This window comes from Panthera pardus, unplaced genomic scaffold (genome assembly GCF_024362965.1).
Source record: "Panthera pardus isolate Hobbes unplaced genomic scaffold, ASM2436296v1 HiC_scaffold_27, whole genome shotgun sequence".
Taxonomy (NCBI): Eukaryota; Metazoa; Chordata; class Mammalia; order Carnivora; family Felidae; genus Panthera; species Panthera pardus.
In genome coordinates, this window is record NW_026526843.1 from 32,236,263 (window position 1) to 32,308,351 (window position 72,089).

At 42.4% G+C, this 72,089-nt stretch overlaps 1 long non-coding RNA gene across 1 annotated transcript; it reads right to left on the reverse strand.

Annotated features, from left to right (window-relative positions):
* Positions 1–26,064: 26,064 nt before the first annotated feature.
* LOC109250713 (uncharacterized) lies at positions 26,065–48,963 on the reverse strand. The gene is made up of 3 exons (XR_002073137.2): positions 48,691–48,963; positions 27,102–27,275; positions 26,065–26,245 (listed from the first exon to the last, which is right to left on the reverse strand). It is a non-coding gene; the product is annotated as an uncharacterized LOC109250713 (long non-coding RNA).
* Positions 48,964–72,089: the final 23,126 nt, after the last annotated feature.

Here is a 72,089-nt window from a genome sequence, read left to right on the forward strand (position 1 = left end):
ATCTATTGCAAAATAACAACTGTTAAGTCTCTGTGTGCATTTGCTATCAAGAAACTAAATCATGCATATGTATCAGAAATATTACACCCGGGAAGATTAATTGGATCATTTGGCTCTTTTTTGTGTTTGGGGTCAGCAGCTACTAGGCTATATAGAAAGGACACAAACTGCATTTATGCGTCCCTAGTGATCTCTGCTGTAGTGGGAGATAAGCAGTTAGAAGAGTGTTCTCTGTCTCCACCCAATTTTATCAGTTTCTTTTTCTCCGCTGGTTCCTTCCACCTTCAAACATATCCAGCTTCCTCATTCTGTAATTTGTTTCCTTGACCCTCATTTCCCACCTGGGGATTGTTCTAGTTTTCCACCATAAATTGTTCTAGTTTTCTACGATAAATCTTGCAATACATGTGCCCTTGCTTCATTTCGTCATGATCTATTCCTTTTCAAAAATTGGAATGTGGGGTGCCTGGGTGGCGCCGTCGACTTCGGCTCAGGTCGTGATCTCGCGGTTCGCGAGTTCGAGCCCTGCATCGGGCTCTGTGCCGACAGCTCGGAGCCCGGCGCCGGCTTCGGATTCTGTGTCTCCCTCTCTCTCTGCCCCTCCCCAGCTTGTACTCTGTCTGTCTCTCTCTCAAAATAAATAGACACTAAAAAAATTTTTTAAATAAACATTGAGATGTAATTTATTATAACATTTGCCATTTTAAAGCGTACAATTCAATGGTTTTTTGGTATGGTCGTAACTGTCACCGCTATCCAATCCCAGGGCGTGTTCATTACCCCAGAAAGGAATCCCATACCCATTGACAGTCGCCTACCCAATCTCCCCTTTGACCCCAAGCCTCGTAACCCCTAATTGCCCATTCTGGACGTTTCGAATACATGGAATCACACAATGTGTGGCCTTCAGTGTTTGGCTTCTTTGACTTAGCATAGTGTTTTCAAGGTTCACCCCTGTTGTAACACCAATCAATACTTCATTCCTTTCACGGTTGAATAATATGCCATCTTACGCATACACGGTATTTTGTTTGTATGTTTGTCAGCTGATGACGGTAGGATTGTTTCCACATTTTGGCCGTTGTGCGTAATGCTGCTATGAATCTTTGTGGACATGTTTTTGTGTGGACATGTTTTCAACTCTCTTGGCTGTCATGTGCTGACCAGGTTTAAAATGTAAGGAACGGCCAAACTGTTTTCCTAAGTGTTTGCACATTTTTACATCCCCATCAGCTATATATATGAGAGTTCCAATGTCTCCACATCCTTGGCAGTGTTTTTTTATTTGTCATTTTGACAGACGTGCCTGGTAGGTGTGAAGTGAATCCCGTGGTGGTTCTGATTTACATTTTTCTGATGACTAATGATATTGAGCATCTTTTTGTGTGTTTATTGGATATTTGTATAATCTGCTTTGGAGAGATGTCTACTTGAATCCTATGCCCATTGTCAGATCGGGTTATTTGCCTTATCATTATTGAGTTGTAAGAGTTCTTTATATACTCTGGATTACTAGATTCTTACTGGATATATGATTTGCAAATATTTTCTACCTTCCTGGGGGTTGCCTTTTCACTTTTGTAATAGTGTCCTTTGAAGCACAAAAATTTTAATTTTGAGAAATCCCAATTTATCTATTTTTTTCTTCTGTTATTTGTGCTTTTGGTGTCGAATCTAAGAATTCATCGCCAAAGAAATACATTGCTAAGTCCAAGTTCATGATGATTTCTACTTACGTTGTTTTATTTTTTAAATGTTTAATGTTTGTTTGTTTGTTTATTTATTGAGAAAGGGAGAGAAAGAGAGCACAAGTGGGAGAGGGGCAGAGAGAGAGGGAGACACGGAATCCGAAGCAGGCTCCAGGCTCCGAGCTGTCAGCACAGAGCCCGACGTGGGGCTCGAACTCATGAACTGTGAGATCATGACCTGAGCTGAAGTTGGATGTTTAACTGACCGAGCCCTCCAGGCACCCCGACCCTTATGTTTTCTTATAGTTTTAACTCTTACATTTAGATCTTTGATGCAAATTGAGTCAATTATTGTATATTGTATGGTAATTAATTTTTTAATTTTTTTAATGTTTATTTATTTTTGAGAGTGAGGGAGCACACCCGCATGCAAGTGGAGGAGGGGCAGAGAGAGAGGAGGGCAGACAGAGGATCCGAAGAGGGCTCTGCCCTGACAGTAGAGAGCCCGATGCAGGGCTCGAACTAGCGAACTGTGAGATCATGACTTGAAGTGGAATCTGACACCCAACTGACTGAGCCGCTCAGGAGCCCCGAGAATATTGTAATTTTTAAAAAAAAAATTTTTTAACGTTTATTTATTTTTGAGACAGAGAGAGAGATAGAGCATGAACGGGGTGGGTCAGAGAGAGAGGGAGACACAGAATCTGAAACAGGCTCCAGGCTCTGAGCTGTCAGCACAGAGCCCGACGCGGGGCTCGAACTCACGGACTGTGAGATCGTGACCTGAGCTGAAGTCGGACGCTTAGCCGACTGAGCCACCCAGGCGCCCCCCGAGAATATTGTAATTTTAACAATATTAGTCTTTTAGTCCTTGATTCACAAGCTGTTTTTACATTTACATGTATCTTTAATTTATCTCAATGATGTATTACTGTGTAAGTTTTACATCTCCTTAGTTAAATTCATTTCAAGTATTTCATGCTTTTTGATTTTTAAAAATTTTTTTAATGTTTATTTTTGAGAGAGAGAGAGAGAGAGAGAGAATGAGTGGGGGAGGGGCAGAGAGAGAGGGAGACACAGAATCGGAAGCAGGCTCCAGGCTCCGAGCTGTCAGCACAGAGCCCGACGCGGGGCTTGAACTCAGGACCTATGAGATCATGACCTGAGACGAGGTCAGACACTTAACTGACTGAGCCACCTAGGCACCCCCTTTTTGATATTTTTAAATGGAATTTTCATTGTATAGGACTCACACTTTGCTGAACTTGTTTATGAGTTCTAATAGATTTTTGTGTGGATTTCTTATGTTTTTTTTTTTTTTTTTTTTTTTTTGGATACGAGTTCCTGTAATCTATGAACAGAGATAGTTTTACTTTTCTCTGTCCAATTTGGACGCTTTTTATTTTTTTTTTATTTCCTAATTCTTTCCAATGTGGATGCCTTTCATTTATTTTTATCTCCTAATGCTCTGGCTGGAGCCCCCAGGACAATGTTGAATAGAAGTGTGAAGAATGGGCACCCTTGTCTTTTCTCTGATCTTAGGGGGAACGCTTTTGGCCCTTCACCATTAATTGTGATGGTATCTCTGGGTTTTCCATAGATGCCTTGTATCAGGTTGAAGAAGTTTTCCTTTTATTCCTAGTCTGTCGAATGTTTTTATGACAAAAGAACGTTGGATTTTGTTAAATGCAGTTTCTGAGTTTGCATTACTGAATGGAATAGATCCTATGTGGCTGTGGTATATAGTCCTTTTTTTTTAATTTTGCATGTTGCATAATTCGGTTTTCTAGAATTTTTGTTTAGGATTTTTATGTCTATATTCATAGCGGATATTGGTCTAGAGTTTGCTTTTTTTCTACGGTGATGTCTTTGTGTGGTTTTGGTGCATTCATTCTCTTTTAACCTTCCACTAATAGGTATCAAGTTCACCTTTCCATTGAAATTGCTCTAGCGAAGATGATCAAGTTGAACGTGCACATCCTTTGTCACTGTCTCCGAAGCATGTGCCCTTATGAAACATTATTCGTTTTCACCTCCTCAGAACCTTCTCTTCCATCAGCATTTACCCCGTGGAGAACTTAGCGCAGGGATGCTTCTTATTTGTTCCTGTCACAAGGAAGGGAGTGGGGGGCGTTGGTATTTAGGGTTAGGAAGGCTTTTTGTGGACCTCCAACCAAATCAAAGGGTCTCTGCAACTATTCTGACCATCAGAACCAAACAGAAAACAAAACGAAAGATGCTTTTATTAGGCAATGACTTCTGCTCCTTCCACACCATGCTATGGAATCGAATTGCCTGGATTCACACCCCGCTTCCGTATGTCGGGGCCGTGTCGCAAGTTATTTGACCTCCGAGTCTTCATCTCTCATTGGTGAAATGGGAATGACGATAGTGCGTATGTTACAGTGCTGGAAATGTCTTACAAGATGATGCACGCCGAGTCCCCATCGCGCACCAAACACTTCATAAATGATGGCTACCGGTCTCGTAAACACAATCTAAGAGAGACGCGCACTTGTGTGTGGCGCAAATGATGCGATTCAAATGTTCTGCCGTTGCTTCGGTTGCTTCTCCAGCGCTGAGTCTCTTCCAGTCTTCTTGTTCAGGCTTCATGACTTAGGTGTCTCAAAAATGTAGGATCACTGCAGTTTTTGCCAGCATGGAGAGAGAGAGATGAGACTCACGCCTTCGCGTGCTCAGGGTAGCATTCATTCACTCATTCGTTCAACCGATATTTATCGAGCATCAATTACGTCCCAGACATTGTGTGAAGGGGAGGGAATACAGGAATGGGCGAGATGTATATGGTCCGTGCTGCCATGCCACTGACTTTCTGGAGGGGCAGGACAAGGGTATCATCACGTAGTGTGGAGACAAGGAAGGAAAATATTTTCAGTGTTGCCGGCTGGACGGTTTCTGTCCCAACTGCTAAAAACCAACGCGGTTGTGGCGCGAAAGCAGCCAGAAAGAACACGTAAGTGAACGGCATGGCTGTGTTCCGATAAAACTTTACGCAAACAGGTGGTGGGCTGGATTTCGCCTGGGCTGTAGTTTGCCAATCCTGGCCTAAATACATAATCGTTAAGTAAAGGGAAGGGCAGGGAAACAAAATAGAGCTTTTTTTTTCCCTTTTCTTTTCTCTATTACGAAAGCAGGCTTGTAAGCCTCATCCTTCGCTCTCTATTTCAAAACCAGAATGGGCCTGCAAAGTCTAGTTCCTTCAGGGCTCTGAATCTCGCGCGGTGGTCGCAAATATAAAACCGCATACTTTTTCAGGATTTAGGGAATGATTTGTGAGTAAGGTATGTAAAGCTGGTCACAGAAGACTTACTTTTGTGTTCTTACTACCAAACAAATCGGTCTCAAACTTTTAATAGTCTGAGTCAAAATACTGGTTGCCTTTATGTAGCAAAGTATTATAATGTCTACTCCCGGGGTGCCCGGGTGGCTCAGTGGGTTAGGCATCCGACTTCCGCTCAGGTCATGATTTCACAGTCCAAGAGTTCGAGCCCCGTGTGGGGCTCTGTGCGGACAGCTCGGAGCCTGGAGCCTGCTTCGGATTCTGGGTCTCCCTTCCTCTCTGCCCCTCCCCAACTTGCTCTCTCTCGAAAAAAATAAATAAATAAATAAATAAATAAAAACATAAAAAATTTATAATGTCTACTCCCCACCCTAAAACTGGCCTCTGCCCTTTTGTTCCTGTGTGAGCCAGCAGAGACAAACCTCATGTTACATCCAGGGTTAGCTTCGAGAGTAGATAAAGTTTAGATTTGCTTTTATTTTTTCCCACCGGTTATATAAAATACATTATTTGAGTAACAGCCAGGAACACACAAGCTATCTGACACTTCTGAGATTTTTTGGAAACACTGAAAGTCACTCTTTGCCCAGAACCGTTGCAGACGATGTGGAGTGTCTGTAAAGGGACATTTTAAGTAAGGGGACCGCAATCATAATCGTAAGATAATTTCTTCTTCAGGGCTTTCTTCTCGATGCTGTCCTTTTGAAGCCACGTGCTTTGTTCTCTGGTAGCTCCCTTCCACACACAGGTCCTATAAGCACGCACAAGTTTCGAAGCATTGCACTTCGTTCTTTGATAAAGCAGGAAAGTCTTTAAGGCCCGATCGTCTTTGTTGATCTGTTCTCGTTCTTGTTAAAGGTTCGGCTCTCCAGCTGTAGGAGATTTTCTTTCCCCCCCTCTCTCGTTTTCTCTTTTGGTTGTCCTCTTTGAGATGAGCATGAAGTATCTGCATTTTCTTGTCTGATATATTGTGTGATGGAGGGTGGTTTTCTGTAGTGGTTTGACCTTTTCAGTGTTTGGTCTGTTGGTAAAGGTGGGAGCTGCCTACCTTTCAGGGTCCCGAGGAAATTAGTTTGTGGAAAGGGTGCCACCTTCAGGTAATGGTAAGGAACAGAAAGAAAGCCTTCCTATCCTAACAGCACACGGGGAGGGGGGGGGGGGCTTTCTATCTGCAGCAAACTTTGATTTGAATTCAGGTTTTGTTTTAAGTAATTTTGGTGACCCTAGGCTCCCCATCCTCCAGGCTGCGATTAAAACTTTTTTATTTCTAAAGAAAAGATTGATCTTCCAGTGAATAAGTATTTGTGCCTGTGCTTTGCACATGATGTAAGTTGAGGAGACCGTAGACAGCTCTACCCACAGCTACACCCACGTAAGTATGAATAATGAACCGCTGAATTTTCTACGCTGTGCCCGCTGCCAACATATTAAGAGAGGAAGAATTCAGAAAGTGATTCCAATTGCTTCCCTCCACCTCCTCTGATATTTACCCTCAGAAGAATCCTAATTTTAAATTCCTTACCTGAGACCAGTAATCAGCAGGGAGATTTCCAGGAAGGCAGACATAATCAGTGTGATTAACGAGAAAAAAAAGGCCATGTTGCCTACAATGGACAGCAGAGAAAACAATTTCTAATTAGCCATACGTAGTAGGTGGACTGAAGACAAACGAATGGGTCTGGGAGGGACCAGACATGGAAGATGGAGAGAGTGCGGGCTCATAGAGCACATGGAAAGGCCTTGTGTGTATAAGGAAGAGGGGAATGAATTTCCCTCCCACTACAGACCTCACTGTAAACAGTGGCAATCCCAATGGAATTTCCTTCTGAGCAACCTGTCCTCGCTTTCTCTTGCTAAACCAGAGGGAATGGAGAAGGAGGGAAATGGTCCGTTTTCAGGCCACAGTTGTCCAAATACGAAATGAGTTCCTTCTAAAAGTGGTTGAATTGCCTGTTACCAGCGGGTCCAGCTGTAGGTCGGTGAGAAGCCACTTGGGGGTAGTAAGAGCACATGGCCCGATCAAGCTCACCTCTAGTCTCAGCAACATGAGGGAGAAGCAACAAATCGGCTACAATCAGAAAGTGGTGGGAGTGAAGTCTTTTCTTAATAGCGACAGGCACTGGATAAATTTAAGACCGAATTTAGTTGGTTGGTCCCGAGTAATTTCCTCATGTTCTTTAAGATAGTGGATCGTGAAAAACAAAGAAAAAAAAGGGTCCTGCTCCATATAGATTCAGTCTTCTCCTGGGTTAAAAATGAATTTGGGGCCACGTGGGTGGCTGGCTCAGTTGAGCGTCCCACTCGGCTCAGCTCATGATATCGGGGTTCATGAGTTCGAGCCCCACGTCGGGCTGGCTGCTATCAACTCAGAGCCTGCTTCGGACCCTCTGTCTCCCTCTCTCTGCCCCTTCCCAGTTCACATTCTCTCTCTCTCTGTCAAGAATCAATAAAACCTGAAAAAAACAGAAAAATGAATTTGATTTAGAAAACCAACCAGTTTTTAAAATTTACTTTCTAATTTAAATTCACGATAAAATCTAATGCACTTTCTAGTTCAGAAGTCTACAAATAAAGAAACTGATGCTGCTTTTTATCTAGATAACATAAATAAAGAGATCTTAACATCAGCAGACAAATATAATTAGGAATGTAGGATGTAAGAGAGGATGTTTTCCAGTGATCTCACAGGGTATCTCTGATAAGGTTTCGTCTGTACAGAGAGAATCTCAGAATGCAATAAACAGAAAGATGTGATGCACTTAGCGTTTTATTTTTCAAGTATTTTCCAGGTATCTTTTCACCCGTGGCTACCGACCATAAATACCATACCATGTAAAAATTCTCTTCTGCTGACATGAAAAGACAGTTCTCCAGGGCAGATGCATAAATGGCCAAGAAACGCACCAGAAGATGCTCAACATCACTAGTCATCGGGGAAATGCAAACCAAAGGTACAATGAGTTAGCACTTCACACACGCTAAAGACGTGGTGAATTTAGAACAAAAGACAAAAAGAAAGAAAGAAAGAAAGAAAGAAGAAAGAAAGAAAGAAAGAAAGAAAGAAAGAAAGAAAGAAAAGGAAGCAAGGAAGGAAGGAAGGAAAGGAAGGAAGGAAGGAAGGAAGGAAGAAGAAAAGGAGGGAAGGAAGGTAGGAAGGAAGGAAAGGAAGGAAGGAAGGAAGGAAGAAAGAAGAAAAGGAGGGAAGGAAGGAAGGAAGGAAAGGAAGGAAGGAAGGAAGGAAGGAAGAAAAAATAACAAATGTTGGCGAAGTTGTGGAGAAATTGATAACCTCTTACCTTGCTGGTGGGGATGTAAATTAGCGACGCCACTATCAAAAACAGTTTGGCAGGTCCTCAAAGTTAACTGTAAAGTTACTGTGTGACCCAGCAGTTCCATTCTTTGTAGATTTTGGATACTAACCCTTTTTCCGATATGTCATTTGCAACTATCTTCTCCCATTCCATTGGTTGCCTTTTAGTCTTGTGGACTGTCTCCTTTTCTGGGCAGAAGCTTTGTATCTTGATGAGGTCCCAATAGTTAGTTCATTTTTGCTTTTGCTTCCCTTGCCTTCGGAGACGTGTCAAGTAAGAAGTTGCTGAGGCTGAGGTCGAAGAGGTCGTTGCCTGTTTTCTCCTCGAGGATTTCGATGGCTTCCCGTCTTCCATTTAGGTCTTTCATCCATTTTGAGTTTCTGTTTGGGTATGGTGTAAGAAAGTGGTCCAGGCTCATTCTTCATGTGCTGGCTAGTTCTCCCAGCACCATTTGCTAGAGACTGCTTTTTTTCCTTTGGATACTTTCTGGGTTGTCGAAGATTACTTGGCCATATATTTGTGGGTCCATTTCTGGGTTCTCTATTCTATTCCATTGGTCTGTGTGTCTGTTTTTGTGTCAATGCCATACTGTCTTGATGATTAAACCTTTGTAGTACAAGATACAGTCCGAGATTGTGATGCCTCCAGCTTTGGTTTTCTTTTCCAACATTACTTTGGCTTTTTGGGTCTTCTGTGGTTCCATAGAAATTTTAGGATTGTTTGTTTGGGCTCTGTGGAGAATGCTGGTGCTATTTTTAACTTTTTTTTTATGTTTTTATTTTATTTTTGAGACAGACAGAGAAAGGGAGAGAGAGAGAGAGAGAGAGAGAGAGAGAGAGAGAGAGAGAGCATGAGCAGGACATGAGCAGGGACAGAGAGAGAATGAGGCACAGAATCTGAAGCAGGCGCCAGGCTCCGAGCTGTCAGCACTGAGCCTGGCCCGGGGCTCAAACCCACGAACCGTGATCATGACCTGAGCTGAAGTCGGACGCTTAACCAACTGAGCCACCCAGGCACCCCGGGAGTAGACATTATAATACTTTGCTACATAAAGGCAAAGGTGAAAAGCCACCAGTATTTTGACTCAGGGCATGGCATGTTTTTCCATTTCTTTGCATCTTCATCAATTTCTTTCATAAGCTTTCTATAATTTTCAGTGTACAGATCTTTTACCTCTTTGGTTAGGTTTATTCCTGGGTATTTTATAGTTCTTGGTGCAATTGTAAATGAGATCGATTCTTTGATATCTCTTTCGGTTGCCTCATTATCGGTGCATGGATATGCAACTGATTTCTGTACATTGATTTTATATCTTGTGACTTTGCTGAATTCATGGATTAGTTCTGGCAGCCTTTTGGTGGGGTCTTTCGGGTTTTCCACGTATTGTATCATCTGTGAAGAGTGAAAGTTTGACTTCTTCTTTGCCAAGTTTTATTTCATTTTATTGTCTGACTGCTGATGCTAGAACTTCCAACACTATGTTGAACAACAGTGGTGAGAGTGGACACGCCTGTCATGTTCCTGATCTCGGGGGAAAACTCTCAGTTTTTCCCCCTTGAGGATGATATTAGCTGTGTGCCTTTCATGTATGGCTTTTATGATGTTACGTTATGTTCCTTCTATCCCGACTTTCTTGAGGGTTTTTATTAAGAAAGGATGCTGTATTTTGTCAAACGTTTTTTCTGCATCCATTGACGGGACCATATGGTTCTTATCCTTTCTTCTATTAATGTGATGTATCACATTGATTGATTTGCGAATAGTGAACCAGCCCTGCAGCCCAGGAATGAATCCCACTTGATCATGGTGAATAATTCTTTTTATATGCTGTTGAATTCGATTTGCTAGTATCTTATTGAGAATTTTTGCATCCGTGTTCATCAGGGAAATTGGCCTGTAATTCTCCTTTTGTTGTGGGGTCTCTGTCTGGTTTGGGAATCAAGGTAATGCTGGCTTCATAGAATGAGCCCAGAAACTTTCCTTCTGTATCTATCTTTTGGAACAGCTTGAGAAGAATAGGTATTAACTCTGCTTTGAATGTCAGGTAGAATTGCCCTGGGAAGCAGTCTTGCCCACGACTCTTAATTGTTGGGAGATTTTTGATAACTGATGTAATTTCTTTGCCGGTTATGGGTCTATTCAAATTTTCTATCTCTTCCCTTTTGAGTTTTGGTAATGTGTGGGTGTCTAGGAATTTGTCCATTTCTTCCAGGCTGTCCAGCTTGTTGGCATATAATTTTCCATAGTATTCTCTAATAATTGTTTGTATTTCTGTGGTGTTGGTTGTGATCTCTCCTCTTTCATTCATGGTTTTATCGATTTAGGTCCTCTCTTATCAAGTTTTTTTCAAATTTTACTGGGATGATTAAGGATGACTTAGCAACCAATTGACCCATAATTGTTTTCTTTTAATTTTTTTTTGTTTGTTTAGAGAGAGAGAGCACTAGTGGGGGTGGGGGGGAGAGAGAGAGAGAGAGAGAGAGAGAGAGAGAGAGAGAATCTCAAGCAGGCTTCATGCTCAGCACAAAGCCTGACTTGGAGCTTGATCCCACGACCCTGGGACCAGGACCTGAACTGGAAATCGAGTTGATCAATCAACTGACTGAGCCACCCAGGTGTCCCCCCATCATTTTTTTCTAATTTGGCATAGACATCAATAAAGGTACAGATTATATAGATAAACAGTTTCTGTTCATTCTTCTTTCAGTTACACATGGACTTATTTTAGTTTCTCAATACATAAATATTTTCAGTCCGGTACCACAAGGTCCCTTCATTGTTATTTTATTTTTTTCCCTTTCATTATCATCTTCAAAATGATCTTAGCAACACAACGAAATTAGCACTTAGAGATAATATTTATAACCTGCTCGTCACATTCTCTTCCTGTCAAACAATGTCATACATCTTTTTATTTATTAAGCATTTTCTCTTTTATTTACCAAAAATAAACTTTTATGGTTTACAGAGATCCTACACAGTTTCCCAAGTTATTCTGAGGTATTTTGTAATTTTTGTTGCTGGCGTAGTTATTTTTTAAAAATATGTCCTTTTCTGTTGATATTTAATATTTGAACAGAATATGTGTTTTCTGGGACAATATTGTATATTTTAGAACAAGATGATTAAATTAATTTTCTAAAAGCACAAAAATCTTATGCATTTTTAGTTACCTTGATGTGTTCAATTCTAAGAAAAAAATCTATCCCCAGATGTAGCTTTTTCTGCTGTTTCTTCTTGCACATCCACCTGTATTTTTTTATGTAATCTGAAGTGTATTTTCTATCTATAATGTTTTTTTTTTTCTTATGGACTTGAAATATGGCTTTTGGCCCAGTTTACTCTTTGACTTTTTTGGATACTAACATCACACCTGCTTTCTTTGTGTTGTCAATTTGTTTGAACTTTTCTCACCCCCTTTTTTTTTTAAATTTTTTTTTTTTAACATTTATTTATTTTTGAGACAGAGAGAGAGCATGAACAGGGGAGGGTCAGAGAAAGGGGGAGACACAGAATCTGAAACAGGCTCCAGGCTCTGAGCTGTCAGCACAGAGCCCGACGCGGGGCTCAAACCCATGGACCGTGAGATCATGACCTGAGCCGAAGTCGGACGCTTAACCGACTGAGCCACCCAGGCGCCCCTCACCCCTTTATTTTAAAACTTTTTGTTTATCATGCTTTAAGTATTTATTCTTTATTAAAGAAGAGAAGGAGATTCACTGTGTCATTTGAGGGAAAGATATTAACAAAAATGACTTTTGATTTTTAGACCGACTAATTGGGTCAATGCGACACCAGTTACTAAGCGAGGGGACCCTTCTAGAACAAAAGGTTTTGGAAGGCCGGATATAAGACCGTTTGGGACACTCTAAGCTGGCGACAGAGATGTTGAGTAGACAATTAGATCAATCTGGTGTTCGAGGTTAGAGGTTAGGGCAGGAGATATAATGTTGAGAGTAGCCAGTTTAGGGATGTTATTTGACCCCACGAGACTTAGTGTGATCACCCAAGGTAAGGTATAGAGTGACAGGAACAGAGGTTTTGGGATTAAGCTCTAAGACATTCTAACACTTTTATGATGGAAAGAAAAGACTCCACCAGCAGAGACCATGAACAGGCAGCAGTAAAGTAAGAGGAAAACCAGGAGAGTATATTTCCGTAGAAGCGAGGAGGGGAAACTTTCTTTTATTTTTATTTAATGTATTTATTTTAAAATTAATTAATTCATCATTATTTTTCTTTTTGTAGAGAGAGAGCATGAAAGTGGGGGAGAGAGGCATAGAGAGAGAGAGAGAGAGAGAGAGAATCTCAAGCAGGGTCCACACTCAGTTTGGAGCCCACATGGTACTTGATCTCAGGACCCTGGGCTCGTGACCTGAGCTGAGATCAAGAGTCAGATGCTTAACCCCCTGAGCCACCCAGGTGGCCCAGGTTTGTCATTGTCATTGGAATGATGGAAAGCTGGAGTAGAGTGGGCTGAGGTGCGAGTAGGAGGGAAGGCGCAAATTCAATGTCACCTGAAGAAACAAAAGCTCAGATGGAAAATTATGCGCAGAGAAAGCTCTCCATTTTCTAATAGCATAGAAAAGTACAGAAAAGCTGAAAAAGAGATATAATATACTAAAAATCAACAGGGGTTATGTTATCTCTGAGTAGCGGGATAATGCTTGATTTCTATTTTCTTCTTCACACAATTTTCATATTTTCTAAATTTTTACAACAGTTATGTGTTATTTGTGTCACTCTGAAAATGCAATAAACAGTATTTGAGATGCAAATCTCCGACATTGAACAATGTGAACGAATTATTTCACGTTTGATGAAATTGAGGTATTTGAATACGATTATGTCAATGGTCCTAAATGCATTAGGCCAACACATTATGCTTTTAGAAAAGAGAACTAGAGAGAAATTCAAACACATGGTAAGATCTTTGACCCGTCATTAAATCATTAGCTGAACAGAATATGAATCTTTCTGAAGTGAAAAGGCTATTAAGGGACATTTTTGTACATAGATTCAGTATAATTAAATTTTATAGTTCCCCTGACAATTTTTACTCTAGATCTAACTTGTGGTGGTTTTCTTTTTCTTTTTCTTTTTCTTTTTCTTTTTCTTTTTCTTTCTTTCTTTCCTTCTTTCTTTCTTTTTCTTTTTCTTTCTCTCTCTCTTTTTTTTTTTTTTTACAAATGTGATGGTTTAGGAACTGATCCCATATTTAAATGTATTTAAATATAATTACAATTTTCAATTCCTGAGAATTCTTGACGACTCTTAAATATGAAGTAAGGTTAATATCCCCATAAATTATGGAAGCTCTTTTTAAACAAGACTACAGCTGATTAGCAGTTATCACCAGAGACCAAAAATGTCTAAATACCATAAGACTGGTATTCTATACACAGACGTTACTGTTGATTAAACTCTAATCTTTTCCTACTTTTTTTTTTTCAGTTTTATATTTGTCTCCATTTCCCTGAGCACTGGTATACTTTTATACGAAGTGTAATATTGCTTTATCGCCTATGATATGAAAAGGAAAAAACTGAGATTTGATTAATTTTGTGGCCTTTTCCTTTGTGAATCTGCCATAGGGGTTGTTCTGAGATTGTGGGCAAAAGATGTTTGGCGTCTGAATATTCCGGAAGATTTTGGTTTCAAAGCCATTGAATTCATTTTCTCTTTTTTTACATGCTTATTTATTTTGAGAGAGAGAGAGAGAGAGAGAGAGAGAAAGAGAGAGAGAGAGAATCCCAAGCAGGCTCCACAGTATCGGTGCAGAGCCCAACAAGGAGCTCGAACTCACGAACTGTGAGATCATGACCTGAGCTGAAATCAAGAGTCGGACGCTTAACCGACTGAGCCACTCAGGCCCCCCCCCCCCATTTTCTGTTTATAGTCATGTTAAGCAGATATGAGAGAACGGTATCAATTCGGGTCCAATAAAGGAAAAGTTTAGACCACTTCGTTGTGCTTGTGCACAGCATGGCAAACGTAAGTTAACTTTGTCTCTCATCATTCTTCACATTCAAACTCCAGAATTCTCACTGCTACTCTGGCCAGAAGCATAGGACCAACACCCAGCTTGATCCTAAATTGCACAGGAAAGGGGAGTGTGCTGTCCGTGACTTCTCAGGAGAAGTCTCCTCACCGATTGTCAGACGTGAGATAGAAGAAAGAGCATCATCCTAGGGGTAAGAACACCCAGATCGTGTTGCTGTGCTTCAGTTTGCTTCAAGTGTATGTGACGATGGGCACGTGATTAGATCTCTTGGCACTTTGGTTTCCTCGTAGAAATATATGTGCCTGTGAGACGGAGGCCATAATGTTTCTTACTTCATGAACCACGGTGATGATGAAATTTGGAGACGATTTTGGAATATACCCAACAAGAGTTTCTAACTGGGGCACCTGGGTGGCTCAATCAGTTAAGAGTCCAACTCTCGGGGCGCCTGGGTGGCTCAGTCGGTCAAGCGTCCGACTTCGGCTCGGGTCACGATACCGGGGTTCATGAGTTCGAGCCCCGCGTCGGGCTCTGGGCTGACGGCTCGGAGCCTGGAGCCTGCTTCGGGTTCTGTGTCTCCCTCTCTCTCTGCCCCTCCCCGCCTCAAAAATAAATAAACATTTAAAAAGTTAAAAAAAAAAAAAAAGAGTCCAACTCTTGATTTTGGCTCAGGTCATGATCTCACGGATCAGATCATGGGATCAAGCCCCCCGTTGGGCTCTGCACTGACAGCATGGAGCCCGCTTGGGATTCTCTCTCTCTCTCTCTCTCTCTCTCTCCGCCCCTTCCCTCCCCTGGCCCTGCTCACACACACACTCTCTCTCTCTCAAAATAAATAAACTTAAAAAAAAAAGCCCAGAGTTTCTAACTTATAAGAGGTGTTAAATAAACATCATCTCGCTCTTGCGAGAAAGACCCATGGAGCTCATCAAATCCAGGATCCACAACCACTGTGCCCCTTTCAGGTCCTGTGGTTGAATAACTATTTAAGTTGAGCTATTTAGCGATTTACATTGAGCGATTTAACTCCTCCAGCCCCAAGCATTCTGTTAAAAGAAGATAATACGGTTACCTACCCATTGACACTCTCCTGAGGATTTCAGCATAGTGTGGTATAACATATATATAACATGTATCGCCAAGTTTCTCGCAAGGCGGTAAGTACAAAATATTATTATTAATGGTTTATCTAAAGCTTCCTTTAAATAGGTACCAACACTAATATATGCAGGCTGTGAGCTACACAATTGTTCCCATTCCGCCTTCTTTGTTTTTTTCAGCAAACATTGTGAAGCCACCCCAAACCTTCGCGGAAAGGCACAAAAGAGCCGTCACAGTGTATCGATTTGGGCTGGGTGGGGACAATACTTTATAGATGATTGTCATGATCCAAGGAGAGAAAGATACAGAAAATAAGTTAGCGATAGGAAACTCGGTAAAGTTGGCCCAAAACCCTTCCTCTTCCTTTGAAAGATCAAACACGTTCCCATTTTGAGTGAATACAATGGGATGAACGGGTCACCTTCCCGGTTTATTCATATTCTATGACAAAGTGTTTCTCCTAAAAGGCTGTATGCCCCGGGGCACCTGGGTGACTCATTCGGTTAAGGCTCGGACTCTTGATTTCAGCTCAGGTCATGATCTCCCGGTTCCTGAGTTCAAGCCCCCATGTTGGGCTTGAAACAACGCAGAGCCTGTTTGGGATTCTCTCTCTCCCCTCTCTCTATGCCCCTCCTCCCCCACCTCTCTCTCAAAATAAATAAATGAACTTTAAAAAGGAAAAGTTGGGATGCCTGGGTGGCTCAGTCAGTTGACCGTCCGGCTCTTCATTTTGGCTCAGGTTGTGATCTCATGGGTTCATGAGTTCAAGCCCCGTGTTGTTTTCTGTGCTAACTGCAGAGCCTCTTTGGGATTCTCTCTCTCTCTCCCTCTGTCTCTGCCCCTCCCCACCTCTCTCTGCCCCTCCCCACCTCTCTCTCTCTCTCAAAATAAATAAACTTAAAATAAGAAAAAGGGTATATGCCCGAATCCACTCTCTAATGATATTTGTGAACCCTGTCGCATATACAGTCAAGTGAAAAGCTGAAGTACTTACATGGAGCATTCTGGCCCATTCTCTTATGTCATTTAAAAAAAAATAAATATAGGGGCGCCTGGGTGGCTCAGTCGGTTGAGCGTCCGACTTCAGCTCAGGTCACGATCTCGCGGTCCGTGAGTTTGAGCCCCGCGTCGGGCTCTGGGCTGATGGCTCGGAGCCCGGAGCCTGTTTCGGATTCAGTGTCTCCCTCTCTCTCTGCCCCTCCCCCGTTCATGCTCTGTCTTTCTCTGTCTCAAAAATGAATAAACGTAAAAAAAAAATAAATAAATATATAGCTACTAACTTAAAGGGAAATCTTTCGACCTGAACTTTGTAAAAGTCTGCCTCAATTTTTTCTTTTAATTTGCACGTTCAGATACTTCATAATGAAAAGTGGCTTTAAAATACTGACACTACGGAATGACAGAGATTTTAAAAGGATGAGTTTGACAGCAAAATGAAAAAGAAATTCAGCAATTTGATTTTTCTCCAGCTTTACTGAGGTATAATTGACCAAAAAAAAAAAAAAATGGTATTTATTTGAGGCATGCAATGGAATGGTTTGATATATGTATACACTGTGGAATGATTACTACAATCATGTTAACTGACACATTCCTCACCTTACATAGTTACTGCTTGGGGGTGGGTGTGTGTGTGTGTGCGTGTGTGTGTGTGTGTGTGTGTGTGTGTGTGTGGTGTGGTGAGAACACTTAAGAAGTGCTCTCTTAGCAAATTTCAAGTATGCAATCGAGTATTATTAATTACAATCACCATGCCGTAGAGTAGATTTTCAGAACTTACTCATCTTATAACTGTAAATCTGTACCCTTCGACCAACATCTGCCCATTTCCCTGCCCCCAATCCCTGGCAACTACTGTTTTGCTCTCTGATTCAACGTGGTTGACTTTTGCACCTTCCACCTATGAGATCATCCAGTATTTATCTTTCTCCGTTTGACTTATTTAATTGAACTTAATGTCCCCGTATTTATCCATGTGGTCACAAATATATATACATATATACATATATATATATATATATGAATATTTTTATCCATAAAAAAAGGAAAAAATCCTGCTATTTTTTATGCAGGATTATATTATTTTATATATATATATGCATATATATATATATATATATATATATATATATCACGTTTTCTTTATTCAGACACGTAAGTTGATTCTGTATCTTGGCGGTTTTGCATAAGGCTGCAGCGAACGTAGAAAGGCAGTTATCGCTCTGAGATATTGATTCTATTTTCTTTAAATTTTTTTAATGTTTTATTTTATTTTTGAGAGAGAGAGACAGAGACAGAGCATAAGCAGGGGAGGGGCAGAGAGAGAGAGAGCAAGAGACCCAGAATCCGAAGCAGGCTCCAGGCTCTGAGCCGTCAGCACAGAGCCCGACGCGGGGCTCGAACTCACGGACCGTGAGAACATGACCTGAGCCGAAGTCGGACACTTAACCGACTAAGCCACCCAGGCACCCCTGCTTTTATTTTCTTGAAATAAATACCCAGGAGCACTCGGGTGGCTCAGTCAGTCAGTTGAGCGTCCGGCTCTTGATTTGGGCTCAGGTCGGGATCCCATGGGTTCACGAGTTCCAGCCCCATGTCAGGCTCCCTGCTGACAGTGCAGAGCCTGCTTGGGATTCTCTCTCACCCTCTGCCCCTCCTCCCCACAAGTGCTCTCTTTTTCTCTCTCAAAATAAATAAATAAATAAACTTTAAAGACATACATACATACATACCCAGAAGTGAGACTGCTGAATCGTATGGTAGTTCTGTTTGTAATTATTTGAGGAACCTCCATATTGTTTTCCACCGGGGCTGCACCAATTTACCTTCCCACCAACAGTGCACACGGGGTCCCTCTGTGTCACATCCTCCCCAACATTTGTTATTACTTGTCTTTTTGATCAGAGCCACCCTCACGGGTGTGAGGTCATATCTCATTGTGGTTTCTGTTTGCATTTACCTGACGCTTAGCGATGTGGCATACCTTTCCACGTACCTGTTGGTCATTTATATCTCTTCTTTGGAAAAATAGTCCAGTCCTTTGACCGTTTTTAAATCAATTATTTGGTCATTATTAGTATTATTATTTGCTATCGAATTGTATGAGTTCCTTACCTATTTTGGGTATTAACCTCTTACCCGATGTATGGTTTGCAATTTTTTTTTCCCATTTGGTAGGTTGCATTTTCATTTCGCTGATGAATTCCTTTGCTGTACAGAAGCTTTTTAGTTTGCTATAGACCCATTTGTCTGTTTTTGCTACTGTTGCATTTGGTGGCATACCCCCAAAATTATCACCAAAACCAATGTCAGTGAGGCTTTTCTCTGTGTTTTCTTCCAAGAGTTTTGAAGTTTCCAATTTTACATTTAAGTCTTTAACCAAGTCTGAGTTGATTTTTGTATGTTATACGATAAGGGTCGTATAACAAGGCTACAAAGGAATTTCCTTCCTCTGTATGTGGATATCCGTTTTCCCAGCACCATTAATGAAGAGACTATCCTTTCTTCCATCATATATTTTTGGTGGTTTCATCACAGATTAGTTGACTGCATATTCATGGGTTTATTTCTGGGTTCTCCATTCTGTTCTCATGGTCTATGTGTCGATTTTTATGTTTGATTACAGTGCTTCATAATACAGTTCGAAATCAGGAAGTGTGAGGCTTCCAACTTTGTTCTTTCTCAAGATTGCTTTGGCTATTCAGGGTCTTTTGTGGTTCAATGTGGAAAATAGAATCATTTCAAATAACGTTGCCTTGTTCTACTGTTTGTACACCCTTGGTGAAAAAAATAATAGAAACTGAAGAGTGTGAATGGAAAACATCCCTGGCAAGTCAGTGATACCTACCATTAGCGTAAAATATGTTTAGAAAAATAAAAAAAGCATTAGTTTGCATTTGTTGACAAAGCAACTATAATTGTAGTATGGATGATTCGACAAATTACTACACAGAACCCATTCAAATAGGCAGTGGTTGTGCATAAATTCCTCCTGAAGTTAATAAAAACAACTTTAGTGGTGCCTGGGTGGCTCCGTCAGTTAAGCATCTGACTCTTGATTTCAGCTCACGTCATGATCTCACCGTTGGTGAGTTCGAGTCCCATGTCGGGTTCTGCACTGACAGTGTGGAGCCTGCTTAGGATTATCTCTCTCTCTCTCTCTCTGCCCCTCCCCTGCTCATGCTGTCTCTCTCTTTCTCTCTCTCTCTCTTCTCCTCCCCCTTCTCCAAAACAAATAAACATTAAAAAACAAACAAACAAACAAAAACAAAGGGCCAGCAGGAATATTCTAAGGATGTTGAATTTTTTGATTTGTTACTGTCTTGATTCTGGTGATGGCTTTATGGATGTGAACATATGGCAAAACTTACCAAACTGAACACGTTAGAAACAAACATTGCAGTTTATTACCTATCAATTATACCTCAATAAAGCTATTAAGAAAAGAACGTGTTCTATGTCCTGTCTATATTAGTGAACCATAGCAACATGGACCCCAGATGGTATGGTTCACACTTGATAGACAGGATTTCCTTAATGTCCCTTATAGTAAGGCACCAGAATTCTATTTTCGGGGAGTCATTATTTCAGAGTTCAATAACTCCTCCATCTCCTAACACAATCGAAGCCTAGAAATATCTGAAGAGTAAAGGAATAATTTGTGGAGTGAAATTTTCAAGTAATTGTGTATCTGTCATTGGCCACAATCTATGTGTGAGAAATTTGTACGTATTTGGGGAAGCGACAGATAGGAGCAAGCCGTCGTAGGAGCAAATGCACCTATTTGTTAAGAGCAAAGTATTAGTTACTCATGCATTACTGTTTCAACAAGTGTTTGGTCGGCACCTACTATGTTCCAGCTTGTTCAAAGCACTGGGGATTCAAGGTTGCAAGAAACAGCCTAAAACTTGGTTCGTTATAGGGGATTTTTTAAATGTTTATTTATTTATTTCTTTATTTATTTAGAGAGAAAGTACGAGCAGGGGAGGGTCGGGGAAAGAGGGAGACAGAATCCCAAGCAAACTCCACGCTCTCAGTGCAGAGCCCAAAGTGGGGCTCCAACTCACGGGCTATGAGATCACGACCTGAGCCGAAATCAAGGGTCGGTTGCTTGACCGACTCAGCCACCCAGGTGCCCCAAAATCGGGGATTTTGAATACATCCCGTTTTCCTCGGAATTTCAGGCTAGGAAAAATTAAATAAGAAATCAATCCCATAAGAGGTGAGGTCTTGAGGATAATCAGAAAGGCAAGGGTTGCAGAGCCTGAACAACCCGAGTTTGAAATCGGCCTCCATTCGCTACTTGGGTGACTTTGGGCAAGTTAGTTAACCCATGTAAGTTAGGTGCTTTCTCTAAAGCATCGACTTCCTTACCCATCAATCAGAACTGATAATGACGACTTGGAAACGTTATTGTGAGCGTGTAATGAAGGAACGTCCACATCTCATCCTTTCCTTATGGAAATAGCAGAGGCGGCCATACTTCCGGTGCTTTGGCACAGGCCCTCTATCCTGTTACCTTTGTTCTGAACTGGCGACCTCTTTCCCTCTGAGTTTGCTGAATTCGTTGCCACTGCGTTTTTAGGCCTCCAAACGCAGTGTCCCTCACAGGTATTTATTGAGCATCTACTCTCTCCCAGGACACATGCTAAATTTCGAAAAACACACACGTAAAAAGCTCATTTCTTCCCCCAGGTTCCTCACGGTCTAGGAAGAGAAGCAGGCAAAACAAAACTAAACTAAACTAAAAGCACCTCGCCCCAATCCTGTGCGATACGGTACCTGCCGTGGTACACAGAAACGCAGAGTGCTGTGATGAAACACGGGAGGGGCATCTAAGCAAGACTGCAAAGAAGGAGGTTCAGTGATGGCTTTCCGAAGCAGACGATATGAAGAACAACCAGTAATTTTCTACAAAATATGGAGATTCATGAAGCCAGAGGTCGTCTCGTCATAAGCCAATGGCTGACCATTTCACGTCTGGGACAGCACCCCAACGTTCTTTTATAACCATTCCATTTGGTAGCAACCCCTCCAGCATACTTAATCAAGAAAAGGTCTTCTTAGATTCATTCAAGAGAATAGGCATTTCCATTGTAGCCTCAAAGTCAGGGATTTACGTTTATACTTTTCGAGAGGCACCATCATCTATTTCGGTGGTTCTCATTCTTGGCTGCACACAATTGCCTATGTGAGGGGCTTAAAAATACAAATTCCTTGCTCTCACCCCAGACAGATGAAATCAGATTCTTAGGGGATGAGGCCCAGACATCCGTATTTTGAAGAGCTCCCCAAGCAATCCCAATGCACAATGAGTGTTAAAAATAAATGCCATAGTAGGATAAACAGCTTTCACAGGACATGTGTTCTCTTCTCATGGTTCAGTCCTGAACTTGCCCTGGGACTTGAGTGAATCATTGCATTTTCCTTGTCCTTAATTTCCTTGCCTGCAAGATGAGACGATCTCCAAGGTCTAACATCCTCATACCATGGCTCTCTTACTTTATTTCTGGACAGTGTTTCTTCTGCTCGTTTACCAGAGTACAAACTTTGGTATTTTGATTGTTGTTCTATTTACTTTATACAAACACATGGAGATTCTCAAATTGATTTATGCTGTGGATGAAAATTAACATTCTCAAGGAAAGGATTGGGCCAAAGAAAATTTTTCAAAGGCTTATGTAATGAAATCAAATATAATAACACTTGAGACAACGGTTTTTCATGTAATGAGAGAATCCAGATTGTGATATATTGGAAGGGGTTAGTCTCTAAGGGGCAGCACAGTGATAGATGGGGGAGCATTAGAACAGCCAGACTCACTACCTATTTCGAACTTAGGCTAAAGGAAAACTGAACTTCTCGGGGGCTACGTATGCTTTGTGCTTATATCTCTGGAAAGGTCAACTGATAGACCCTGAGAGGACTTGTTGGTGAGGACCAATTTCAGTTTTACTTCTCATAAAAAGACACCTGAAATAGATGCAGTGTATCACAGACAGGTCATTGTGGCTATAATTCTGTAGAAGAAATTAGAATTATCTCAAAACCGGAACCTCTGTGGCCTATAAAGTGCCGTCAGTGTTACGAACATCATCATCTGTACTAAAACTTTTCACAAGAAAATCGAATGCCCTGAAATGGCCAGATCGTCGTTAATATGATCCCGAGGAAAGTATGGTTGATGAGTCAGAATGCCTGTCAGTCATTCTAGTCTTTGAGGTCAATAGTCAGTGAGGTTCATACACTGATCGCAGGGGAAATCATGGATGGGACCTGCAGCATGACTGGAAAGAAAGAAGAAATGTCCAGTCCCTTAATTTGCCTTGGTCCCCTCATTCAACGTTATCCAAACCAGAAAAAGTACAGGAAACAATGGAAGTGAAATCCAGGATAATTGAGGGGATAGGAAGTACCTGGCTTCTTGAAGGGAACTCAAGTTTCCAGGCCCAGATAAATTGGTCCCCAGCTTGAGAGAACAGCTTATGGACTACGCAAGACAGGTTTAGATGCCGAAGGTCATGGAGAAGTTTAGAGGGTTGAAAAAAGAGAGAATACATGTTCTCATTCTCTTCTGCCACAGGGGAAAGAAAACATCCAAAGCTATATACACTTAGGAAAAAGTTGCCCAGTAGAATAAGAATGGGCTTTGGAATGGCTTCAAATCTCCGCCACATCACGGTGGCCTGGAGGAGATCTTTGCTCTGGGAGCCACAGTTTTCTCGATTGTAAAATAAAGATAAAACATCAATCTTACAGTTTTGTGGTGAAGTTGGAGGGTATTGTATGAATGGCTCAGCAGAAAGCTGGGTGCCTCATAGGTGTTCAATAAATAACAGCCCCTCTATTACTAAAACAGATTGTGCCTGAGGCTTGATTATTTTGACACTCATTCTTGGGTTTCTGGGAGCCTTGAAGAATAGCTTTATTGTGAAGATACGTTGTATCATCACCAATGCTGATACCGTCCCGGGATAGGTAGATTTTCACCCTCTGGGGACAGACATTTTGAGAGAGGTAATTTTTTTTTTTTTATTAATAATGCTAAGCGATGTAATGTTTTGGATTCTGTCTGTACTGAAAAAAACAAAACAAAAAACCAAACCCCTCCCAAGCTGCCTGTTTAAAAGAAAACAAGAGTTAGTGTTTGTTTCATCTTGTTTTGTTCAACTTCTTTTGCCGTCCTTTTGGCTGGTTTTTTTGGACACCTGTGCGTCCTCTATCCCGTGAGGATGGCACTCAACGGTGGTGATAAATGCGTGTATTTTGGAAACTGAGCTGGGAGGAAATGGAAAATAAAGATGCAAAATATTGCTCACAGTAATCTCATTCTGAAGCTGTAAGGCACACAGGTCTTAATGACACACTACAAGAAGAGGGTTCACAGCACAAAAATAGAGGTGATGGGAAACATACTGTGTTTTCTGTTCTCTAAAGTTTAGCTCTGTAACTTGGGCCGAGGGCTAGAAAACTCCTTCCTTCTGAAGTGTAGGTAACTTGTTATTGAACAAAACAGGCAGGCACCCCAAATAAATATGCATTTAATATATACATGAATGAATGAAAAATATATTTCATAATCTGGTGCAAACATACACAGTGTGTACAACAGGGTAGGAGATCATCGTTGACTTAATTTAAAGGCACTATTTAGTGCCCAAACCTAGTAAATGCTCAACATACTTTGACGTAAGGATATTGATAATCTAGATAAGTTGCCCCCGAATTAAGGTACGCAAAACAAATTATTCGAAACATTTCTTGGGATACATCTGAATTCAAGACATGAGCACCTGGCATTCGTATCTCGAAAAAGACAAACTACCAATAGTCCTAGCCTTTGCCAACAACTGGCTTTGTAGCGATTCACTCAATATCTGAGCCTCAGAGTTCCTATCTATAAAATTAGGGACTCTCTCTAAATCATCCTTAAATTCCTTTCTGGCATTCTTTGCAAGTCTATAATTCTATGTAAATAACACATAGGCTTAAATTTTCTATAATTTATATATGCAACCCCCTCAAAGCAATACAATGTCAGCCAACTTTTCTCAAAGATAAATTTTACGTGTATATGTGTGTGTGCGTGTATCTATATGTGTAGATATAGATATAGATATAGATGTAGTTATATCTACACTATACAGATATAGGTCTATATCTACACATACAGATATAGGTATGTTATAATTCTGTAATACCACGAGGTAAGTGTTGTGTACTTGTTTGCATGTCATCAAAAATGAAAGCGAGGGGTGTCTGGGTGGCTCAATCGGTTAAGTATCTGACTTCGGCTCAGGTCATGGTCTCACGGTTCGTGAGTTCGAGCCCCACGTCGGGCTCTGTGCTGACAACTCAGAGCCTGGAGCCTGCTTCGGATTCTGTGTCTCCTTCTCTCTCTGCCCCTCCCCAACTTGCGCACGCTCGCATGCTCTCTCTTTCTCTCTCTCTCGCTCTCTCACAAAAATAAATATTTAATTATTTTTAATTAAGAATTAAAAAAAAATGAGAGTTAAAGTTTCTGGTGATTCAGCCTGTCTGCTGCCTTCCTGTGAGTACGGTGTGCCCACGTTTATGGTGATGGGACTACACTGGCCTCGGGAGTCTAAAACTGAATAAAGTCCAGAAGCCTGCTTTTTTGGCTCCTTCCAAACAAGGCTAAATTAGATGTTTCATCTTATAACTCTAATGTGAGGAAGTGAGAAGCAGAAGTACCACCTGCTGTCTGCCCACGCCTTCTTAAACCAAGGTAACAGACCAGAATTAGGGGTTCTGATGGCTCTGAACCGTCTACCCTTTGTAAATGTGGACAGGACACGAGTGGGCACTATGCTGATAGATGAGTCCACCGACGGATATGGAATTTTCCTGGTACATAAAGTACAACAGAGAGGACACCTTTTGGTAGAGTCCCGTGACAGTTCATACAAGTCTGATGAAAGCAGTTACAAACAACGCTGCTTTTGCAAAACTATTCTCTTTGCTGAATCAGTATAGAAGTTGGAAAATGGTTTTGGGTCCATTTCGATGAGTGTTGGCTCTTAACAACAGTCCTGGGATCATAATAACAATGGTATTCTGGGGTGCTTGGGTGGCTTAATCTGTTGAGCTTCTGGCTCTTGGTTTGGCTCAGTTCACGATCTCAAGGTTCGGTTCGTGAGTTCGAGCCTCGCATCTGGTTCCGCGGGAGCCTACTTAGGATTCTCTCTCTCTCTCTCTCTCTCTCTCTCTCTCTGCTCCTCCCCCGCTTATTCTCTCTGTCTCTCTCAAAATAAATAAATAAACTTAAAAAATAAAGAAACCGCAACGGTATCCTAATAGAACATTGGACATATCCATTAGTTATAGAACGTTTGTCGTTTTTAAAGAAAAAAATATCCAGCTTAAAGAATCATATGCTTTGAAAATACAAAAGCAGAGTAACAAAATATTGTTTAAATCTTCCATTTTACCAAGGAAGAGACTGAGGTCTAGAACCCTTTACTGATACATGTGAGACCATATGGGAAAATACTTTATGGGGATTTTTTTTTTCATTACGCGTATAATGGACATAGCTCTCATTCAAGGAAACAATACGTCTCAAGTCATCCCTTGGGGAACACAAACATCTTAGACGTCCGAACCTTTTAATTTAACATGCAAAGGCATTAACTATACTTACGTTCCAAAAGCTTTTATTTTTGATGCTCTAATTTATTTGTTGTATGCAATTCGACCGTCTATGATTTGATAATCGTCACAAAGATTCAAGCTCACAGCTTACTCAAGTCATATTTCTCCCTATGATGAGATCAGTGTGGTAGGCTTTGAGGCAGATATTTTCAATTCTTGACTCTATCTGAAATATGTAATCAGAAACATAAGGGTTTCATCCGTTCACTGTCCGCTCTGAAACGTGTATAGTTTCACATACAAAATGACAGGGAAGACATCGTTTATATGTTCGTGTTTACTTATACCTTTATCTTTTCCTATCCACCATTTCGTATTTTTTTCCTCATCAACAAGCCCACGATAAAAACGGATATTTGGAAGCTGGGTTTTTCTATCTTCTCTATATTACTTATTTCTAATTAAAGTGTCTCCTTTTATTGACACATGCATTCATCTTACATGCTAGCCAATAACAGAACTATACCCACGGAGATGGTTCATGAAGAGGTGGCTTTTCCCCTGAAATATACCTATGAAATATTCAGCCCTCTCTTATTTTTCTTTTAGAATCATATACAAAATAATCTTTGGGGAGACGCAAATTAGCTCAGGTACGGAGAGCGAGCACCTCATTAAAATGTTCCTGGGTAATAAGCATGCTGAAATGCCTCATGTGTAAGTAGGTGGCACAGATGGGTAATTTGAATATGCATATATTCCTGCCTTTATGTTGCTCTGCCCTACTTAAACTACCATTCATTTGAGTTAATGCCACAGCGTATCTATCCTTCTCTACACTGCATCCAGAGTTCAGGCGGAAATTATTCCTCTGTGCTGTATTATGGATGAAAGATTTGAGTAGGATTTTTTTTTTTCGGTGCCAGTCTTAATAACATGCAACGGAAGCATCCACACTCACCATTACACCTAGGGAGCGTGGGTGTTCTCAGATCATCTCAACACCGCCTGGTATCTCTTTTTAGCCCATAAAACATCTGGCCTGGCTGTTGATTACCATGGTTCCAAACCCACAAACAAACCTGATGAATTCTCTGCATGCTAGATCATGTCAGATTTCAGTAAATTATCATCTTGTGACACGTAGTCATTTCCGGCTACCCAGCAGCGATTAAATCCCAAATGAACCAGCGCACGGAAGGAAATTAGCTTAACTCTTACAACATGCTGAATTCCTCAAAGTCGTACAATTCTTTCTAAAACAAACAGACACAAGACGATGGCGTGAGTGTACAACAACGACACTTGATGTGAGTCTAAATCCATTTGCTCATTTAGCTCATCCCCTGTCTTTTCTTAATAAGAAATAGAAAAAGTTGGGGGAGCACATATCCCTATATAACAAATTACGGAGTACCTTTTCTTTGTCTTTCCTTTTCACAACACGAAGAGAAAAGAACATTGCCCTGGCTCTTCTCGACATTTGTTTTACCTTGCGATTTCTAGAATTCCTACTGTGAACCAGAATGGTGAAACAATTAGCGTGCACACTTTCGTTGTACACGGTCTCACATTACATCAAATCGGTGTCATTATCACATTGCTGGATTTGTCTTTCTGGAAAATTTCTGTCTTTTCCTCCTGTTCTCCTCTGTCTTTTATACTTCTCCTAATGCTGATACACATTTCTACTTAGGTCTCAGGTTTTAATCCAAGGTTGAAGAGGTGTTGGTGAAGATTGTTGTTTTGTTGGGGCCCCTGGGTGGCTCAGTCGGTTAAGCGTCCCACTCTCGATTTCGGCTCTGGTCATGATCTCGCGGTTCCTGAGTCCCAGCCTCACATTGGGCTCTGTGCTGACAGTGCAGAGCCTGCTTGGAATTCCCTCTCCCTCTCTATGTCCCTCTCCCACTCCTGCTCTCTCTCTCTCTCTTTCTCAAAATAGATAAGTAAACCTAAAGAAAAGGATTGTTGGGGCACCTGGGTGGCTCAGTCGGTTGAGCGTCCGACTTCAGCTCAGGTCATGGTCTCACACTCTGTGAGTTCGAACCCCGTGTCGGGCTCCATGCTGACAGGTGGGAGCCTGGAGCCTGCTTCGGATTCTGTGTCTCCCTCTCTCTCCGCCCCCTCCCCTACTCATGCTCTGCCTCTCTCTGTCTCAAAAATAAAACATCAAAAATAAAACGTTAAAAAAAAGATTGTCGTTTTGTCGGTATTTTAAAAAATTTTACATTTTTTTTTAAAGTTTATTTATTTATTTTGAGAGAGAAAGAGAGAGGCAGAGGGAGAGGGAGAGAGAGAGAATCCCAAGCAGGCTCCACACAGTCAGCACAGAGCCCATTGTGGGGCTCAAACCCACGAACTGTGAGATCATGACCTGAGCCAGAACCAAGAGTCGGACTCTCAACCGACTGAGCCACCCAAGCATCCCAAGATTTTTGTTTTATAAGTTCTTGTGAAGAGCAGCAGTGGCGCATGAAGTGTAGGGGAAGAGTTAGAAAGAATGGAATAATGGAAGGGAAGAAGATGTCATGGCTCACAACTGCCTCGTTGTCAGATTCCTGGCCTCTCATCAGCGTGATACTGATCCATAAGTGTAATTATGGCTGTTTGCGTGACATCCGTTAGAGAGGTACAAAGGAAACGGAGCCAACCAAAGGAAGGATATCTACGGTTAGAGAAGACAGACTCCACCTAAGACTAAGCACAGAGAAGAACAATTTTTCCAAGCTTTGCATTCAAAGCAACTTGACCAAGCTCATCAAACGCATTACTACAAAAAGCTTTGTATGCTTTTGGAAGAGAGCTACGGTCCAGGAGTTTGTCTTTCCAAAGTACAGGCAAACGTATTGCAAGTCAAAAGATCGTCTGTACCTCCTGAGGTGCCGGCAACTTGAAATTCAGTTTTCAATAAGAATGCAGTCATAACTCAGTTCTTCTTTCAAGTGCGGGAGGTTGGGTTCACTAGGAAATGGAGTTGGAGATGTAGATGTGCTGTTGAAAGTTAGGACTAGAACGCACATTTGGCCGGGGGCAGGGGGCAGGACTGGGAAAAGGGAGAAATTGGATTGTGATGACGTCACAGCCAAGGCGTCAGCCGATCTCCCAGGGAGCTCTGGGGCAGGAATGGCTTTTCAGAACGTTCTCAAGTTGACACAAGACGGCATGGCCCTTGGCCCTTGGCCCTTCACACTGACCAGTCATTGGATGCCAGCTGACCTTGGGGAGAGGGCGTGACTCGGGTGAAATGACCTTGCCCAAGGCCAAATCCCAAAGAGGGACGTACTTGGAAGCCAGCTGGCTGTTCCATCCTGCCAGAGCTGGGGAAATGAGTGCTTCAGTATTAAAACGGAGGTGATCTGAGCTGCTGACCCACAGCATCCACTATACGAACCCACAGGAGTCTATTTCATCCTTAATATACTTAATATACTTGCACTATCGTACGAATGATACTGTCCCTCCCCTCTCATTGCCACCTGGTGACTCCTTCCTCAGGGAGTAGGTTCTTTTAAAGTCCCAGACTACTTTCTGGCACCTCCACGCCACGAACACACCACAGCGTTCCACTCTTGCGGGCTCTATTTCCTCCCGTGCTCCAACTCGCCAACTTCCGTTTCACCCTCAAACTTGCCAAGTCTCGGACAGGCGGCGCAACGGAGTTCAAAGGGGAAGCGATTCTACTGATGACATCCACTAGAAGGTAGGTACACTTGAGAGTGTTCCTTCCTCTCACAAATGTTTCCACTTTTATTGATTTATTCCTAAAGTATAATTTGTTGTCGGGGTGCCTGAGTGGCTCAGTCGCTTAAGCGTCCCACGCCGGCTCAGGTCGTGATCCCGCAGTTCGGGAGTTCGAGCCCCGCGTGGGGCTCTGTGCTGACAGCTCGGAGCCCGGCGCCTGCTTCGGATTCTGTGTCTCCCTCTCGCTCTGCCCCTCTCCACCTGCACTCCGTCTCTCTGCCTCAAAAATAAACATTAAAAACTGAAAAACATATATATAATTTATTGTCAAGTTAGCTAACGTGGTGGATAAACCTGACTCCCTAACTGGTGGAATCTAAGGTAGTATAATTAAGTGAAATGAAGATCATAGATTTAGGAGCAGAAATTTATCTGCTCTTGAGATAGCCCTCCTAAACAGATTCAGTTTAAAAGTACCTTCAGAGATCTTTTTTTTTTTAATTTTTTTTAACATTTATTTATTTTTGAGAGAGAGAGAGAGAGAGAGCATGAGCAGGGGAGGGGGAGAGAGAGAGAAAGGGAGACACAGAATCTGAAGTAGAATCCAGGCTCTGAGCTGTTTGTTAGTGCAGAGCCCGACTCAGGGCTTGAACTCACAAACTGCCAGACCATGACCTGAGCTGAAGTCAGACGCTCAACCGGCTGAGCCACCCAGGTGCCCCAAGAGATCGTCTTAAGGAGACTTCACTCAAATCTCTGCAGAAATATGGCTGAACTGGGATGCCTGGCTGGCTCAGTCGGTTGAGCCTCACCCGACACTTGATTTCGGCTCCGGTCATGGGTTCGTGGGATCGAGCCCCACGTTGGGCTCCTTGCTGAGTGAGGAGTCTGCTTAAGATTCTCTCTCTCCAGGTGCCTGAGTGACTCAGTTGGGTGAGCATCCGACTTCAGCTCAGGTCATGATCTTGCAGTTGGTGAGTTCCAGCCCCACATAGGGCTTGCTGCTGTCGGCCCAGAGCCAACTTCAGATCTTCCGTTCCCCTCTCTCTGCCCCTCACCCGCTTGCACTCTCTCAAAAATAAACATTAGAAAAAAAAGATTCTCTCTCTCTCTCTCTCTCTCTCTCTCTCTCTCTCTCCCCCTCTGCCCACCCTCCCGGCTTGTGCTCTCACTCTCTCTAAAATAATAAAAAAAGAAATACGGCTGACCTTTCTCTCAAATTCTTAAGAAAACATAATTCTTCAGTTTTATAGACTGGTAGTTAAGAATCACAATAGCTTTTCTCTTAAGTTTTTTAAATTCCATTTAGTTAACATACAGTGTCCCATTAGTTTCAGGTGTACTGCTTGTTCATTTTGATTCTTAAATGACACCGATATGACACTGGGTGTCAGCTCTATCTCAATTTTTTTTTAACGTATATTTATTTTTGAGACAGAGAGAGACGGAGCATGAACAGGGGAAGGGCAGAGGGAGAGGGAGACACAGAATCGGAAGCAGGCTCCAGGCTCTGAGCCATCAGCCCAGAGCCCGACGCTGGGCTCGAACCCACGGACCGCGAGATGGTGACCTGAGCCGAAGTCAGACGCTCAACCGACTGAGCCACCCAGGCACCCCAGCTGTATCTCAATTTTAAAAAATACTATCAAGGGGCGCCTGGGTAGGCTCAGTCGGTTAAGCGTCCGACTCTTGATTTCGGCTCAGGTCATGATCTCACGGTTGTGGAGTTCAAGCCCCGCCTGGGGCTCCGCGCTGATAGCGTGGAACCTGCTGGGGATTCTCTTTCTCCCTCTCTGTCCACACCACCCCCCCCGCCCCCTGCCTGCTCACCCTCTCTCAAAATAAACACGAAAAACAAGTTAAAAAAAATACTGCCAATAGCTATTTTTTAAATGTTTATTTATTGACTTTGAGAGAGAGAGAGAGCCTGAGCAGGGGAGAGGGGCAGAGGGAGAGACAGAGAATCCCAAGTGGGCCCCACGCCCAGCGTAGAGTCCAAGGCAGGGCTCGATCCCCTGAGCCCACGACCTGAACCGAAATCAAGAGTCCGATGCTGAACCGCTGAGCCGCTCGGGTGCCCCTCTATAGCCATTTTTTTTCTCGTTGAGGTATACTTGGGTGTGCAACATGGTGATTCAACGAGCTTATACCTTGGGCTCTGCTCACCACACACGTAGGTACCATCTGCCCCCCATACGACACTGTAGTAATATCATGGACCGTATTCCCTACGTTGCACCTTTATCCCCATGACTTAATTCATTCCATAAGTGGAAGCCTGCACCTCTTCACCCGTTTCGTCTTTCCCCTACTCCTCCGGCCTTTGGCAGCCATCAATTTGCTCTCTGTACTTATGACTCTGTTTCTGCTTTTGTGTTTGTTTATTCATTTGTTCTGCGATATTGATAGTATTTCGGTTTCGATGCACAACTCTGTGGTTTTAGTTACAAAAGTATTTTCTAGCAAGTTCGGTGTTAAAGACTGCCCTCAGCCAGTGCTAGTCATTCATCTACAAGGAGAAGTCAGGTGACAATTCTGCTGTGGGCCTAATTAAAAATGTTGTTGGGGAAATTGATTTGTAAAAGCCTAACCTTGCCCCTCGCCTCTTCAATTTTTAAACACATGAAAATATGATAAGAGATTAATTTCCAGTGTTCCACATATGCCATTCTGTTAATAAATTTCAGGGGGCCTATGATTCAATCTCATATACAAGAGAATTATAAAATCAACCAAAAAAAAAACATACCTGCGATTTTAATTAATATTCGCCCGCAGGGTCTTTATGCTTGCACCTTTCTGCACCATCACGTACATTTTTGGTTTAAAAATAATTGCACAACCTTACGTCTTCTGAGGCTACTGCAAGAGTAGCAAAGTCTCGCGGTAAAATTCATTCATTGTTTAATGTAACACACATTTATTGAGTGCTTATGTATTCTTTGGGGGGGGCCTGTGGATATTAGAACAACCCTACACTAGACATAATTACAGCATCATTTGCGTAGCTGGGATCACTAGGTGAAGATCGCACTCAGCACCTTAGAAAAACACCCAAATATCTAAGCAAAACTGAGGCACGTAGCTATATATGAGCTTTTATTGTAGAGGAATAACTATACAGTACATTAACCATCATTCCAAAGGTTCTATGAGTATGGTCAATAGAAATCACTTTTTCTCTAGCATACAGTCAAAACCATAAACCTGCTTCTCTGTCACCTGTCCTTCGTCTTACTTATAAACATTTATAAACGTAGTTTGCATACAGGATAATTGCATTCATCAGTCACTACAGGCAAAGGACCCAGGCCCTACTAGTTTTTCAAGAACTCCTCAAATTTATTTGCAACATTAAAGATAAAAACTCTTGGCACCCAATGAAGAAGGAAAAACTTCACATCAAGATGATCAAATGCTTAATTAAAGCGTTCACAAAGTAGAGAATTAAGTCAGCTTTATTAATTGTTAAATTTAGTATTCATAAAAATTTAATTGTGTTTGAAAAAAACTTTATGGGTTAGATCTTCTCTAACCCATTTGCAAGTGTGGATAATGATTGCAGAGACATCATAGTCAGTAAATAAATGCATCATTTGCAGGTAAATAATTTCCATGCAAAATTAGTTAAAAATTCTTTTAAAATTTAGAGTGTTTGGGCTCCACAAAAGCATTAAAAATTATCCCGTATGCATGTGCAAACCTGTTCTAGATAGCTTACGTAGATTATCTCATTTGGTCGTAACACTTCAATTTAATTCAGTTTGAGGAAACTTTTTGGGACACCCGTTAGAATCGCAAAACAAGCTCTCCAGGTGTATACGTTATCTCAACTGAACTTCATAAATTCTTTTTAATTCAATTGAACGGGAACGTATTATCTACTCTGTGTCTGGCACTGTGTTAGTTACTCCGGGTCCAGAAACGAAATGGTTATACACCCTGCTCTCAAGGAGCTCAAAGATCAACAAGAAATGAAAGCAAGGAAGTAGAAATGTACATGAGCATGTGATAAGTGCTATGGTCTAGGTAAGCATGGTGGTCTGTGCCATCATCTAGGAAGGAAACTTATTCCAGACTTGGAGGAACAGAATAAGCTTCATGGAGGAAGTCCCCTCTACAGTTGAAGCCAGTAGGATCAACCGACGGTAGTCAGGGAAAGGGAGTCAGAACAGCTCGAAATTTCCGGGAAGAAGCAGGGAGAACATGTGCCAGTCACAGGCCAGAGAGAAAAGGGCACACGGAGATAACAGAATGATCAGTAATAAGGTGTGCTCCTGTGTCCTCTAGATACAAGGGGTGCTGACCATGTGACCAAAGGCAAACAGAAATCCCTGACAACCCATCAAAAGAGTTTTGCATCAAAAACTGCCTTCGATCCAGCAGAACCAAGCCTGTTAGAAGAAAACCTGTCAAAACCGGCATCGGGCAAATAGATTTTTGTAGCAAGAAGCTAATGTCTCCACCCATGTATCCAAATTTGTGCCTTCTCACAATGTCAGCTGTTAGGTAAACTTGACCTTTGGAAGAAGTGATTTGACGAAGGATTTCAAAATCATTCAGTGAAACCATGATACAGCTGCATCATTGGAATGAAAGTGAATGGCCCATGCAGAGCCACTAATATAAGCCATTAGCCATATTGTGCCTTCAGGAGAATTATGTGACCTTCCAAAGTCAATCCAAGTGTTTAAATGTTCTAGGTGCCCATCATGTAAAGCGTTACTGATAAACAGCTTGTCTAAGGCAACAGGGGCTCACATTCTTTTTTTTTTTAATTTTTTTTAACATTTATTTATTTTTGAGACAGAGAGAGACAGAGCATGAATAGGGGAGGGTCAGAGAGAGGGAGACACAGAATCTGAAACAGGCTCCAGGCTCTGAGCTGTCAGCACAGAGCCCGACGCGGGGCTCGAACTCACAGCCCTCACGGACCGCGAGATCATGACCTGAGCTGAAGTCGGCCGCTTAACCGACTGAGGGGCTCACATTCTTTTTTTTTTTTAATGTTTATTTATTTTTGAGACAGAGAGAGACAGACCATGAATGGGGGAGGGTCAGAGAGAGGGAGACACAGAATCTGAAACAGGCTCCAGGCTCTGAGCTGTCAGCAGAGTGAGGGGCTCACATTCTTAAAAAAAACATACTTAGATGGTGATATCTGATACGAACCAAGTTGTTTATATTACAATGTCAAGCTTTAAAATAGCAACTTGAAGTAAATATGATTAACAAATGACCGTCGGAAGACAATTCTTCATGGGTCCGTTGCATTTCTGCACATTTTGAGAACCGGGGAACGATTGCCTTTGATCTATCTATACTATCCTTTTAAATACCTTTGTTTAGCAAATATCTTTAGAAGATATAGTTTCTCCCTCCAGAGCAAAGGGCAGGTTTGTTTACTCTCCAGTAGCATAAAGAAAATGTCTTTCTCTAAAGCAAGTTGGAGCAGGTTTGCTTGCAGCCAATTATAAATGATAAGGGCTTCCTAAGCTTGAGGTTCCTCTGGTGTGAAGGAAAATCACTATGTGGGCCACCCTGTGTTCACTCCTGTGGGCCTCGGGGGGAGGGCAATGGGCAGTGAGGTGAACAAGATGCTCATGCTGCCTCTGGTATGGTGACTTAAAAAGTCCTTTGTCTTGGGGCACCTGGGTGGCTCAGTTGGTTGAGCATCCAACTTGGCTCAGGTCATGATCTCGCAGTTCGTGAGTTCGAGCCCCGCATTGGGCTCTTGGTTGTCAGCACAGAGCCCGCTATGGATCCTCTGTCCCCCTCTTTCTGCCCCTTCCCTGCTTACACTCTCCCAAAAATAAACTTTAAAAAAAAAAAGTCCCTTGTCTCTGACCCAGGAATCTCATGTCTTCTATCAGCATCAGTGAGACGGTAGCAGGCTAACTTGTTAGCTTGCGTGCAGGGTAAAATCTCCGACCCTTCACCATTTTCAATAATAACCCTTTCATTTTGCATGGGTTTGTTAACAAATCCATATTGATAGGATTCATATATGTTAATTAAAACTTGTGCTCGGTTTAAATAGGTTAGACCTTTGCCTGAGCTGAACTTTATGACGTCACAGTTTGCAAATGAGCCTTTTCTAAGATGATTAGATATTCATTATAATTGGACAAATTTATTTCTGCATGGAGATAAATCATAATTAATAGCAGTATCGTGAAGTAATGGTTTACCAAGATCAAGTTGTAATTTAAGAAAGAATTCTTGCTTTCTCCTGCCATGGAAGGATTCTCGGTGTCACATATCAGAATGATTCATAAAATACTTCTTGAAATTTAATTTCTACTCTTAACTCAGGTTGTACCACAACTGTAATCAAGTTCTAAAATTTTATGGGATTTTTTTCCCCCCTGGGGTAAATCATGGGCTTCTGAAAAACAAAACCAAATTAGCCCAGGCTCTGAGTTTTTTCCCCAAATTTCCAGTCACTACTTATTTTCTAATATGAAGTATCCAGTCAGTTAGCTTATTTTCCAAGTTGACTTTAATACCTTAAATCTACGCATAAAGCGGTGACCGATCTGAGGGACCTTGTTGCGTTCCGGAACGTATATCCATCCTATAGCGGGTCCTGGCAATGGTATGAGACTCTAGTTTATGTTATGGGGTAGCTGCATACCAAAACTTCCTCATTGTATGAACCGTATATCAAGCAAGATGCACAGTCATAGAGGAGCGGCCAATATCCTATGGGAGAATAAAATCTTCACACAGGAGTCAAAATGTGTGTCTCAGGCTACTGGCTCGGGAGCTAATAAGCACCCTCGCAACTTTGATCCTGACCTTCTTTCAGAGAACTGAGTTTCAACCTAATTTTGAAAATGACATGAAGTGGACTGAGTACATATCGATGTTAAATACCTAAAGCCAATGAGGTGTTCATTATTTCATATCCAGCAAGGTGCTGATAAAAAGAACTCCAGCCCAATCACTTTATGACAAAGCCTGAAATGTTTAACTTCCAATAGTTTACTCATTAAATACGTCTGCCTGCCTTTCTCACATCGCAAATAGCTTTGTTTTAATTAGTTACCTTGAAAAAGTCTATATAGACCAAAGCTGAAATCGTTTTTAAATAACTTTTCAATTGAGAACACAATTATGGTATTTTGAATTGAAGCACAATTTCTCATCCCATTACCTTTATTTAAAAGAGATATGGTGGGATCTCTGGGACGATAATTACTGAGTTTTTTTGACACGAGTAGCTTGCATTTAAAATTGGCCCAAGAGTATGACAAACTTTGAGGTTAAGTAAGCTTACCAAATTTATTCTCTGAACAACTGGTCCAACATTCATATAAACGTGCAAAATGTACAACTTCTGGGTCAATAGCACGTTCTAAGCTTTCACAAATCGGTATATGATGAATGGTATGAGTTAAAATTTTTAAAAAGTATGGGGCTCCTGGGTGTCTCAGTCGGTTAAGCGTCCAGTCGGCTCAGGTCATGATCTCACGGGTCCTGAGTTTGAGCCCCACATCGGGCTCTGTGCTGACAGCTCAGAGCCCGGAGCCTGTTTCGGATTCTGTGTCTCCCTCTCTCTCTTTCTGCCCCTCCCCTGCTCGTGCTCTGTCTGTGTCTCTGTCTCTCTCTCTCAAAGATGAATCAACATTAATTTTTTTTTTTAATTTAAAAAATACAACTCAAGTGGCTGAATTCCATGGGGTAATATATTTTATTTGCAACGCAAAATAATATCTTTTTAATTCATTCAACAGCTATTTATCGGATATCTGCTGTGTGCCGGAAACTATACAAAATTTTAAAGATCTAGACATGAGCAAAACACTGAAGATACTCTCTTGTCCTCAAGGAGCTTGTAGAGATTAAGACAACGATAGAGGTATGATCATTTTTTTTTTAGATGTTTATTCATCTTTTAGAGAGAGAGGCAGAGCGTAAGCGGGGGAGGGGCAGAGAGAGAGGGAGACACAGAATCCAAAGCAGGCTCCGGGCGCGGGGCTCGAACTCACACGCTGGGAGACCACGACCTGAGCCAAAGCCAGATGCTCGGCCGACTGAGCCACCCAGGTGCCCCAAGAGAGGTATGATAAAACGCGCTTAGGAAAGCATGAAGTAGGGTCACCCAACTCGGCCTGGGGTAATCAAATGAATGGTTTTTGCGGCTGAGTCTTTAAGGATGAGTTGCTGTCCGGCAGGCAAGAATGGACAAGGAAGCATAAAGGAGTATCCGTGCAAGAAAGCAGTTGAATCTGTTTTCAGTTAAGAGCCTAGCTTACCTCGGTAAAGTAGGGGTGAAGTTAACTCCTAAGAAGTAGGAGGCAGTGTGTTGTCTAGTGGGGTCCTCTGAGGAATGGCGTTGGCTAGGGTCTTCAAAGACCTGTTAATCCCTTACCGAAAGAAACGTGGTTTCAGAGTATATCTGCCAATACGTCTTGTACCTGGTTCTGTTTTAAAATATAGTCGATTTAAAATAAAGCTGGCCTCGCTCACAGAGTTGGGAGAAATGAACTCTGCAAAGAGAAGGGCTCTTGCAATATTAAGTAATTAAAATGCCCGTAATGTTTCCAGGTTTGCCTCCATCTAAATTGATGTGTGCCCTTGCACAGATCATTTAACCTCACTGCTACAGATGTCATCGGTAATTTGGGAGTAATATCACAAATGTTACAAAAATGTGAGGCTTCATAAAGCACTCTGAGAGACTCCTGTGAAGGGATTATATATGCGTAAAGTGCATTATGATTACGAGAACTAATAATAAATCGTTGCTTGGCACTTTGCACACTAATTAGAAGTGCATCCTGTTCCAGAGTATTAGAAGAGTAGAAACTAAGTTGAGAATTCTGTTTCTCATCCCCTTGTGGCTTATAAGTAGGGTGATCACATAATTTCTGCCCGAATTGGGACATTGTTGGTAGTGCAAGGGTACCCGAAGCAGGTAGGGCGCTCAGACAACAGGCAGGAATTAGGGCTGTCCCAGGCAAATCAGGATGTAGAGTCAGCCTACTTAGCGATTTATCTCTTCGTCGTTTGGACATGTGTAGCATCTCTTCTAAAGCTCCAGGTGCTCCCTGGGAAATTCCAAGTGGGATGGCTGCCATTTGTGGAAGCGTCCATGATGGTGTCAAAGCCAGTGCAAGGCAACTACGGACACAAGTGGCGGAGGCGTATCATCGCCCTCCCCACCCTTAGCCCAAGCTTTGAAATGGAGCTCTAACAACGATACAGTCTCTAATCATGCATTCAGCTCAGCCTCGTTTTCGGAAAAGTCCCTTGACCTAACAGATGCATTCAGCGCATTAACATAATGCCCTCGGTATATAAAATCGTGGCATATTTGAGCTTCAGTCACCCCATGTGAGAGTCCACATGTTCTCTAAGCCTCCTAATGGCTGCGACAATGCTGGATTTTGTGTTTATTTATTTATTTTGAGAGAGAGAGAGAGCGCGCGCGCGCACACGCAGAGGGGAGGGGCAGAGAGAGAGAGGTAGAGAGAGAACACTGGGCGGTCAGCGCAGACCCCCCACTCAGGGCTCAATCCCTCAAACTATGAGATCATGACCTGAGCTGAAATCAACAGCCGGTTGCTCAACTGACCAAGCCCTCCAGGCGCCCCTGTGATAATGTTGGATTTTATGTTTTCTTTATATGTAAGGATGAGAAAAAATATAAATAAGGATATATATAGATATATATATATTCTGTTTAGCTTGCAAATTCCTATAGGTTGAAGACCTTGTTTTTCTCACTGCTTTTCCTCTCCCCCCAACAGACACGCGCACACACACACACACACACACACTCACCATATTTAGAAGCAGCAGCAAGGCGAAAAGGGAAGATGGCAGCAAGTAGTGCTGGGCAGGTGAATGTGCTCTATAAAAATGGAGGGAGGAAAAGAAGATTGGGAGGGAAGGAGAGAGAAGCAGAGTCATGCACAGTACAGTGGGACACCTGCATTGTCACGCACATTCACGATTGCTGGTCATGGTCATGGGCTGTGAAGGCAAGACAAAAGAAATGCCATTAAAAGTCATTTCCATTTTACTCTCTCAATCTGTAAAAAAAAAAAAAAAGTTTAATGATGTGCAATCAGTCAATAATTTGCAAGATCATTAAACTCCTACAATGGAAGGAAAGAAGTCGTTAAGTCTCACAGACCCGCTTAACGGCAATTCTCCAAAGAACAAGTAATAGAAGGTGGTTACGAGATGTGGCCAGCAAACCCTGAACTCAAGTTCAGAAGACAGCTCTCACCAATGTTCTTCCAGGATAACAATTGCCGGGGCAATTCGAGTCATGGGCTTGTTCAAATTAGAATGATCTTATTTCTGTTCCAGAAGCACAGCTTTCACGTAATGCTAAATCACAAGACGTGGAAAATGGCATATAATGATATGATTTGATCAAAGAGATCAGCATGTCTCATTTACTTGTTTCCAGGCTAACCATTCACTATTGTTTGAATAGAGCTGGTAATCACAGACTAATGAGCCTTGAACTGAAGACCCAAAGGTAGAGAACTGTTTTGGCGTTGAAGCATGCTAATTAAGAGGCAAGACAGAGTAGGAAAGAAAAAAAATACATACAATCCGAAGTCTGCCCTGTATAGCTGGCAAGATAAACATAGCAAACGATGCTTTGAACTAAGTATCAGGGTACCTCTGTGTTATACTTGGTTCCTTAACTTAGTCAAGAAGCACTTCTTCAACACCTAATATGTGCCAGACACGATGTTTCGTGTTAGGGAAATAAAAAGTAATGGGATTTGGCTAAAGCATAGAATGGATGGGATGGGGGTGGGGAAGGGAAAGGAAAAAGCTGGCAAGGGTACGAGTTGGTGGCACATACCTTCGTAAAGCCATTTAAGGGGTTGAGGGTTTATTCCGAGAGGATCAGGGTGTTGCCGAATGGTTTTTTTTTTTTTTAATTTTTTTTTTAACATTTATTTATTTTTGAGACAGAGAGAGACAGAGCATGAACGGGGGAGGGGCAGAGAGAGAGGGAGACACAGAATCGGAAGCAGGCTCCGGGCTCTGGGTCATCAGCCCAGAGCCTGACACAGGGCTCGAACTCACGGACCGCAAGATCGTGACCTGAGCTGAAGTCGGACGCTCAACCGACTGAACCGCCCAGGCGCCCCGCCGAATGGTTTTTAAGCAGGTAAGCAGCAATTCTTTTTGTATATTTGAAGGTATTTCTCCAGCTAGAGTATAGAGGAGGTATGGAGGGATAGAGTCTGATATTGTACGGTAGGAGGCCAATCAGTAGGTGATTGCAGTGGTACCGGCAAGAGATGATGATGGCCTGAAGTAGTTCCCACAGATCTTGCTGAACAGTTGAACGTCTGGGGAGGGTGGGAGCAGTAAGAGAGAAGAAGGGGTCAGAAACGATTCCCGGGTTTGCAGTTTGGTCAGCTGGGTTCAGTATGTGAAGCCGTGTACCGAGATGGGGGTACGGAGAACAAAGAGAAGCTTCTTGGTGGCCCAGTGAATTCAGTATTGGAGCCACTGACACTCAGGTGTCTGTGGGACCCTGAGATGGAGTTGTTGAGTAGACATTTGGACATAAGGAAAAAGCTCACAACCTAAAATGCAGATTTGGGAGCCATCTGCAGAAGGATAATAATTTAAGCCATTAAGGGGTAGTTCAGATGACCAAAGAACCTCGCGTAGAGTGAGAAGAGAAAACAGGCTAAGTCACAATCTGGTGGACACGAGCATTTAAGAGGTACGCAGAGGAAAACAAACCTACAAAAGAAACCGAGAAGGAGCTAGAGGAGAACCAGGTGGGTGTGGTGTCATGGAAATCCAGAGAAAGGACTGCTTCAAAAAGAAGCTAATCCAACTTTTCCGTCCACCACTTTCCTTTCTTGACCTCGCTATCATCTCTGTACAATAAAAAGATGGGACTAGATGTACGTCAAAAGTCATCCCAGAATCATCTCCCGTTTTTTCATAGGAAATCTGAAATGTTTCCCCTTAGTTTGGCCAATTCTTTTGTTTTTAAATGTTTATTTAGTATTGAGAGACAGAGAGAAACAGAGCATGAGCAGGGGAGGGGCAGAGAGGAGGAGACACAGAATCCGAAGCAGGCTCCGGGCTCCGAGCTGTCAGCACAGAGTCCGATGCGGGCCTCGAACCCACCAACCGTGAGCTCATGACCTGAGCTGAGGTCGGACGCTCAACCGACTGAGCCACCGTGGGGGCCCCCTGAAAGCCTCACCTCGATTTCGTTTTGTAGCGGGCAACTCTCGGGGTGTCGACCTCTCTACTCTGAGGACTCTCCCTCCACACGGGGGAGGGAGAATGTTTGCAATTTCTACTCTGTGGCTCTGTCCGCCCCCCCCCCCACCTCTGACCATAGCAAGTGGTCCAGGGTGGACACAGGATCCAGGGGATCGTGATTAATTCCTCTCTCCTGATTCTTTGAAGTTGGTATTCAAAGATATTCATCTCTATTGATTGCTGGAACTGAGGAAGCAACAGCCTGGAAGCAGTAGGTTGGCCACCTTATGCAGGAAGGTGGAGCAAAGGTAAATCTGCCAAAAGAGCATGAAGCAGGCGAAAGGGCAGAATTTAAAAAAGAGCCCGTGAGACGTGGGGAAACGTCTTAAAGAGACACAGTGGCCCGAGAGTGAGTGCAAGGACGACTACCCTGGTTCCTAATAACAGGCTCATTCTTGGTTCCCTCTTAAGGCTGAAATGCATCCTCGACCTTGGTTCCTTGTAATAATGTTCCTCATTTTTGCTTACACTCGTTTGGTTTCACTTCTGCCACTTTTGACCTGCAGTCTCCTGGCTTAAGGTAATGAATTATAACTTTTCTGCCTCGTCTACACTGGAACAGCAACAATGTGGATTCAAATGAAGGCTGACACACCAGGGATATCTTAAAGGAGTAACTGCAGGAACTGATCTCAGGTTTAGACTCTCCTCAGCACCCTGTGGCCCTTTCACAATGCATATGTATTTATACTGTTGTGTGTTTAACGGTGGTCTTTGGCCATTTCTCCTCTTGGCTTGTTGAGGAGAAGGATTACGTCTGTGGACTGTATTCTACATATAAATCCTTTTCCTAGAAGGAGGTGGTCAGTGAATGCCTAAACATCCCTATCTGGTCCGTGCATTTCCACAAACCTGGGCACTCTATTTTGTGGCTATATCAGAGCATCCTAGAGGATACGGAAAACTGGAACTTCTCTCTTCATGGCCAAGAGAACCCATGAAATCGCAGTTGAAAGAAAGAAAGAAAGAATGAAGGAAAGAAAGAAAGAAAGAAAAGAAGAAAGAAAGAAGAAAGAAAAGGAAGAAAAAAGGAAGAAAAGAAGCAAAGAAAGAAAGAATGAAAGGAAGAAAGAAAGAAAAAAGAAAGAGAGAAAAGAAAGAAGGAAGGAAGGAAAGAAGAAAGAAAGAAAAAGAAAAGGAGGGGGAGGAAGAAGAGGGGGGAGGGGGAAAGGGAGAGGGAGGACAAGGAGGAGAAAAAGAAGAAGATTCAGATGGATTGCCTAGGTCAATGCTTAACTTAATTTATGTACCTCATCATTACAAGTGAGTTCTGACCCAGCGACCGTGCTAGCCATGAGGTAAGGGCCTGCCCCAAATGCGGTGTCCGCCCGTGTGTGAATCATAACCTGTTAAGGCTTTTGGAAACAGAAAGCGAGTTTTCTCAAATATAAATACTAGTACGAGTATCTCTTCCAACGTCTCTCACTCACTTGAGATGCTGTTTTGTGCTGACTGGGCTTTCAGTGAATACCGTGTCATGATGTCGATGTTCTGTGTATGACAACAACAAAATTAAAGAAAGAAAAATGAAAATAATTCCCGGAATAAAAAAAAAAAAAAAGGAGTGACAAAGTAATAAAGTTCACTATGTCCCAGAGCCAGATTCGCTTTGGACTTCCTGCCCTTCAAATCTTTTTCATCGCCATGGGCCTCCACTGAATATAGAAGCCATTAATCAGACCTTAGTTCCAGGCACCAGGGACCAGGCAGTTTGGGCCCCACGCCAGACAGAATACGATCTGACCTATAGCGGCTGATCCGCCGACTTGCCACCCGACGTGCTGGAAATAATGGGGTCAGGTTGACGGGTGACACAGGGGACCATCCCGTTGAAATTGGCAATGGGGAAAAAGGAACCACTTCTGCCTCCTTTGCCTTTCCCGGAAGCCTGGACGCGGGGCACAAAGAATATAACTGGAAGAATCCAGGGTAGCAAGGGGAAACTGAGCAGACCCCCACGGGGTCCACCGGAGGGTGCCTCCTTCGTGGCAGAGTCCGTCGGGTGTGTTAGAAGCAAGTGCGTGAAATGATCTTCACTTCGTCTTTCCAGCTCCCCCTCCGTGGGAGATGATCCCGTTTGCCAGGTCCCCGGCCTTAATTTCCACAGCCACGTCCTTCGGTCAGGCTGTCATCCCCTGCCTCTATTATTCTAGCAGCCTTCTGCTGGGTCTCCCTGCCTCGTGTCGATCTCGCTCTCTCTCTCTCTCTCTCTCTGCCCCAGTCAATCTTGTTTCCTGTTCCTATATTCAGTCTTTCCGAATGCCATTTTCTTTACGTTTATCCCATCTGAAATAGCCGACAGCAGACTCTTCTTATCCACTGAATCAAATTGAAAGTCTCCCCCCTGCTTCCTTTGCCTGGGCCCCTGTCCTACCTACACCCCATCACTGCTTTTCTCATCTCGTCTTTTATAATGTCACAATCAGCCCTCCCCTTTACAGTGAGGCAGGTGCCCTGTTTGTAGCAGAAATTGCGCAGGTGTGTACAATAGGATCTATGCGAGGCAGTTCCGTTATTTTTTAAAAATTACTGTCTTTAAAATAGAGGCTGAGTGGAGGCAAAGTGTGAGCAGAAGGGACGTAGAAGGAGGCAAAGCACCAAGACAGATCCTGACTCACCTTGAAGCCATGTTCGAGACCTCCTACTGATGAGGTTTGAAGGATTGGGGTTCGGAGCCAAAAGCCAAGAAGTAATTCTTGAGACGTCTTTGGGTCAAAAAGGTGGCTTTTTGCTTGTTTGTTTGTTTTAAGTTGATTTATTTGTTTCGAGAGAGTGAGAGAGAGACACAGAACATGGACCGGGGGGGAGGGGCAGAGAGCGAGAGCGAGAGCGAGAGCGAGAGAATCCCAAGCAGGCTCCACACAGCCAGCACAGAGCCCAACTCCGGGCTCGAACTCACGAACCGTGAGATCATGACCTGAGCCTAAGTCAAAAGCCAGATGCTTAACAAATGAGCCACCCAGGCACCCCCAAAATGGTGGTTTTATTAAAGCACAGGGGCAGGGCATGTGGGCAGAAAGAGCTGCACTTGGGCTATGAGGAGTGCCTGATTATAGAAGATTTTCTTTTTTTTTTTCAACGTTTTTTTTTTTTTTAATTTATTTTTGGGACAGAGAGAGACAGAGCATGAACGGGGGAGGGGCAGAGAGAGAGAGGGAGACACAGAATCAGAAACAGGCTCCAGGCTCCGAGCCGTCAGCCCAGAGCCTGACGTGGGGCTCGAACTCACGGACCGCGAGATCGTGACCTGGCTGAAGTCGGACGCTTAACCGACTGCGCCACCCAGGCGCCCCTATAGAAGATTTTCTATCCCATGGAGGGGAGGGTGATGTTAGGGCTTCAGGAAATTGAGTGTATAGGCTTCTGGAAGTTTGGTTATTGACAAAATTGCTTTCCTCCTTGTAAATCATTAAGACCAGTTGTAAACTGTTAAAGACCCATGTCCTACATGACTGTGATCTCCATCAGTTGACTATTTTTAAAAATTTTTTAATGCTTATTTACTTCCGAGAGACAGAGAGACAGAGAGAGACACAGAGAGACAGAGTGTAAGCAGGGGAGGGGCAGAGAGAGAGGGAGACAAAGAATCCGAAGCAGGCTCCAGGCTCCAAGCTGTCAGCACAGAGCCTGACACGGGGCTGGAGCTCGTGAACTGTAAGATCATGACCTGAGTCGAAGTTGGACACTTAATCAACTGAACTACCCAGGACCCCCTCAGTTAACCTTTTTTTTTTTTTTTTTTTTTTTTTAATGTTAACGTTTCTTTTTGAGAGAAAGAGACAGAGCGGGAGTGGAGGAGGGGTAGAGAGAAAGTGAGACACAGAATCCGAAGCAGGCTCCAGGCTCTGAGCTGTCAGCACAGAGCCCGACATGGGGCTCGACCCCAGGAACTGCAAGATCATGACCTGAGCTGAAGGAAGTCAAATGCTTAACCGACTGAGCCACCCAGGCGCCCGTTACCAGTTGGCCATCTGTTTTTCCCTTTCCTTTGCTCTTGGGCAGCCAGGAGTGTCTGAGAAATGTCACGCATCTCTCACCCGGTGGGGGGCAGGGGGAGTTGCTGGGTGTTAGCCTGTACTTTGCCCTCAGCTTTCCTTTTGCTCCCTCATCACTATTGCCACCAGGCGATTGTCACCCACCCTTTACAGTGTTGTTGTGGCCACTAAGCAAAGACAGTGTTTGTTAAATGCCAACTATAATCCATACTTCAGATGTTCCATCTCATGGACGTCTAATGGCCTTGGGGGCACGTACTGAAGCCCTACACCTTGCAGATGAGGAAACTAAGTCTCAGAAAGGAGATAAGCAAGGGAGCCAGGACTGTCTCCGAACCCAGCGCCCTTCCCTTTATTGTGCTGTCTCTCTTTAGTTGAGGTAACGTGAAAGTGATCTATATAGATTAGATCCCTTCCCCAACCCACCTTCCTCTTTAGGGAAACGGTCAAGGGAAGGTCATGAATGTAATCGTCTCCCTTTGAACAGTGCCTATAGAGGTCCCTTCCATGGATCCAAAATTGGGAAACCCTTGAGCTCATAAATTCTCACCAGTAGCAACCTGGACCTCACAAACACCCCTGCGAAGTAAAATCAAACTAGAAAGATTCTTTTTAAAATCGAACATGCAGAGGGGCGCCTGGGTGGCTCAGTCGGTTAAGCGTCCGACTTCGGCTCAGGTCATGTTCTCACAGTTTGTGAGTTCAAGCCCCGCGTCGGCCTCTGTGCTGACAGCTCAGAGCCTGGAGCCTGTTTCAGATTCTGTGTCTCCCTCTCTCTCTGACCCTCCCCTGTTCATGCTCTGTCTCTCTCTGTCTCAAAAATAAATAAACATTAAAATCGAACATGCAAATGAATTTCCTTCAGGTTTAATTATTTTAAAACCTAAATCTAAAATGTAATGCATTAATAGCAAAAGAGACTGAAAAGGGCTATTGGAGGCTATTTGATCTTTAACGCCCTGTGGGATATTCCTGCCATTTCTGAGTGTGGCTGCTCTCTTCCATAGCAAATCCTACTTCCCCGCAAATTCTTCAAGTGTGGCGTCGAGAGCAGATTGAGCCCATCAGCTCCTCACTCTAGATTTTCTTCTGTTGATGCAGCTGAAGGAAGTATGGCCTTCTCCAGCAGCCACATCCAACTACGGGTGCATACTGAATTTAAAAATCAGGCAAAAGCACTAAAGAGATTGTTGTGTGTTCCTGCTAAGTCACGCCTCCTGCAAACGCGTGTTGACGGAGCTGGGTTGCTCTCTTGGGTTGGGTTTTGGGGAATCCTCGTGCAATATCTTATGGTTATCTCTGCTAAAAATGTGTCTTTGTGGCACGCAGCCTGTCAAGATGCTAGCGAAGGACGACACCCGGTCTTCTGGCTTTGCTTGTTGACCTGGAGCTGTGCAAATCCAAATCTGGGGCTCGGATACAGCTCTAGGAACCATTAGCTAATTGGTAGGAATTTAAGCAACAGGCACGGTGAAGTCATCCAGAAGATCAAATGCTTGGGAATGCTGCATCTAGGGTACAGTTTATATTGGTAGAGGGGAACGAAACTAAAGGTTGCCAGGAGCTGTCAGAGGTAGAGAACATGCGATGGAATCACGCAGCAAGAGTATTTCAAGAAGAAATGAAAACGAAATCAATTGTGTCAAATGCCACAAAAGGCTAGTTGGAAAGAGGAGTGCCGGTACATTTCTTTTCTTTTCTTTTCTTTTTTAAAGCTTATTTATTTATTTTGAGGAAGAGAGAGAGTGAGCAGGAGAGAGAGAGATTGCTTACTACGATTGGAATGATAGTTCCCCATTCGACTCTTTTGGTACATTCTCCCATTCTCAATGATCAACAGGCTTGTTGAACAATCTTATCTATAAAATCTCTCAGAACCCTGGTGTGTGATACGTCCAGAACAATGAGCTGTACAGTTACTTAAGAAGAAAGAGGTGTCCTTCAAAAAAGATTTTTCCCACATTTCTTGGACTTCTGTTCCCCCTTCCCAACATCCCTTCTACCATTTTTATAAAAAGATTATTCCCTTCCACTAAAGGACATAAGCAAAAGAGTTGGGCTTTTATTTTGTAATGTTTATTTTGAGAGAGAGAGAGAGAGAGAGGTGGGGGGGGGGGGGGGAGAATCACCAGTAGGCTCCGTGCTGTCAGCACAGAGCCCAACATGGGGCTCAAGTTCATGAATGGTGAGATCATGACCTCAGCCAAAACCAAGAGTCAGACACTTAAGCGACTGAGCCACCCAGGTGCCCCCAAATAGTTTGACTTGTAAAAAACTCAAATGCCATCAAAGTAGCTTAGTTAACTTGCCAGTAGAATAATGCCAGTGGGTCTCAAAATTCTCAAGGCAAAGACATAGTCAAGTTCCTTCCTCATAGACTGCAAAGAACCATTGCTACTCGCGTTCCATTAGTATAATAGGGACACACACCTAATTCCATTCAGACTGCCTTGAAACTTTACTACCTCATGCCTTCAGACAGCAGACTTGTGTCGTCATGCTTGATGCGATGAAATCTTTAAGCATTCTCAAAAATTATAAAATGGGTGACATTTCTGGTTTAGCCAGAACCAGAACTATGAGACATTTGAATTGCAGCTATGAACAGTACTGAAGTCAGAATTAAAAATACAAGATCCGATTGTACCTATTGACCTATATAAAGCCTAGAGAAACAGCAATCCTGTTTTAAGGCAAATTTGCAGATTAATGCAGAACTCACAGATGTGAAGAAGAAGAGAAGCCAGTAGCTTTCCTGCCAGTTCCTTCTGGCTCTTAGCAGGAGATCTAGTTGCCACTTCTGAGAACTCCCTCCTTATTTCATACCCCTCTGCTTGTACCAGAAAAACTGTCTCTCCTCATGCCAGAATTTTCTTCCATGTCAGGGGTCTAAAGTCCTTCTTCCTCCTCCCCTACATATGGTTGTCGGAAAATCACCACAAAGAGATCCAGCTGGATGAATGAATCACCCTTTAGACACACAACGCTTCTCAGAGGCACAGATCTTTTGCAAGCGGATGGGGACATCCGTCTCCGCAGCAACTCAGGAGTTAATCCTCAACCAAACAGCCCTGTTAAGTAATTCAGAAGTACAGGGTTTGGTGGGGTTTTTTTTTTTTCCTTCCAAAAACGGTAGGGAAAATGTGGAACACAATATCTACGTATCACTCTATCGAAAACTCCAGAGATCCCTCTGTTCTCCAAGCAGATGGAGATCCCACTCTATCAAAGGTTTTGTCTGTTGGCTATTTTAATGTGGCTCGTTGCTGCTGACTCTCACAGAGTGAAAAGGAGAAAGGTAAGAATTTTGCTGATTAGAGGCTCCTATTTTGTTGAGTTTTATTTAGTTAGTCTCAAATGTAAGTAAATTTCTATTCTCTGAAGTTTAATGTTCCATTCCCAGATGACTAACTCTTTGAAAGTCATTTTCGGGATCTTGAATGATAAAATGCCTGTCTCTCATGATGGCACCAAATCCCAGAAAAATCTAAGCGAGTTGAAAAAGAGTTATAATATATACTTTGTTACAGATTCTATGGAAGGCAAAGAAAAAAAGGCTTTAAGTTAGGCTCAGCAGGGAATTTAAATAGTGTTTTAAAATTAATCACAGAAGACTGTTTAAAGCCTTCGGATTGTTAAAAAGTTAAATAAGAAGTGAACATTGCCCAAGTCATAAAAGATTCACCATTTTAATTCTAACTTCTAATATTTTCAGGAAAGAAGGTCCCAGATCAACCATTATATAAAAACATTCACCATGACTAGTATTTCTGGCCGTTAAAGATCAAAATTATTTTCTCTAAAAATGTTCAAAAAATATTTCTGGTTTTGACTCGGGATCATTTTGTATAATAATTAAACCAACTTGCATCCGTACAGCATTTGTAAAAGGCTTTCTTTTTTTTTTCCCATTTTCCATTTACATCTATACTTGTGCATAAGTGCAGATGCGGAAGTGAAAGCAGAGAGGTGAAGTGATTGTGCTTAAGGTCACACCACAGTTTCATAATATGGCAAGTTAAAAATTCATCCTGTTTGATTACTCACAGCTTTTTCTCCCCTGCCGCCTCTTAAAAAGAGGAATATGCCTCTTAGCTCCTTCCTTCTCTGCACCCTCCAAGGAGGGTCCGGTCTTGCCACATAGGTCTTTGGGCTTTAGCAATGGAAGATCGGAAGTAAAGGAAGATGAAAGGAAAGCTGGAAGTGGCATTTAGAGCTGAAGGTCAAAGCTAATTTGCACTGAGTGGGAGAGTTGCGAGGAAATAGGGATAAGAGGAGCCAAGATAAAAGACAAGTGTGTAGGACAGGAAGAAGCAAAGAAAGTTTAAGATGCCTTTCTGGAGACGTTATGTCCCATCAATAAGATTCGGGAGCTACAAGTATAGAGATGAATCGTTGGGGCGCCTGGGTGGCTCAGTCGGTCAAGCAACCGACTTCGGCTCAGGTCATGATCTTGCAGTCCGCGGGTTCAAGCCCCGCATCGGGCTCTGCGCTGACAGCTCAGAGCCTGGAGCCTGTTTCGGATTCTGTGTCTCCCTCTCTCTGTGACCCTCCCCCGTTCATGCTCTGTCTCTCTCTGTCTCAAAAATAAATAAACATTAAGAAATTTTTTTTAACGAGATGAATTATTGTAAAGTTTCTCTTGGTCGAATGGACTGTGTTCCCTATGCCTTTAACATTGCTCCAAAATGATACCGTGTGGTTTTAATGCCTTCAGAAGCTTTTTAGTGACATACCTTTGGCCTTTACAATATTTTTTCCATTTTATCATAATAACTCTCTATCATGGAGGAAATCCTCGAAGAGTTTCCGTATACATACAGGAAATCCTTACTCTTCTTTGCTGCCACAGGACAATGACATTTTTAAAAGTATTTTTTTAAGTTTATTTTGAGAGAGAGAGAGAATATGAGGGGAGAGGGGCAGAGAGAGAGAGGGAGAGGGAGAGAATCCCATGCAGGATTCGTGCTGTCAGTGCGGAGCCCAACGTGGGGCTCCCAACTCATGAACCGTGAGATCATGACCTGAGCCAAAATCAAGAGTCGGACGCTTAAGTGACTGAGCCACCCAGGCGCCCTGGTAATGACATTTTTGACTCGAAGTGACTGATTAATTAGAAGTCCAGTGAGAGGGAATGAGAACTAGATGGGGAAGAGGGAAAGACTAAACTCATACTAGGTGTGTTAGTACATTTGAATAACCCGGCACCACCTGTTAGATGTTAGATGAAATCTATAGATTTCATCTTTCCTTTGCAGTGGGTACGGAATAACCAGAACCAACGAGAAGCTATTGATTATATTATATATTCATTATATTATTATATTCCTTATAGATTAATGAAACGCTATCATTGGTTACTGACACGAATCAATTAATAAATACATTCATTTCTTGATGCGATTCTACAGCAGCTCAAAGTAACAATCCAGGTAAACTCGGTATGATACTTGCATCTAGGAGTTCCAAATTGAAAGAGAAGAAGGTGGAGAGAGAGACATCCATATAATTAAAATAATGTGATCTAATACACTTTGGGGTAGAATAACATACACGTAGATGCCATAGGAATTCAAAGCATGGAGAACTGATTGAGCAAAATAAAGGAAAGCCTCACCCCTGATGTACGAGCTGGGTCCACAAAACCAAGGAGGTGAGAAAATGATGGAGCGAGTACACTCTATAGAATAAAGGCTCTGCTTGGCTATGGCGGCATGGTGCATTCGTAAAAAATTGCATAGGACCGGAGAGTGCGTGGGTTATGGAAAAGGGTGAGAAAAGCAAGGCTGGTGTTCCCAATGTGCACGATACAAAGCCGGAAATGTGGATTGAGACCAGACCAAGAAGAGTTGCAAGCTTTTGCAAGTATATGCAGAGGTACGTTGTCTTTAACATGCATTCATAACTTCCGTGAATTCTCAAAGACCTCGTGACCACCCAAGGTTTACAGGTCACTGCCAAAGGAAAAGGAGAACCTGTATATTCTTCTTTAGCACATATATTTGTAAACTCCTTGTATCGACGACTATGCCATTAACAACTTTTCAGATCGCACATACAATTTTAATCCTGCCTAGAATATGTGTCTCGATATGTATCTGGGTCAGAGTTTGTCCACACTCCTAATGTTGAACATTATTATTCCCATTTTTCTGTAAGTATGAGACACATCCCTGTAGCTAAACTCTTCGAGAGCGTCTGTAACAATTTATTTAGAATAGACGCCTGGAAATGTAATTGTTTGATCACATACTGTATGCCTTTTTAAGGTCACTCGCAAATGCGGCCAAACGTTTCCCCCATAAAGATGGCGGTGATTTGAACTATTATGCAGTGTGTATGGTGTCATTGTTTACGCTGGACTGTAGTCAAAACAGGAAATTACACTTCTCTCTTTCACATTTTGATGTCCACTCGCGTTGTCATCGGTTGTGTCCCTGGCCCTTTTTAGATTGGGGGGCTTGTCTATTACTTAAGGAATTGTAGGAGCTTACTTCTGCCTCTACTAACGATGTGAATTATTTGTCGTTCATGTTGGTGAATATTCCCTCTATCACGGTTGCCTTTCTCTTTGTTTCTGCAGTGTTTCACTTGCAGAAGTTGTAAGATTTCACTCAGGTCTATCAGTGTTGCCCTGGACGAATTACAACTAATATTTGGAAAGTCCGGAACCATCCCACGATAGTTTAAATATCTACCCATATTTTCTTCTAGATTTTAAAAGAAGCCTCTGTTTCCTGCGGAATTAGTGTGGTATGATTTTCCAGGTGTCCCACCGAGCTTGCTTAATTAATTAATTAATTAATTAATTTATAATTTATTGTCAAATTGGCTTCCATGCAACACCCAGTGCTCATCCCAACAAGTGCCCTCCTCAGTGCCCATCACGCCGAGCTTCTTGAAACATCCAAACGGGACTCCCCAGCTTCAAATGTCACCTTGTCTCTCAGGTTGATCTCTTAACCACTTTTCGCTTGCTAACCACACCCGCATCCTCTCTAATCTTTGAACATGCCAAGCTCAATCCCACCTAAGGACCTTAATGTGTGCTCTGTCACCTGGGCAGCGAAAACAGCTCACTCTTTTACTTAGGTCAGATCTCCACTTAAGTGCTATGCACTCATAAAGCCTTTCCCTGAACAATCCGTCTAAAACAAAACACCAGTCCAACCCATCACACTGTGTCTCCTTAGTCTGCTTTATTTTTTTTATACTACGTAACTCGACCTAAAATGATATATTTACCTCCATACTCATTTATTGTTCTGTTCGGCATCACGTTTCACATGAGCAGATATTTTGTCTTCTTTTTCAATCTCTCTATCCCCAGTGCCTAAAGAGAGACAGGTGAACAGGAGGAGATCAATAAATACTTGCTAAATATAGAAATGAACATCAAATATTCATACCTATTTGTACCTTTATGAAATGTCTAGTGTGTTCCTCTGATTTACCCACCTATCTCAATACCCATGCCAACATATGTAGCTTTATAATATATATTAAAATCTGTAAGGACAATCTTTATTTCTTTCTCAATATGTCCATCTCTAATCTACTGCATATATTCTCCCAAATGAAGTTCATTTTTTCTATTTCCAAATAAACGATATTTGAATTGGACTTTCACTAAATCATGGATTTATAGGAGGAAAATTGACAACTAATATTTCTAGCCACGAATAATTTGACATCTCTCCATTTAGTTGATTCTTCCTTTATGTCCCTCAGGAAAGTTACCGTGTTCTTCATGTAAATTTCATACATTCCACCTTTGTTTTATTTCTAAGGAGTTGATAGTCTGGTTATCATAAAGGAGATCTTTCATTCTCATTATTTCCTACCTGGTTATAAAGGTAGTGTAAACATATCAACGGGTATCTGTTACAACGGGTATCTGCACAACTCACATGTATAATCTTAGGACTATTTCATCTACTAAATCTACCAATGACTAGAACTCATGAAACATATACCATAGTAATGTATTAGTTCCGTCTGTTTATCTTTTCATTTCTAATAATTTTGCTGTTTGTTTTTACATGTTTTATTTTGCCCATTGGTTGCAAAAGGTTAGTGACTGGTATAAAACTACTTTACCTTTTATAACTGGGAAGTCAGTACAACCGTATTTTTGGTTTCCTATATGATTTAAAGTACCAACACATGAAACAATAATTATAAATCCATGTTAATGGGCAAATGATGTAACAAGGTATGATTGATAACAACATAAAGGGGAAGCAGAGATGTTTAGAAACAGAAGTAATGTATGAGGTTGAAGCTAAGTTCACATCAATTCAAAATAGATAGTTATAAGTTTAAAATGTTAGCTGTAATTCACTTGGTAACCAATAAGAAAATAACTAAAAAATGTACAGAAAAGGAAATTGGAGGGAGTAAGAATGGCACACCCGAGAAAACCAAACATGAAAAAAGGCATGACTGGAAGAACTGAGACCAAAAACTATATAAGGCATATTGAGAACAAATAGAAAAATGACAGAAATAGGTTCTTCATTGTGAGTAATTACTTTAAATATAAATGAAATCAATTCACCAGTTAAGGACAGAGATTGGCAGATTGATCACAATACAGTGATTTTGTTGTTGTTGTTTTTTTGTCTTTTTGTTTTTTTGGGTTTTTTTTTTTCTTTCAGCTCTAGAATTTCTTTCTGGTTCCTGTTTATAATTACTGTCTTGATTGATATTATTTATTTGTTCATACATTTTCTCCTGGTTTCACTTAGCTCTATACCCATGATTTCTTTTAGTATTTAAGCCTACTTAAGACAAGTGAATTAAAGTCTTTGTCTAATAATTCCAATGTTTGGGTTTCTCATAGACCAATTTCTATTAATTTTTTTTCTGTGGATGTGCCATACTTTCTTGTTTCTATGCACGCTGCATAATTTTTGTGTTGGAAACTGGGCACTTCGAATATTATAATGTGGTAATTCTGGGTATCAAATTCTCCTTCCTCTCCGTGGTTTTTTATCGTTGCTGTTTTTCATTTTAGTTGTTTATGTAGTGAGTTTCCAGAATTAGTTCTATGAAGCATGTATTCTTTTTTGAGTGTGGACTCTGAAGTCTCAGCTAATGGTTGGACAGAGATTTCCTTAAATGCCTAAAACCCGTAAGTCTCCACACTTTGTTTTGGAGATCATTGTATGTATTGATGCATGTTTATATATATATATATATATATATATATATATATATATATGTTTATAAATTTATATGTTACGTGTTTATATTTATTATAAATTATTATAATTTATATATATATAATTTATTGTCAGGTTGGCTAACATACAACGCATACAGTGTGCCCTTGGTTTTGGGGGTAGATTCCCTTGATTCATCACTTACGTACAACATCCAGTGCTCATCCCAACAAGTGCCCTCCTCAATGTCCATCCCCCATTTCCCTCCTCCCCCCCCCATCAATCAACCTGCTTTTAGCACTCAGCCAGGCAGTTGACAACTCTTAGCCTTTACTCCCTGCCGGTGCAGAGCCTCAAGATCAGCAGACATGAGAGCTTAGGGCCTACAGAGATATTTCCTGAGCATGCACGGCCTAGACACGCACACAGTCCTGCACATGTGTGTGGATTTCTAGAGTTCCAGGGAAAGTTGGAGATTTTTAAAGCCTCTCATGTTTCTCTCTCTCTTTTGAAAAGTTGTTGTTTGCCTCAGCTATTATCGCAGCCCCACGCAGCTGTGATTTTAATGTTTATTTATTTCTGAGAGACAGAGAGAGACACGGCACGAGCAGGGGAGGGGCAGAGAAAGAGGGAGACAGAATTGGAAGCAGGCTCCAGGCTCTGAGCTGTCAGCACACAGCCTGACCGCAGGGCTCGAACTCACGAACCCGGAGATCATGACCTGAGCCGAAGTAGGATGCTTAACCAACTGAGCCACCCAGGCACCCCAGAGGCAGCTGGGCTTTTAAGCGATTTGGACTTCTTGTTTTAGACAAATACTCCCAAGGTAAAGGCTATCGGCACCAGACTGTCTATGTACCCGATCACATAAAGAAAAGCCTAGCATGTGGGGTTTTCTAGAAAACTGTCAGGTCAAATAATGGCAATTCACTACAAATGGGGCTTTGGAAAATCTTAAACTCCCCTCTTACCACTCGAGGGACCATTAGGCTGCTGATTTCCACCGTGATTGGGGACCATTTTTCTTGACCCAGCCCTCTCGTGGTGGTTGCAAGCCTTTGGTTCATTCCTAGAGTTCTGAAAATCTTAAAATTTTTGATACGTTGAAATTTATTTCTCATTTAGCTCAAAATATTTTGAATTTATAGCTCTTTTTCCCCTTTGTGGTTTTTTTTTAAATAATTGCATTTCTTTTGTTTTTAAAGCTCGTGTATTTATCTTGAGCGAGAGAGAGAGAGCACACACGTGCCAGCAGGAGAGGGACAGAGAGAGGGGAGAGAGAATCCCAAGCAGGCACGGAGCTCGATCTCACAGACCATGAGATCATGACCTGAGCAGAGATCAAGCGTCGGCTACTTAACTGACTGCACCACCCAGGTGCCCCTATAATTGTATTTCTTAATTCTAAATGTACAAGTATTTCCTGATTATCTATTTGATTTTTAATATACCCAGCTCAACAGCACTTTGATCAGAGAATATACTTTTCCTAATTTCAAAATTTCATTGTTTCCTTGAGAATTCAGCTATCGTCTGATGTTCCTCTGGAGGCAATATATCTTTATTTTCCTCTGGATTTAATATTTGCTGTTTCTCTATTGTTCTCATCAGCTTTACAGAACCTAGACGTGTTTCATTAGTATTTAATGGAGATAGACTGAAGATCAGCGGTTATCTGGGGGCCAAAGATGGAGATTGACTGCAAAAGGGATCAAGGTATCTTTTGGGGTGATAGAAATGTTCTCTCTCTCTCTTTTTTTTTTTGATGTGGTGGAGGTCTCATAAAATGTTGTTGTTTTAAGCCACTAAGCTTTGGGGTGGTTTGTTACTTTGCTATAGAAACTTGTATGTAGAAGCATGGTGATGTAATAAAACATTAAAAGATGTAACACTGTCTACGGGACCAGGAACCAGGCAGAGGCTAGAAAATCAGTGGGGAGTCTGTTAGCAAAGGCTTGAGGAATGTCAAACAGCTAATGAAAACTGGAAAGGCAATGAAGTGTTATGTGAATCTGGGAAAAAGAGAATCCACTTTGTATCACAGAAAAACAAATAGCAAACTGCCACCCGAGTAGTCTTGGAGAATAGAAAATACACATAAATGAACTTACAGCTGGGGCTGAAGACACGTCTCAGCAGAATGTTGAGGGTGACGATTGGCTTCTCCTAGCTATGTAGGGCGAAATACAGGAAACAAAAGATGAATTTGTTGATGAGTTGCAACAGTTTTTGGTGGCGTCTTTTGGGGTTTTCTGTATATGATATCAGGTCGGCTGCAAATAGAGATAATTTTCCTTCTTCCTTTTTGATTTGAATAACTTTTCCTTCCCCGCTCCCCTCTCTCTTTCACTGTCTCTCTCGCTCTCTCCTAATTGCTCTGGCTAGGACTTCTGGCACTATGTTGAATAAAAGTGGCAATAATGGGCATCCTTGTTTTTTTCCTGATCTTAGAGGAAAGCTGTCCACCAGTGAGTATGATATTAGCTGTGGGCTTGTCATATATAACCTTTCTTATGTTGAGGTACATTCCCTCTATACCCAATTTATTCCCTCTATACCCAGTTTGTTGAATGATTTTTTTTTTTTTATCATGAATGGATGTTGGATTTTGTCAAATGCTTGTTTCTGTATCTGTTGAGATAATCATATGATTTTTATCCTTCCTTTTCTTTCTTTTTTTTTTTAAATTTTTTTTTAACGTTTATTTATTTTTGAGACAGAGAGAGACAGAGCATGAACGGGGGAGGGGCAGAGAGAGAGGGAGACACAGAACTGGAAGCAGGCTCCGGGCTCTGAGCCATCAGCCCAGAGCCCAACGCGGGGCTCGAACTCATGGACCGCGAGATCGTGACCTGAGCTGAAGTCGGACGCCTAACCGACTGAGCCACCCAGGTGCCCCTATCCTTCCTTTCCTTAACGTGGTGCACCACATTGATTGATGAGCATATGTTAAACCACCCTTGCGTCCCTGGAATAAATCCCACTTATTCGTGATATAGGATCCTTTTAATGTCCTGTTCAATTGGATTTGTCAATATTTTGTTGAGGATTTTTGCACCTGTGTTTATCAGGGATATTGGACTATAATTTTCCTATAGCATTTGTTTCTGGCTTTTGTATCAAGTTACTGTTGGGTTTGTAAAGTGAGTTTGGGAGTGTTCCTTACTCTTTATTTTTTTGGAAGAGTTTAAGGAGAACTGGAATTAATTCTTCTCTAAGTGTTTGGTAAAATTCACCAGCAAAGCTATCTGGTCCCAGGTTTTTATTTGCTGGGAATTTTGGATTATTGATTCAATCCCTTTAGTGGTAATCGGTCTCATGTTCTATTTCTTCATGATTCATTCTTAGTAGGTTATATGTTTCTAGAAATTTATCCAGTTCTTCTAGAGTGTCCAATTTGTTGACACATAATGGTTCATATTTGTCTCATGATCCTTCGTATTTGTGTGGTATTAATTGTAATGTCTCCTCTTTTGTTTATGATTTTTTAAAGTTTATTTGTTTATTTTTGAAAGAGAGAGAGAGACAGATCAAGTAGGGGAGGGGCAGAGAGAGAGGGAGAGAGAGGATCCCAAGCAAGCTCCACACCGTCAGCCCAGAGCCCAACGCAGGGCTTGAACTCACGAACCATGAGATCATGACCTGAGCCAAAATCAGGAGTTGGAGGCTTAACCGACCAAGCCACCCAGGTGCCCCTCATTTATAATTTTATTTATTTGAGTCTTCTTTCTTTTTTACATGGTTAAGGGTAGCTAAAGATTTGTCTGTTTTGTTTACCTTTGGAACTCCTTTTTTTTTAGGTTTATTTTTGAGGGAGAGAGAGCGGGCACACGAGCAAGTGGGAAAAGAGCAGAGAGAGAGGGAGACAGAGAACCCCAAGCAGGATCTGTGCTGTCAGCACAGAGCCCAACGCAGAGCTTGAACTCACAAACTGTGAGATCATGACCTGAGCCCAAATCAAAAGTTGGACACTCAACCGACTGAGCTATCCAGGAACCCCTGGACCTCCCTTTTTAAAAATGAAAGTGCCTATTGTAGGTATCCTAGCCTTATCTTACCTTTGGATATGTCTGAGGAAGGCAAATAGCATGACTTTTTATCTGACAAGTCTTAGGATCCAGAAGAGCTGCCCCTCCAGAAATATATTAGATGAACTACATGTAATGAGTCTAATCCACGTCTAGATCAGCCTTAGATAATGACATTAGGACTTTGAGCCTGAGCCAAATGTCATAATGAGATTTGAATTTGGGAAGAAAGGATAAACTGTCTTACACGAGGTGGGACTACAAATAATTGTGCCTAGAAGAGAACCAAGGTAGATTGAAAACTATTGCCGTAATACTTTACAGCTCCTGCTATCCTGCTTTGAGTTTCATCTTCCTTTGTGAGTTATTTTGACTAATAGGACATAATAAATATGGCGTTGTATGAATCCAGAGCCAAAAGCTAAAGAGAAGTCCTTGAAAATTTTGCCTTCCATCACTTAAAATGCCGCCCTGAAATTGACATGCTCTTGAAAAAGACCAGCGTTAAAGACTGAAGAGAAAGGTCCAGCCATCCCAGATGTTCCAAATGACTCAAGCCCCCTGACACCTTGTCAGCTGAATGCAGCCACTTGAGTGAGCCTCAGCTGATCAGAACAGCCCAGCCACTGCACAGGGTCATAAAAAGAATAAATAAGGCCTCGTTGTGCGAATAATAAATAAGTTTCGGGATAGTGTTATACAATGCTTATGTTATGTATAATTGTTACACGATACTTAAAATAGCAAACATTTATCGTATGACACAGTTTCTGAGAGGCTAGAGGCTTGGAGGAGCTTAGCTGAGTTTTCTGGCTCAAGGTCTCCCATGAGGTTGGAATCAAGCTGTCGGCCAGGGTTGCAATCAATTCAGATCTTGGCTGGGATTGGAAAATCTGCTTCCAAACTCACTCACATGGTTGTTGGCGGGTCCCTGCTCCTTTCCGGCCGTTAGCCAGAGGCTTTAGTCCCACACCCTGTGGGCCTCTCCACGGGCTAGTTCACAGCATGGTAGCTTTTGCTTTCCCCAGAGTGAGTGACCCAAGATGGAGAGAATGTGTACACGAGAGAACACGCAAAATAAAAGCCACAGTCCTTTTTTTTTTTTTTTTTGAACCTAATCTTGAAGTGACATATCGTCAGTTCTGCTGTATGCTGTTGGTCGCACAGACTAATTTGGAGGCAATATGGGAGGATACTATACAAGAGTCTGAATACCAGAAGGTGGCGATCATTTGGGGACATCTTGGGGGCCAACTGTCACGCACGGCCATAGGGAACTGGAATAGATTTCACAGAATCATTCTTAGTTTGGCCAGCGATGAGAATTACATTGTGATTTTTTTTTTAATTTTTTCATGTTTATTTGTTTTGCGAGAGAGAGAGAGGGAGAGAGCGTGTGCACATGAGCAGGGGTAGGGGCAGAGAGAGAGAGGGAGACAAAGAATCCCAAGCAGGCTCTGTGCTGTCTGTGTAGAGCCTGACTCAAGACTCGATCTCACGAATGCTGAAATCATGACCTGACCTGAGATCAAGAGTCCGATGCCTAACCGACTGAGCCACCCCACGCGCCCTGCATTGTGGTTTTCTTCTATAAAGTTCATACTTTTAGAAATGCATAGTGAAGATGGGGTACATAGTGATATGGCTCATAAGATTTATTTAAAATACTTCAGGGGCGCCTGGGTGGCTCAGTCGGTTGGGCGTCCGACTTCGGCTCAGGTCATGATCTCGCGGTCCGTGAGTTCGAGCCCCGCGTCAGGCTCTGTGCTGACAGCTCAGAGCCTGGAGCCTGTTTCAGATTCTGTGTCTCCTTCTCTCTCTGACCTTCCCCCATTCATGCTCTGTCTCTCTCTGTCTCAAAAATGAATAAACGTTAAAAAATAATAATAAAATAAAATAAAATAAAATAAAATAAAATAAAATACTTCAGCAAATACAGTAATAACAGAAGGAATAGATAAAGCAATATCTTAAAAATGTTGGGGGTGCCTGGGTGGCTCAGTCAATTAAGCGCCCGTCTTCACCTCAGGTCATGATCTCACGGTTGGTGGCTTCCAGCCCTGAGTCGGGCTCTCTGCTGTCAGCGGGGAGCCCGCTTAGGATCCTCTGTCCCCCCCCCGCCCCTCCCCCACTCGCACGTGCGCACACACACGTGCTCACTCTCTAAAATAAAAGATATTTTCAAAAAATTGTTGAATATGGGTTATAGGCAGAGGGAGTGCATTATCTTATTCCTGGGGGCCCGAAATAGTTCCTGTAAAATTTTAAAACCAACATTTACAATGCACAGGACCTGGAACCCTTGGCAACTTTTTGAACTTGGGGAAATTTTAGACAGCAACTTAAAAATGCCCGAGGGAATGCCTCCTCCTTTCAAATTTCTTTTAAGTTATGCAAGCAAAATACAAATAAACGGAGACCACTGACATTGGAGCTTACTGAGGATGACTTTTAACTTTTGCCTTTGAATTAGTATCCGCAGCCCACAGCTGAGAACAAGGAATGGTTAAACTCTTCGCGTTCGGAAGCGGCCTCCAAGGCCCAATCAATAATTGGGTCCAGACCTCTCTCTCTCTCTCTCTCTCTCTCGGTTATTATAAAGAAACTGCTGAACTGACTCGAGTAGCCTCAAGTATCTCTGCAGGCCACTCCCAAAGTCTATCGAAGCAGAAGGCTACCGAGAGGGCAGGCAAGCCAGCATTTAGTAAACACCCTAATGGCAAGTTACGGCAGGCTCTTTTCTCTGCTTCGTCGGCAGGATTAGGAGATAAGGATCTTACTGTTGGCGTGATGCTTGTTAAGACCTGCCTGTGGCACTCACAGGCGTGTAGTAGTGAGGGAGCCTTCGGGAGACCTTGACATGTACCTCCCAGGGCTTCTTGTGGTTCTACACAGACATAGCCACTGTCGCCTGGTTCTCCGCTTAGAAATGTCTGAAGGCAAAGGACTTTGCTGGTCCAGCCAGCGGAGGCAGGTCAAGGAAGGAAACACTCCCCAGGACTCCACAGCGTGGGAATGGGCAGGAAAGAACCTCGGCCATTCCCTTAAATCCACATGAAAGGGTGTGCAGTATAGGAGGGACAGTTGCGGTAGGGTCGTATAAGGCAGGCGAAAATTGAGGACGCATTTTACCTGGGGGGGGGGGGTGACTCTAACATATCAGTCAATATCAGGAGGATCGCTGAAGATTACTCTGTACGGTGCCTCCCCCCACCGCCCCCCAAACAAACATCTCTGGTAGGTACCACCATCCTTCTTCCATATCCAAACTCTTTCTACCTTTCAACAGTTTCCCACTGAAGCCATGTGATGCGGCCATGTGGTGTGATCTGCCCAATAAAATGTGGCCAAAGTAGCGGGTATTAATTCCATGGGGAAGTATTTAATCACCAACGCGTGGTGCTCCAGCCTATGCTTTCCCACGGCTTTCCCAATGCCGAGCCAACCTGTGGAAAAATACGAACTGAAGAGTCACCGAGATCCCAGAAGACATCGGAAGGTTGAATGTTGAAAAGTTCTTTTTGGAAGCCGCGGAGATTTTGGAGCTGTTTATTACTGGTGGAAAAAAAGGTCAGGTTTTCCGTCCGTGGTGGGGAGGTGTCTCCTGATATCACTCTGAGGAAAGCTTTGAATCCCAAATGAGATTGAATATTGAACTCTTTAAATTGTGTGATTTGTTTAAGAATGAAATCTTGCCATTTGCAATGACGGGATGGAGTTAGAGAGTATTATGCTCCTAGAAAAATAAGTCAGTCAGAGAAAGACAAACACCAAGCAATCATACGGGGAAAAAAAGAGAGAGGCAGACCAAGAAACAGACTCTTTTTTCTTTTTTTTACATTTATTTATTTTGAGAGAGAGAGAGAGAGAGTACAAGCAGGTGAGGGGCCGAGAGAAGGAGAGACGGAATCCCAAGCAGGCTCCACGCCATCAGCACAGAACCCAATGCGGGGCTTAAACTCACAAACTGTGAGATCATGACCTGGGCCAAGATCAAGAGTGGGTCATTTAATGGACTGAGCCACCCAGGTGCCCTGAAACAGACTCTTAACTATAGAGAACAAACTGATGGTTACCATAGGGGAGGTGGGGTGGGGGGGGTTGGGTGGAATAAGTGATGGGGATCAAACGGGGTACTTGTTGTGATGAGCGCCGGGTGATGTATGTAAGTGTTGTTCAATCAGTATATGGTACACCTGAAACTAATATTACACTGTACGTTAACTAACTGGAAATTAAATAAAAACTTAGAAAAGTAAAACACTTATATATGAATGAATGAATGAATGAATGAATGAATGAATGAATAAGACTTTTTTAATAACTAAAAGTAACCAGTGGCCAGGAAGCCATGGCATCTGGTCAAGATAGTTTTAAGATATTGGTTACCTAGGGGCTCCTGGGTAGCTCAGTCATTGAGCATCCAACTTTTGGTTTCAGCTCCAGTCATGATCTCATGGTTCATGGGTTCGAGCCCGGCGTCGGGCTCTGTGCTGACAGCCCGGAGCCTGAAGCCTGCTTCGGATTCTGTTCCCCCCCCCCCCCCCCGCCCCTGCCCCGTCTCTGCCCTTCCCCACTTGTGGTTGTCTCCTACTTTTCCCTTTGCTACTTTCTCAAGTATTACAACAATACAGCCACTAGTGAAGATCTTTTCTGTTGAAAGTCCACATACCCAGCATAGTGTTTTTTATGTCGTGCCTACTTACATAAATGTTTGTTTGTGGCATATTTTACCAGAGGACAAGGGGGTCTCAGGGTACAAGCCATCTATGGAATTAGACAAATTATAGGCACAGCATCTCACTTACTACGCACGCTGGACTGACTTCATGTAAACCGTCACTCCATGTTTTCTGCTTTCAATACTTGGTTCTCGTTCCAGATTTTCCTTTCGGCCTCTTCTGTGGGTTTCCCCTGTCCTCTCTTGATCGTGGAATCTCATTTGTATTTACGGAGCTATTTACCTCCTCTCCTAGGATCCATGAGCAACGGTTGTCTTCCCTGAGTGTCTGCCCCTCACCGCTGCCACCATTTCAGGAAAACTCCTCTGGACTCAGTATGGAATATCCCTGAACTTGCCTCTTTGCCTTGAGACCAATCTCAGCTCCCCTGGACTGGCTCTTTTCCATACATCTATGTATCTCTTCTCCCTCTCTAGCAATCTTCCCAGCTAGCAATTCTGTGGCTACCTCAGGTACACGCGTACACACGTGCTCTGGTCCTATCCCAGCTGAGGTTGCTCGCAAAATGACATGCGCTTTTAGGGCAATAGTTTATGGACCCCGGCCGATAATAAAAATCTCTCATTATAGCTAATCAAAAATTGTATGGAAATTTTCAATTTGCTCTGTCGTTTCACAGTCCCGTAGTTTTATTTATTCATAGAGATTACAGCATATTCTGGAATCTAGTGTATACCCTTTGAAAAGACTCCAGCTGTAACATGAAATAAATCTAAACTAAGTATTTGCTTCCAGATACTCGCGTTGGTCATTTCACTCTGAGTCTCTCTATATTTGTACTTTAGAAAACCATTCTAAAGAATTTGTAAATATTCGTTGTGGTCTCCGCGCAGTTTTAGCTGGCTTACTTTCAGAGTTACTCACATAGCTTTACTAAGAAGTCACTGGCTTATGGGCACCTGGGTGGCTCAGTCAGTTGAGGGTCCGACTTTGGCTCAGGTCATGGTCTCACAGTTCGTGGGTTCGCGCCCCACATTGGGCTCTCTGCTGTCAGTGCAGAGCTCGCTTTGATCCTCTGTCCCCCTCTCTCTGCCCTTCCCTCACTCGTTCTCTCTCTCTCTCTCTCAAAAATAAATAAAACACTTAAAAAAAGAAGTCACTGACTTAAAAAATGGCAAATATAGACAATTTTATATCTGATTTGTTCATTTGTTTTCCTTCCTTTTTGAAATTCTCTCCTTCCTCTGTTTTGGTAACCCAGGCATCCCTTCTCGACATGTGTGGTCACTTATCCATTTCAGTGCGTTGTTTTCTCTCTATTCATCTCTTCCCCCCCCCCCCTTGAGAGGCAGAGAGTGTGAGCAGGTTGGTAAATACAAATATGATTCCATGATCAAGAGAGGACAGTATAAACCCACAGATGAGGCCGAAAGGAAAATCTGGAACGAGAACCAAGTATTGAAAGCAGAAAACATGGAGTGAGGGTTTACATGAAGTCAGTCCAGCGTACGTAGTAAGTGAGATGCTGTGCCTATAATTTGTCTAATTCCATAGATGGCTTGTATCCTGAGATTCCCTTGTAATATTTCATAAACTTAATCAGAACTATTTGGAAGCCTCCGCTGAAGTTTCTTAATATCCTTGCTAATGACGCCTACAACTTACACATATGAATACATATATCAAGTGCACTTTTTAAATTTTTTTTTTCAACGTTTTTTATTTATTTTTGGGACAGAGAGAGACAGAGCATGAACGGGGGAGGGGCAGAGAGAGAGGGAGACACAGAATCGGAAACAGGCTCCAGGCTCCGAGCCATCAGCCCAGAGCCCGACGCGGGGCTCGAACTCACGGACCGCGAGATCGTGACCTGGCTGAAGTCAGACGCTTAACCGACTGCGCCACCCAGGCGCCCCTCAAGTGCACTTTTTAAATGCTGATCTAAGAGTGTAGGGGCGCCTGGCTGGCTCGGTCAGTGGAGCACGTGACTCTTGGTCTCAGGGTCACGAGTTCCAGACCCACATTGGGCCCAGAGATTTACTTAGAAAAACATTAAGAGAATCAAAACGCAGTTGCAGGAACGTGAATTCTCAATGGCCTACTTAAAACTTTTCAACTTTTAGCGTCTCCTTGGGTCTCCTTCATTTTCCAGATGTCCTCCAGATAGCTGTAGGACTCAATGGGTCATCTCATTCAAGTCCCAGCTCAATGTTATGATACTGCTGAGGCCTTCAGGGACCCCGCTATGTAAAATAGCACCTTGATCCCTCAACTTGCTTTATTTTTTTAGAGCACTTATTACCAATCGATATATTTATTTGTACCTTCACTAACCAGAATCGAAACTGAACGAAAGACTTCATTTTGTTTATATATCTATTTCTAACAATAAGACTTAACGATTTTAAACGTTGCCTAAGTATTTCAGGGGATTTACGCCAGTGTCCAAAGTGGTTACTTTGTTTTTTTTTTTTTCAGGTAGATCATTTTATTATTTTCATTTTTACAGATGAGGAAACTAAGGCAGAAAAGCATTCATTATCTTGGCAGTCTGGTTCCAGAGACTCTGCTTTTTTTTTTTTTTAATTTTATATCTTATTTTTTAAAATTTACAACGGAGTATTCCTCGGCAATCAAAAAGAATGGAATCTTGCCATTTGCAACTACGTGCATGGAACTGCAAAGTGGTTACTTTTTAAAGTTTTGCTAATCAATATAGCTTCATACTATCAATAGCTAATAGCTCCAGACACAATATACATTTAGAGTGGGACCCATTCATTGTTAATGATAGCGGAGGCATTTCACGTCGTTTCCAGAAAAATTTCAGAGTATATCTTGGCCACCTTCCCACCAGATCTGTTTGTACAGATCTGAACTGCAAATGTACTGTAGTCATTTTGACTCTGTTTTTGGTTCAAAAGAAAACCAGCAAACTGGTTCCAGAACTGTCAGCCTCATCTTTTCTTATTGCCTGTGCTCACGTTTTAATATCACCTATAACCAGTCCCCTTAAATAAATAAGCGACTTGCCCACTGAAAACCGCATGACGTAATCCACAAATGCACTCCGATGAGCACACAGAGATTGTAACGGGTGGCAACATGGCAAAAGCAGCAGGGCCCTACCACCCCACCCCACCCCCCCCACGTGGTATGACGCCCAGGCCTCCCGGAGGCAGGTCATGCACTCAGTGTAGTATCTGATCATCTCACGTGTCGATCTAGTGAGGGTGCCTGTGTCAATCTAGAATACTATAAATCTTGGTACACTTTAGCTTTCACTTAAATATATAATATAAAAAAATTGTAATGTGTATTGATTTTTGAGAGCGAAAGAGACAGAGCATGAGTGGGGGAGGAGCAGAGAGAGAGGGAGACACAGAATCCGAAGCAGGCTCCAGGCTCTGAACCGTCACCGCAGAGCCCTACGTGGGGCTCAAATTCCTGAACCGCAAGATCATGACCTGGGCCGAAATCGGATGCCCAACCGACTGAGCCACCCAGGCGCCCCTTAGATATATAATTTTATTATTAACTTCCAGAACCCAAATGAATCTTCTTACACACTTGCAGCACGCATGTATCCACTTTTTTAAAAAAAAATTAATTAACGAATTACTTAATTTTTTAGTAATCTCCACACCCAACACGGGGCTCGAAGTCATGACCCTGACATCAAGAGTCGTGTTCTCCTCCAGCCGAGTCAGCCAGGTGCCCCATGCACGTATCCACTCTTAAGATCATGACTTTGGAGCATGGATTTACTCCGGCAGATCTGGGTTTCTATCCGTGTTCCACCGCTTACCAGCTCCATGACCTCAGGCAGATGCAACTCCACTAAGTCTCATTTTTGTCATCTATAAAATGAAGACGCTAAAGTGTGTATTTATTTCGCAGGGTTGCAGGAATGAAATGAGATCACGTGTGTAAGACGACTGCAGTCAAACCCAGCATACAATGAATACACGGTATATCTTGTCCATTATTAGCAGGGTTACTTTTCTAGGCTCAGAAGCTCCAGAAATGCATCACCGAGACGAGAAGGGAAATGCCTACTAGGTGATAGAATTGTCTCAGAGGTCAGCCATTGGTGATGAGACTCTCTCCACAATCGGCCATGCCTAAGGAAATCAGCGAGCTCACGGTGAAAAAAATCCATTGGGTCTTGGCGACAAAATTTTCACTAGTGTGCGCTTTCTGGGATATCCTACATTTCCCCAGCATGTTCATCGTCTGGTTGATGCTTCTCAGAGAGGCAAATTTACACTTACTCGCTTAATCTCGTTCCTCATCTATGCTTTCTATTTGAAACCAAAGCTTTAGAGATGTGGCAAGGGTTAGGACACTAAGTACGGGAATTCCAATCGTTTTTTCTTTATATCCGTTATAACTGATTACCCATTTTTTTTTTCTCGATAAACTTTCAAGCTGTGTAGCTCAGTATCATATGTAACACCAGTGGAATCGGGGTTGCTCTTGCAATTTAATTTTTAAAGTGCTGATATTCCTGCTGCCGATTTATGACTTTCCCCGGTGCATCTCGCAAAGATCACCCCGATGGAGAAAACACGACTCTGTTTTACGCGAGATGTATGTTAAATTATTCTGCCTTCCTACAGTGTATTATCGTCAAACGCTGCGTATGCTGTTTTTGTACTGCTGCTGATTCATTGGGATTTAGTCAGACAAAAGAGCGAACATCTCACTCTCAGGAATTGTTAAATTCATTTTGAAAACTAGGGGATTTTTGAAAAATTAGAGGGTATAAGTTTATTTATTTTATTTTTGAGATAGAGACAGCGTGAGTGGAGGAGGGGGAGAGAAGCTTAACCGACTGAGCCACCCAGGTGCCCTTAGTGTCTCCCCTTTAAGACACCTACCTTTCGGGGCACCTGGGTGGCTCAGTCAGTTAAGCATCTATCTGACTCTTGATTTCGGCTCAGGCCATGACCCCACGGTTTGTGAGTTCAAGGCCTGCGTCGGGCTCTGCGCTGATTCATGGAACTTGCTTGGGATTCTCTCTCTCCTTCTCTCTCTGCCGTCCCCTGCTCGCACGTGCGTGCTCTCTGTCTCTCTCAAGATAAATAAAAACCTTATATATAAAGAAAAATTTCAAGACGCCTCTCTTGTAATTCAGGATTGTTCTGTCCGTCCCTCCCTCATCAACCTTGACGTTGGTGTTCACCACCAATGCTGCCTCAGGTATCACTATGCCACTGTACAAAGTTGTGGGGTTTTGAATACACAAGGAAGAAAAAAAAGAAAGAAAGAATCAGAAACATTTTAGGGAAAATATCTCGAGAGAGCTAACCATTCAGGAATAGCTAACCTGTTCGGTGGCCTCCAGCTCCGAAAAAAATTTGCCTGGTTGAATACGCTTACCTCATGTTATTAACACGAATGAAGCCTGCTGATTAGCGAGATCTTTGGATTAACAAGAATTCTCTTTAAATAATTCAAACACCGATGCCAACAAAGAGGGATTATCAGTCATCCATGCCTCGAGAGGGATTTAAACCAGGTTGTTTCCTTCTTGACTTTGGGGTATTAGATGAATTATCTGAAAGAAACGCATGACAATGTTATTGTAGGCAAAGAAAATAGATAATTTTGGATTCTGTAGCACTTTAAGAAGCAGGTCAGGCCTGCTTGGAATCCCACAGTACTGGGCGGGGGTGCATTTAGGGCAGCTTGAGGGCATTGAGTGTTACGTGACTCTGAGGACCTTGGTATGTGTCCCAAATCAAAGACCCACCTTGCTTGTCTTAAATATTTACCTTGCTAGAACCGACCATTCACCCTGGAAAGAGGGTGAAAAATAAGACATCCATGACCCTTTATTTCGTGACCCAAAACCAGGATGTAAGACTGAGTTTAACATTACATTCTGGGCTTAGAGAGTGACCTGGCCACTCATTCCATAGATGGTCTTTAAAGGAAAACGTACGATGAATGCTAACCAACCGGCATACATTTTCTTGTGCTGAGGACTACCTCAATTCCTACATCGTGATCTATATTATATATATATATATATATATATATATATATATATATATATATACTCTCTGTTGGTATTCTAAAGGTGAATATTTAAGGTTATTTTAGCCATTAAAAAACTGTACTGAGGCCATTAAAGTCACAATTGCTCCCAATTCCGCCTACTGAAATTTTCCAACAAGTGTATGCAGAGTGGTTGAATAATTCCTTTCAAATGTTTCATCCACTTGCCTCAGATTGCTAGTGGCCTCGTTCTCCCTTTTAATGAACTGTGACCCGAGAGGCTGGGGAGATTGACTCTGTTCCCTTGCTGGGCACAAGCTAAGAAAGCCTGCTGAGAGCCTTCGGGACTGTGTATCATTTTGATGTTTGAGGTAAAATATCAAAATAAATTGGCTCCCAAAAGAAAGATATCAAGTGCATACTAAAAAACTCTTGCCGTCTGCCATTCCCATCAGACCCCAAGCAACACGGCAGTAAAAGTGATCTGCATTCCCTTGGATCATCTTGGCGTATTCTCCCTCTCCGCTTAGACCATCTGGTGGGTTCCTGCAGACAATGCCCTGCATGGTTACTGTGAATGGAGCCTGGCCCGTTGGGGAAGAAAATCAATTATCAGCTTCTTTTTCTCTTTCGATTGGACGCAGGCTTGCTCTGCTCCATTGAAGAAACCTTCCAGCAGATTACGTTGTAGCTTTCACTGCGTTAAGCCTTTTGTAAGACTTAGCCTATAATGCCTCTGGTTTCCTCATTCAATTTGGTCCTCATTCCCATTGTTCTCTCTCTCTCTTTTTTTTTTTTTTGTCCCCCTGGTATACTCCTAGACAATATTTCTTCAATATCGTAGGTACTGTCTCTATTTCTTTCTGTCTAGAAACACTACACCACGTGGTAGCATTGTGGCACAATCTTCTTTTTTTCCCCTCTTACGTAACGACCGCAAGAGATTCTTCCCCACCCCACTCGCACACACCAGGTTTTGTTGGTTTTTCTGTGCGTGGGTGGTAACGTCTTAATGACCAAAGTACATTATCCCCACGGAGTCTTCTATCACGTTTTCAATGGTATTCTTTGTTCACGACAAGAATGGGTGTTTAGCTAACTTGGTTTATGAAATCCCAGCTCTCGGTCAGTCCGCGCCTATAGACTTTGATTAGGGGCTGGATTTAAAGAGATAGTTCCACCCTGAACATTTCAGCAGAAGGGAGAAACTGAATGACTGGGAAGCTTGGGGGAAATAGTCGTGATTTTTTTTTTTTTTTTCAGCAAGAAGCTTACCGTTTTACAGCTACGTGTTTTTATCGCAGCCAGAACTGCTGCTCTCTCACTTGACTTAAAAAAAAAAAAAAAAAAAAAGAACCTGTGCTTAATGGGGATAATTTTTCCCTTGTAGATGCTCAAGTTCTAGAACTAGACAGCAGTGATGCTCGTACAACATTGCAAATGCACTAAATACCATTGAATTGCACGCTTTGAAATGGTGAATTTCATGTTCCGTCTATTTTGCAACAATGAAGAAGAAAAAAAGGTGGGGAAAAAGAAGACGACAAAAATTACGACGAAGACCAAGTCCTCCTAGGTGACTCCCAATTGCCCTTTTCCTATTCGTCTGCCAACCTCTAGCCCTCCTTTCCCCTAAGTGTGTGATAATCCTTGCTGTACTCGGTCTATCCCGGGCTGCTTTTTTCTGCTTCTTTTAGGTCTGCCGTTCTGAGTCAGGGCTGTAGGTTGCTCAAAGCAGATCTACATGGGCTCTTCAGCCTTGCCAGTAATCACATAAATTCTCATTCTGTTTACAGTGTAGACACATACCCCTCTTTTGGATGAAAATGTTTCAACTGAAATTGCTCTGTCTTTCCCAGAAAGTTATCAGCATGGCGTTTGGAATCAAATAAATCAACCTGACAGCTTAGTATATGATATAGGAAAGGTGAATCACCATGAGCCTCAATCTTTTATCTATAAAAATGGGATAACACCTATGGCACAGGGGGAGTTGGGACATTTAAGTATGGGTATGTTTAAAATGGTGTTACATACAAGACACGTTCGATAAATATTAGCTCTATCTCCTGTGTTGTCTAGCTCTGTCACTAATTAAATGTAGAATCGTCACCGAGTTCTTTAACCTTTTTGGCTTCTATTTCCTCTGAGAGACCGAGGGAGAAGAACGATGGTTTAACAGTAAGTCAGAAGATGAGTAGATCCTGAACAACAGCAAAAAGCTTCACCCCTGTAAAA